Raw genomic sequence first — 72,089 nt, forward strand, 5'->3', positions numbered from 1 at the left:
CTGTATTACGTGAGATGGAAGCAACGGAAAAGGGAACTGCAGTGCCTGCATTTATATCTCCATCCATTATAAGCATCACAAAAGGTTTATAAGCTTAGTGAATTGGAAAAGACAATTCTTCTGCCAGTGTGTGTGTCCTGTTGCAGGCATCACACCCACTTTCAAGCACTTTCAACAGAAGCAGAGCACATACGTTACGCGACTGTTAGAACTGGTCATTATGGTCAAATGAGATGTCACAAGATAATACATGAGAACAGCTGATCATTCCATCACAGAGCTTGCGTTATCTATGGTCTCATCAGTATAACAGCCGTCACCCAAATGCGCACCTCAAGGTCAGTTCACCGTTCTATTTTATCGTGGAAAGATAAAATTATTCCACTGTAAAAATGTCGTGTAAGAGGCTTGAAACTGTTCCGCCTGTGTAACGAAAAAAGTCGTCGTTTATGAATCTGTGTTCTATTGACCCCTTCACAAACTTACAGCCACAAAGCTGTTAACAAACCCATGAAGTTATTTTTTGATAACATCTGAGGCATCATTACTGTATCGTGTCACGGAGGAACGCATTTTATATACGAGAGACTGCGTACGCGATAGCGTGGAAATATTTCTATGCCGCCGGCACGATTTTAGCTCCGACGGCTCACCATAATACGACCGAGAATATTCCCTGCCTCTCGAAAATTTTGTGTTAGCAGCTCTTACAACCCTTTTCCACTGCAGATCGTCGACATACGCTACACAAAAGTATCTGTAGGTAGTTTCAGGCGACTGTTTCCGTTGAAGTCGACCAAAATAAAAATTTTCCGTGTGATTTTGTAAAACCCAAGTTAATCGAAATATTGTTCTCAGCACGCAGGAAGTGCATTTTACCTGAAATTTCTTTCTGCTGATGCATTGTCTCTGCATTCCATTAAAAATTTTTATCCGTTCTTGTACTTTCTGAACCAAAAACCAAGCGAGCGGAGGGGACTGACAATGGAGGTCTTGCAGCCAGAAGATTTAATTTTTTCACGGAGATCGCTGCGTATTTTTCGGGACGTCGGATAACTGTCCTCTGTCTCAGTATTGAAGTAGAGTTCTATGCACTAACATTTTGTTAAAATCGTCAAATCCCCAAAATTTTGTTTTCATTTACGTCCCTTTCCAGGAAAAAATAAAACACGTGCTCACATCTAAAGCTTCTGCCAGTATTACTGCATTGTTAATACTGAATACAGTCGGTTCGGAAATACCGCAGGGTTGTTGTCATTTCAGAAACTCGCGCAAAGTTTTTATTGATTGTATTATTTAATTTATAAATTATTTATATTATTCCTGTTGACCAGATCAGTAAAAATTTTCAGTACTCTCCATACGGCAGTTTTAGATTGTTTTTGAATGTTTTTTTCGACCTTTACGCACGCTGATGGGTGTAATCCCTTGCTCCTGTATTTCACTCCCTATTAAACAGAAGTCGATGCACTTTTCCAAAAAAAGTGGAAACACACGTGAAGATATCGCGTGGAAATACACTAAGATTCAGTTGGCGCTGACCAATAGCACTGTCAAGAGTGTATATGCGGCAGCGAAGCTATAGGGCGGGCGAATCAAAGCGTTTTGCGAAGGCGGAATGCAGGTCGCAGGTCTGACCTTGAAGTGTCTAATTTCCTGACGGCCACTCAAGCATTTGGCGGAGTACTCCTGTAGAATACGAGTTGTCAGGTGTGTGTATTTCTTGTTGTTTCGAATATAGAAAGTGGGCATGTAATGCCATTCTTTATAAAGTAATGTTGTCTGAAGAATTTAAATAATCGTCATGGCATACTATCCACAAGTTCATCAAGGAACTGTTGATCCAGATTACCCCACTCCTCAACGACGATTCAGCGTAGATCCTTCAGAGTGGTTGGAGGGTCAGGTCGGCCATAAACAGACCTTTTCAATTTATCCCAGTCATGTTCGATAGGGTTTAGGTCTGGAGAAAATGCTGGCCACTCTAGTCGATGAATAGTTATCCTGAAGGGAGCCATTCACAAGATACACACAATGGGGGCGCGAATTGTCGTCCTTGAAGATGAGTGCCTCGCTAATATGATACCGATATGGTATGGTTGAACCATCGATCGGAGGATGGTATTCACGTATTGTACAGCCGTTACGGCGCCTTCCATGACCACCAGCGGCGTACTTCGGCCCCACGGAATGCCACTTCAAATCAGCAGGGAATCTCCACATTGCTGAACTCGCTGGGCAGTGTACGTAAGGCGTTCAGGTGACCGGTTGATGATGATAATGTTTCGGATTGTGGGGCGCTCAGCTGCGTGGTTATCAGCGCCCGTACAAATTCCTAACCTTTACTCGTCCAATCTTGCCACTTTCAGGAATGAAGATGAAATGATGAGTAAAACACAAACACCCAGTCAGCTCGAGGCAGGTGTAAATCCCTGACCCCTCCGGGATGCGAACCCGGGACCCCGAGCTCGGGAAGCGCAGCGTGTACGGGTTGCCTCCAAACACGTCTCCGAGGATTGTCAGGTTGAAGGTATATGCGAAACTCATCGGTGAAGAGAACGTGATACCAATCCTGAGCGTCCATTCGACATGTTGTTGGGCCCAACTGTACCGCGCTGCATGGTGCCGTGATTATGATGGCCCTCACCATGGACGTCAGGGGTGAAGTTCAACAAAGTGGCGTTGCTCTCAGGGATCCTCCGAGCCATAATCCGTAGATAGCGGTCATCCACTGTTTGGGCGGCCTGAACGAGACATGGTACCGACAGTTCCTGTCTCTCTGAATGTCCGAACAACATCGCTTTGGTCCACTCCGAAACGCCTGGACACTTCTCTTGTTGAGAGCTCTTCCTGGCACAAAATAACAATGAAGACGCGATTGAACCGCGGTATTGACCGCCAAGGCATGGCTGAATTACAGACAACACGAGCGTGTACCTCTTTCCTGGTGGAATGACTATAACTGATCGGCTGTCGGACCCCTTCGTCTAATAGGCGCTGCTCATGCATGGTTGTTTTTTACATCTTTGGGCGGGTTTAGTGACATCCCTCAACAGTCAAAGGGACTGTGCCTGTGAGGCAATGTCCACAGTCAACGTCTATCTTCATGAGTTCTGTGAACCGGTGTGATACAAACCTTTATTGATGTGTGCACTTTACCTAACCAGTAACAATTTGGAGTGATAAAATATCAGCGCCTGTTTCGTCTGAACGGGGGTAGAAAAACCTCTTACCGCAGAACGTAGACCACGAAGTTGTATGTAATGCGAGAGTTAATTTCGCACACGTATTACATCTTGGTTACCTCACTGCCTCTATCGAAAGTTATTGCGGCGCACGGTCCACCATATGAGTTAGTTCCATTGTAATTGATCAGCCACAGCTACACATGTATCCTCGAAGATTGATTCAGTTTGGTACTACGTGCAGTTAAGGAAATAATCCGCTTCGTTTCTACAGAAAAAAGATCAATAGTGGTCATACCGAATTGACTGTGTTTTCATTTTTGTTCCTTTTGGAAACCTGATTTATGCAACAACCACAGCACGGAAAAGCGTCGTCTATTTGTAGAGAGTGGACTGACGTAATTCATAAGAAATGTTCCTAAGTATAGCTCCAACCGCTGGTGTGAAATTTAGTAGTATTGTGCAAGAATTTTATCAAAAAATTTAAATTTTTTTAAAAATTGTTTTGTAGTGATCCTGACTGTGTAAGGTCGTAGTTTTCGAAGGTGCCTTCTATGGGTTGATACAATACATAAGAGAAGTTCCTAACTGTAGCAAATGAAACATCTATCAGGACATTATTATTATTACTCTTTAAACGAGCTTTAAAATACTTCAAAAATATCTTCACGTCTTTTCATTTGGTGATCACGTAGCCTGTAGCGCTCAACAGAGCTCTCTATGGACTCAGATGATTCATACATAAAAATGTTTTTAATTGTAACATATAAAATATCAGGGCTTTAATACCATTAAACTTTGTAAGAAACATACAAAATTCCAAATTTCTCCCCTCTTCCTCTTTCCTATGGTGTTCAGCCTGGGCCGGCCGGTGTGGCCGTGTGGTTCTAGGCACTTCAGTCTGGAACCGCGTGACCGCTAGTGTCGCAGGTTCGAATCCTGCCCCGGACATGGATGTGTGTGATGTCCTTAGGTTAGTTAGGTTTAAGTAGTTCTAAGTACTAGGGGACTGATGACCACAGATGTTAAATCCCATAGTGCTCAGAGCCATTTGAACAAGTTTTTTGTTCGGCCTGGCGTGTTCTGCTTGGCACATTAGTAACTCTGCACTTCGCACAGCATGTGGGCACAACGGAATAATCCACTGACGGTATGTGTCTCCTCATTATTTACCGGCTTCAGGGCTACCAGAAGACTAATCTACGCCGGCCAGAGTAGCCGAGCAGTTCTAGGCGCTTCAGTCTGGAACCACGCGAGCGCTGCGGTAACAGGTTCAAATCCTGCCTCGGGCATGGATGTGTGTGAAGTCCTTAGGTTGGTTAGGTTTCAGTAGTTCTAAGTTCTAGGGGACTGATGACCTCACCTGTTAAGTCCCATAGTGCTCAGAGCCATTTGAACCATTTGAACCAATGTATGCCCCCATTATTAATGACATCAATGCCGCTCTCGTACTGGTCTTCCGTCTAGACTTGGCCAAATTGTACAAATTTCTCTCAATTCTTTCTCTACTGCAACGTCTGAGAGCGCACGTCAGGAAGAATACGAGAGAAACCATTTAGATATCCAGCTCCGTAATGAGGTTTGCATATTGTGTCGTTTTAAGCAAACGAAACTCTAATCGTCGAAGCAAAGTTTCCAGTGACATTCACAGTTTTTCTAACAGTTAATATTAGATTTCTTCTACTACTGGTCTCATCTTTAAGATCAGATTTGATGCTATGGAATAAAACTGATTTAGATTTTGCTACATATTATAATTATACGTCAGTGATAAATTTTGTTGGTCTACAAAATTCGTTATCATATACCTTAAGCATAATAATATATTAGACGTAGATGGTTCAAATGGCTCTGAGCACTATGGGACTCAACTGCTGAGGTCATTAGTCCCCTAGAACTTAGAACTAGTTAAACCTAACTAACCTAAGGACACCACAAACATCCATGCCCGAGGCAGGATTCGAACCTGGGACCGTAGCGGTCTTGCGGTTCCAGACTGCAGCGCCTTTAACCGCACGGCCACTTCGGCCGGCTATTAGACGTAGAGAGAAATTTCGTAGAACCGCATAGTTTTTCACGTGAAAGATTTACGTTTACCTTGTAGCAATTGATAGAGATGGTGCTTCATTTTTATTCATGTGCGGCCTATAACCATTTGGATTTTATATCCCATTCTCTTTTGTTTAGTCTTACTATATTTACTGAAGCAGCAAAAGCAAAGAACTGTTACATGAACGCTACAATTTAAATTACCATGTAAAGGGTTGTCAGAAAAAGTCTGAGAAGCTTGTAAGAATGTTGTAGGGTAGGTCGTGCTGAGAAATAATTCTAAAGAAAAAAAGTTTGATGCATCTCACAGTTTCCGAGATTAGCACTGAAATTAGCCAATCGAGCCGTTACATGAGCGGAATTCAAGCGACCCACCAGATACAATTTGTGGCAGTTGTTGTCATAGCATAGATGACAGTGCAAAAGGCGGCTCAGCCTTTGGCCTGGGTTCGATGCTTACTACCTTTCTGTGCCCAAATTTATATCATTTGCCTGTTCGGTTTTAAGAAACCAAACGAAGATCCAGTTTGGTGACAATCTCTGGTAGCACGCTTGAATTTTCGCGCACAACGGCGTGACTGGCTAAATTCGGTGCGAAATTTAAACGGCACAACTATCTTTTCTTTTGCTTAACAGTTATTTCTCTGCACGTCATACCTTGCAACCCTCTTACACGCTTTTCAGACCGTTCCTGACCATCCTCGAAAGTTATCTCTATCGACTTGCTTCTGTAGGCAGCTCTTTGTCAACTGTTGGTAACAAAAATTCAACTGCGAGAGTGCAAAGATAAATCTAACTGCGAGAATCTCAAGAAAATCACGGCCTGTCTGAAACTAATTGTAATCCCAAAAATCTGAATTCGAACTTTGATAAAAGAAAACAGATTGCTTTGAATGTAAATTTGGTCCCTGTGAAATTTAACTAAACGAATAATATGTTCTCTAAGCAATTGGTCTTTCCTGGGTGCAGAGTCCTCTCGTGGCTACAACGTGTCACGATAATGGGGCTGCTAAGCCTAACTACGCAGAGGTGCAATGCGTAATCCAAAAACGTTGCTACCATTCTAGGTTCACAATTTTTTGATAATAGTTTTAATTAATTGATTGTTGTAATATGCACAATGATGCTGGTTTAAATAAACTTGATTCGAGTTCCATTTCCTTACACTTAATAATATTTAATGAAACTTCATAATTACCTATGCTTCCTCTGAAATCAAGTAAAAACAATCAAAGAGTTACAAAAATCGAACATAGGAAGATTGAAGTTCACATGTATAATCTCTCATGAAACAAAATTCAAAAATTTCTCTGTGATTGATAAATCCTAACAAAAGAATGAAAAGCAGAAAGATTCCTGATCTGGATGTCTGACGAACCAAGAATGTCGCATTATATAATCGCTACCACAAATTAATCAAACTTAATCATTATCTGTATTCCATTCTTCACAAATGTAATCTTACCAATTCAATTTTTTTTTCTCTGTGGTCCACAGATCACCTCTGACTCATCTCTGGGTGGCGTTGCATCTCTGTCAAACCTTCTGAGCGCAATTTCAGACATCCAAAACAAGAAAAATTCTTACAGAAAGTGCCCCCCCCCCCACACACACACACTCACACACTCTTCACCGTGTATAATTCTTTTTTTATATTAAATATAGCTGCATTTTCAACTTGCAGAAGCTGGGGAAGATAACGTCCCTGGACTGATCATGAACTATAGGCAGGCAGGCAGGTAGATTATCTGAAGAAACCTGTCACGGCTACAGCTATTAAAATATTTTGCTCTGGGTTCAGGAAGTAATTTTCTGTTTACATTATTTTGTGTTATTGTGTGTTCCAGTTTTTAGCGGCCCTGTCCTGTATTCTTACGGGATCGACACGTTAATCTGAAAATGGCAGGTTTAGTTGCACAGGGTAACTGAAGCCTTTCCTGACGCCATTCCTACTCTCAGGATCGAGTTCGTGCATCCCATCTGTCTTCGTCTAGTGTTGTCGCATGTCAAAGTGTGAGAACGTTTCCTACACGTTCACGAATCGTGTAACTAAGGCGGGATATGGATATCAGTCTGGTATTCACCTAGCTGAATGTGTGATATAGCGTAACAACCACATCCGTCAGGCCGGCACATCGCCCCTCGTCGTTAATACGCCTGGCTGATTTGATTCGGCACCGACGGGTCTTCTGGAATTCCGGAGGCGGCGAGGTAACGCATGGGGCTGTCCAAGGTTTGGTGTTACTGTTCGAAAGGAGAAAGCGTTTATTTCGACAGTGGGCGTCTATCGTGAATGTTTTATTACCCAGTGACTTTCACCAGGCTTCGTGTGTAGAGATGAGAGCACATTTATTGACTGTTGAAAAATGTTATGGAAGACGGGAAAGGCTAGTCAAGAGGCCCCCCGCATAGAGTAAAGTCCGGAAAATATAGTTACGTAATTTCTGAAACCGAATATACATGTTTGATGGATATAATTGAACTTGAAAATCCATTTCCTCATGAAAGTTTCACCAAAAGCTGAGAGTTTTGAGGTAGTTCTAGAATCGAAGCAACCGTTGTACTCCTTCCTTAGAAATGGTTGTACTGAGAGGTTAGTGACCGATGATGGAGATTCGTCTCTTCAGTGCGTGCAAAACATGCTCAATAAATTTAGCACAGCAGATCATCCATATACTGTTACCTGTCAAAATAGCTCGATGTGGAAATCCATTAACGAACATAATGAGCTATTACTAACCACCTACACTTTAGAATGGGCCCCACAGCAATACTTTATATTTGCGCAATTGCGCTTTAACAGCATTTCTCTGACGCTAGTCCCCGTACGCCAAGCCCTCACATACGACAAATGTGTCTCATTGCGCAATATTTGTATGAGATATCACAATTTAACCTGCTAAAAGTCCCAGCGCAAGTAGTGTTATCTGTGATCAGTGAAGACAACATTCGAAGTTGCTGAATGCACAATTATCTAGCCAGTTTTGCACTATCGACACGACACGAATATTAACCTACACCAACATTCCTCCAGCGTGTGATGGGCGAGTGCATATTACATTACTGCCAGCCATTGCCTTTCCACTCGCAAAATGATGAAGAGAAATTATTGCCTCTGTGTTTTTGTTTGAGTATTTATCTCCTTTATTTTGCCCTTAAGATCTTATCAATACCTTGAAAGTAGATGAATCAGTGTGCAGTCTATGGCAAATACGACTACTCTAAACTCCTACACCTATTTCTACATGACCTCAAAAGCGTTCTCCCAAAAAGTGGTGTTCTATTCTCCAAGAATTTGTACCCAATTTCACAGAAAATTTCCGTAACACTTTCGCACTGATGTAAACGACTGCCAACAAATTTAAGAACTCACTGCTCAATGGCTTGATGTCTTCCTTTAATCAGTACCACTCACACACATTTGTTCTATATGCCAGCTCCTTTATAGGTGCATTATGTTTACACAAAATTCGCCCAGTATACCATAGTCAGCCCTTTATCTTCCTGCACCCGACTGCGTAGTACTGTTCCATTTCGTTTTGCAGTGTTACGTCTACAGATATCGTAACAGGCATGTCTGATTCAAGGAGCATTTATTGATAATGTATCGACAGTTGCAGGATTTTTTCAACTTCAAGTTATCAGTCTTATATAGATTCGTTTGACAACTGCTATTAGTACAAATTTGCGACATAATTTCTACTGATTCAGTCACTTTTCACTAATATTTATTAGCACTACGAATTCCAACACCATGTTTCCATCATCAGGTGCATTATAGTTATATGTACATTACACTAATTTGAAACTGTTTCGTTATAACGTTCTTATTAATGTGTTCTGTGTGCCAGAGGAAAAATGGTTACCTATCGATAAGTAATCTCATTGGCTCACTGACCAAATTAACCTCGTCATTCATCAGATTAATGTAATATACGTGCAACTGTAGTGCTTCTAATGATGGCAGCATGCTGCTGAAACGCGTCGTGTTAATAAATATTAGTAAAATGTGATTGAACTTATATAAATTATTTTATAAAAGTATCTTTTCCTCACCCACCCACTGAGAGACAGCTACAATTGCTAACTGTGTGACGTATGGGTTGCTCTGAACAGTGGGCAACCATTTTATCCGTAAACGGCAAATTCTATTTTAGATGTACCATGCAGCACACCATTTATCGATCCTAATGAGTAGTTGTCACACCAGCCACTGCCGCAATGAGGGCAGCAAAACATATGCACAGTTTCAGATAGCGTGAAGATACTCGTACAAGTTCACAACGACACTACACCGCAGGCATCTCTGTTTCACGTCGTGTAGCAGTAAATTTCAATTCATGGTGGAAAAAAACGACCAGTAAAAGCGTTCGATATACTGCTGTTTGAATAACTGACTCATAGTCGTTTCCGCCGATTAAGCTGTGCGCGTACCCGAAAACCGACTCATGAAACCGCCCGTCGATTACGTAGCTGTCGTTCGCTGAAACGCACTATCCCGGATGAAAAACACGATACAACTGAATGCTAACAAGCTGCCATTAAACGTGTAAAGCGTAACCGCTAGCAAAGTTTATCCACGAAAAGAAAATGTAGCAACCACAACATCAGTAATATTAAAATAATAACTTTCGATTGCTTCAAGTGTAACGTAAACAAAAGATTCTGGTTATGTCAGTACTGACGAAACTTTCTTAATAGTATTGTTCCATTATGTGATTCTTCTTCGGTACGTTCCAAAACTGTGATCCTCATATATTTATAATGATAAATGAATCCTATTGAATTGAACGTGAAGTACTGTATCGCCACACAGTTCGTTTTGTCAAGGTAAATTTACATTTTTCCCATTATTAAATGGTGGTGAGTTTTATTTGCTATACCTAGGTGGGTCGAATGTCTAGGAGTTAAGTAGATAATATGCAGAAGAAAAGAAAAAAAACTAACGGTCTGTTAGACGGCGATTAGTTCGGCTTCAGGAAAGGTAAAGGCACCAGAGAGGCAGCTCTGACTTTGTGCTTGATAATGGAAGCAAGAAAGATGAAAAATCAAGACAAGATCATAGGATTTGTCGACCGCGGAAAAGTGCTTGACAGTGTAAGAGTGCGCAATATGTTTGAAATTCTTAAAAAAAAGTAGGGGTAAGCTATAGAGAAAGGCCCGTAATATACAGTATGTACAAGAACCAAGAGAGAGCAACGGGACTAAAATACCAAGAACGAAGTGCTCAGACTAAAAAGGTTGTAAGACAGGAAGTTAGTCTTCCGCTACTGTCCTGTACATCGAAGAAGCAAAGATGGGAATAGAAGATAGGTTCAGCAGTGGGATTAAAATTTATGGTGAAAAGATATCAGTGGTAAGATTCACTGATGACACTGATATCCTGATTGAAAGTGAAGAAGAATTACTTGATGTCTTGAATGGAGGGAACAGTCTAATGAGTACAGAATATGGATAGACAGAAAATCGAAGAAAGATGAAAGTGAAAAGAAGTAGCAGAAACTAGCATAGTTAGAAAACTAACATCAAAATTGGGGAGCAGGAAGTAGACGAAGTTAAGGACTTCTGCTACCTACGCTACAGAATAACCCGTGATGGACGGAGCAGTGAAGACACAAAAAGGTGCCTACCACCGGCAGAAATAACTTTCGTATACAGGAGAAGGCTACTAGTATCAAATATATGTCTTACTTTGAGGAAGAAATTTCTGAGAATGGACATATGGAGCACAGCATTGTACGGTACGTAGTAAAAGGTGAGGTGTGGGAAAACCTGAACAGAAGAGAATTGAACCATTTGAGATATGGTGCTAGAGAAGAATGTTGAAAATTACGTGGACTGATAAGGTGATGAAAGCAACGTGTGAAAAACACAGAACACAAAAGGACAGAATTATTAGATGTCTATTAAGACATCAGGGAATAGTTTCCATGACACGAGAGGGGACTGTAGACGATAAAATCTGTAGAGGAAGACAAAGATTGGGATACATCCAGCAAATAATTAAGGAAGTAGGTTGCAAGTGCTACTCTGAGATAAAAAGGATGGCATAGGAGAGGAATGCGTGACAGGCTACCTCAAACCAGTCAGAAGAATCGTGGCGTTAAAAAAAAAATGGTTCAAATGGCTCTGAGGCTGGTCCCGGCGGAGGTTCGAGTCTTCCTCGGCCATGGGGGTCAGTGTTTGTCTTTAGGATAATTTAGGTTAAGTAGTGTGGAAGCTTAGGGACTGATGACCTTAGCAGTTAAGTCCCATCAGATTTAACACACATTTGAACATTTTTGAAATGACTCTGAGTACTATGGGACTTAACATCTGAGGTCATCAGTCCCCTAGAACTTAGAACTACTTAAACCTAACTAACCTAAAGACATCACATACATCCATGCCCGAGGCAGGATTCTAACCTGCGACCGTAGAGGACGCGCTGTTCCAGACTGAAGCGCCTAGAACCGCTCGGCCACAACGGCTGGCCGTGGTGTAAAAGAAATGAAGTAGATGCTTACTTGTGAAATTTTGATAATTTAGGCCTAGTTACGATTCTAACGAATTTCTTGCTAATATAGTACAAAAGGACCAGTAACACGTACATTTAACTGTTTCTGTTGGCGTAACATATTTCTCAAGAAAATTGCTACAATAAGTTAAATCACACGCATACAAAATAACTTTTTCGCCTCTTTCAGTTATTTGCACTTTGCACTGATTTATTGTTCCTTTGGTTCTTAGCAGAATATATTATACACTATGAATTGAAACACACACAAAATGGTGTTCTTACTCAGTGCTAAAGACAGGAAACCGGCTTGGGAAAAGAGTGAGATATATAAAATTACTTTTAACTGAGCAAATTCTGCATAGTTCAGTTCGGGTTGAAGGAAAACCACAGAAATTGGAATCTTAGAAAAAAGGAGATCCTACTTTGCAGACCATCTAATTAAAGAAAGTCAAAGTTACAAGGTGAAACATGCAGTACTACATTGCACCCAGAAAGAAAGGGAGGTGAACTATCCTGAAAAAAAGGAAGTTAATAAACTATCAGATTCAGTTTCCTTACTCTCCATTTCCCAATGCAGATACAACTCAGTCTCATCCAGGCCATGTTGTACATTACCTCTCTCACTCAATCTCCCCATTTACTTTCATTTCAGTTACTGTAATTTCGGTTGTTATGTTTAAAATATTTTGCTTTGTATAACCACAGTTGCTTCACTAACCTGCTTAATCTCACTAGTATACCTGATCCGGTAGTAATTCAGCACCTAACCAGAGAAGCCACACCTTTGGAACATTTCATCAATGTTTATTGTTTAGTTGCTTTCTTACATGAACAACTGTTGTAATTTGCGTATAGTTCAAAAGTTAATGTTATCACATAATTTATCTTAGTTGGATAGCCTTACTTCGCATATACACTGAAGTAATACTTTTTCTTGTATTCCTAAATCTAGCGTTAACATATATCATCTCCGGAGATACAGATAGTCTGTAGGTGCACTAGTTTAAAATCTTTGATCGGACAAAATTTTACTGCATCACTTAGTTATCTTTGTAGATGATAGTGGAGAAACAGCATAAAACTGGTTCCTGAAATAACAATTAGTAAATATTGTACAATATTACACCAGTGTTGTATGTATTTTTATTCATAATATTTGTCCGCAGCTCGTGGTCGTGCGGTAGCGTTCTCGCTTCCCGCGCCCGGGTTCCCGGGTTAGATTCCCGGCGGGGTCAGGGATTTTCTCTGCCTCGTGATGACTGGGTGTTGTGTGATGTCCTTAGGTTAGTTAGGTTTAAGTAGTTCTAAGTTCTAGGGGACTGATGACCATAGATGTTAAGTCCCATAGTGCTCAGAGCCGTTTTTTTTTTCATAATATTTACGACTTATTCGATTACTAACTTCACGTTAACCTTGGAAAACGTCGGAATTTTTTTTTAATATTTAATATTTATGACTAATAAACTTGATACTTTTTAAGCTAACAACACAACATTTTGTTATTTCCTCACTAATGATATTTTCCCAACCACGACTCATTATATAATTATAAATTAAACTATTTTATTTCACAGATGATATCGTCTCGGTAGACTGGTTGTCGAAACCAAATAACACCGTGTGGCACTTCCTGCGCAGCCATCACAAGTGGTACGCTTCAGCTATTACGCTAGGTGTTGTCATGGGACAACCAATAATCTACATCGGTTTACTGATTTCTGAATGCTACCTGTCTGTATAAGAACTACACCAGTCTGATTAAAGGAATTCACACAGACAATTTCAAAGAATCGTTACTTGACTGGTCACCAATTTATTCAGTCTGCACGAGATTGTCACGAGAACAGACTGCAGTCTGCAGCACAGAAAAAGAAAGGGAATATATTTCGTGGTAGGGTATAGTTTCGTAAATTTGACAAAAAACGTTCCAGAACAAATGAGGAAAGGTGTGGCTTCATCCACTGTAAATTGCGCGTAATGTTAACTACTGGAAAACAGACAAATTAAACCATTTTGAACTGAAAAAACACTGTGGGTTGCAAAGTTATTAATTTTAGTAACAAGATTCGTCCTTTTGCAGCGTCATCAGGTTGTCTACAAAACAAGAATACAATCCATTGAGAACAAATAGAGAAACGGCATGGTTCTGTTTTGTGCGACTACGCGAATAAATAAACTAAAACGTATTTGAAAGCATACGCAAAAGTAAATGGATATGAAACCCACCCGTCGTAGAGTCAGAAAGAATGAGAGGTAGACATAATGAAAAGAGAGAAACTGCTACAATAAGCCACGTCGTATATGAAGTGACAGGAAAATTTCAAAAAGTTTTAAAAAAAAACCTTATGTTGCCTCAAGCACACGAGCAAGCACTGCCTTATCAGCATGGCATAGGCCCACACTTACAGAGGTATAAACACGGTAATAGCTGTACACTGCACAACAGGTCCGTTTAGAGCTGATACAAGCATGACTATGACAGACTCAAACGTCCATACGATGCTAGTGTGACGAAAGATAACCAGATGGTGTGCAAAACTAGCCATGAGGTACGTATACACAAACAGTTTAAAATGCGTATCTATGAAATATAAGAGGTCATACGAATTACGTAATACCAAACCTGTGCCTAGCAAGATACCCATTTGTATCCCAGATAGAACATATATGGTACCAGCTGGGACGTCAACTCCGTCCCAGTGCCATTATCCAGTTTATCAAGGAGAAGTCACAACATTTGTCTTTCCCTTACCGCAGGAGCACATAGCACGTCTTCGTGACACCCTCCCTCAGCGGAATCAGTGTTTACGTCAACGCCAGAGGCTGTACAACTTAATGGCAAAAAGTGGATTCATACTGGCAAGTTATTTGTATATTTGGCTTTATTTTATAGTCGGTGAAAGCATATCACATATCGTCAGTATCACATAACGTCTCAACTCGTGAAGTTTCATTTCATATCCTTCTCCCCCTCTGGGTGGTTCAAGTTTTTACGAGTAGTCCATTCTTCCGTTTATGACTCACCCCGTATAGCACAGAGAAGTGGTTTTTTATAAAACGGTGTTAGAGGTAACCGTGTCATAAGATGTACAAGTCACTTCTCAAGTTCACCTTTCACACAGAATTAAAAGAACGCAAAATCCACAATAGTTTCCACGACGAAGACATCAGGGAGAAATTCCAAAGACATTCCGGACTTACGTGGAGTACAGTTGCGGCAAGACATAGTCAATATCGCCATAGTGATGTTGTAGATGACGCGGGTCATTACAGGGGAGTTACTAAACACGGTTTTTCGAATTCCTTCAGCAAAGAAGAAGAAGTAAGTGTTCCAAAATTCGAATCAAAAACTGCGGTCATTATGAGGAAGTTAGAAGAAGATATCCTCGATGTAACGGAGCAACTTAAATGAATAAAGATAAGTACTCTCGTCAGATTGCGTAACTTTCCTTTCGTAGTTTCCTGATACAACAGGTCCATATTTAGCAATCATATTTAACCGCTCACTCGACGAATAGTCAGTACCAAAATACGGGAGAATAGTCAGTACCAAAAGACGGGAAAGATGCACATGTTACGTCAATATTGAAGAACGGAAGTAGGGACAAGGTGATGAATTACAAACCCGTATCACAGAAGTCGTCTTTCATTATGGGTTTTGAAATATACTGTGTTACGATATTATGAATTGCGTAGAGGAAAATGATCTGTTGGCACACAGTCATCACCGATTCATAAAAAGTCGTTCTTGTTAAAAACAAACCCGCGATCCTTGTTCTCACGAAGTAATGAGTGCTATCGACAGGAGACCTCAAGTTCATACCATAGGTCTAGATATTTAGAAGGCTCTTCGTATTGTTCCACAAAAGCAGCTTTTAAAAGAATTGCGTGCATTTGGAGTATCGTTGTGTGATAGGATTCGTTATTTCTTGTCAAAAAGATCGCTGGGAGTAAGTGGCGGACAGTCATCGAGTAAAACAGAAGTGATATCTTGCGTTCCTCAACAACGCGTTTGATGACTTCTACAGCTTCTAATCTACATTAACGATTTAAGGAACAATCTGAGCAACTCTCTTAAATTGTTTGCAGATGGGGATGTCATTTACCGTCTAGTAAGCAATCAGAACACCAAAACAAACCGTAAAATTATTTAGACAAGAGATAAGTATGCTGCGAAAAATTGTAGTTGCCCCTAAAAAATGAAAACTTAAGGAATCCATTAAATTTCGGTTACACTATAAATCGCACAAATTTATAGGCTGTCGGTTCAACTAAATACCTAGAAATTACGATTACGAACAACTTGAATTGAAACGATTATATAGGTAATGGTGTGAGAAAGGCAAACTAAAAACTGCATTTTATTGGTACGACACGTAGAAAATGCAACCGGTCTACTAAAGGCACTGCCTACACTACACTTGTCCGTCCTCTGAGCCACAACTACTGTGCAATATAGGATCTCCACTAGAAAGGACAGCCCGTTTTGTACTATCGCAAAATAGGGAAGGAAGAGCCACCACGAATTTGATACGCGCGTTGTGGTAGCTGTTATTAAGACAAAGGCATTCTTCGTCGCCCGATATCCCTCCACGGAGTTTTAATCGCCAGCTTTCTCCTTCAAATGCGAAATTATTTTGTTGACACAAACCTACAGAGGATAATAAAATGAGAGATATCAGAACTCACTAAGAAAGATTTAAGTATTCGCTCGCTGTTAGCGATTGGAATCGTGCTAATTGCAGAGTAGTCAAGTATGAGGACATGCTGAAATCTAACACCTTTTAAATAAAATATACGTAATTATCATCTTACATCTTTAATTTTGATGTCAAGATATTTATCTTTCAATATAGTCGCGCTGGCGACGAACACTGTGGAATGCTTTATTTTGTTGATGGATTCACATCCTCACCTCTACTTGCACCGCTTCATCGCCATTGAAGTCCTCGAAGGCTGTCTTTAAGTTTTGGCAACAGAAGGAAATCGGATGAGGAACAAGTCGGGACTGCATGGAAGATGATCGATGACCGTTAAGCAAGGTGTCGATTTGTTGCAGGTGTCACAGCGCTCGTGTGTGGTCTGCTGTTACCACGCCGAAGGAGTGGGCGCTCCTTGTGTTCGAATTCGAGACACGGTTACAGCACGTTGTTTCTCACTCACCAGCGTATTTGCATTACACACCGTCATGTTACACGCTAGAGACAGAGGGGTGAAAATACCAGTGGGCCTTAGTATCTGATGTAGCCTACTTCCGTTAAAAATTGGTATATGTAATGGGGGAGTGTTCCTAGCAAACAGCTGTTGCTGAGTTTCTCTTGGCGGAAAACAAGAGCGTCGCAGATATTCATAGGAGCTTACAGAATGTCTGCAGAGACGTGGCGGTGAACAAAATCACAGAATCACAGTGAGTCGTGCGGCGAGACGTTTGTCATCATCACAAGGTCGCGAAAACCTGTCCGGTCTTCCGTGCGCCGGCCGGTCGCACACAGTTGTGACTGCTGCACTATTGGAACGTGCGGAGACTCTCAATGTAGATGATCCACGGACTACAATGAAACACGTCACTGCTCAACCGGATATCCCTGTTGTTAGTTCTGATACACCAATTAAGGCAGAAAAAAGTGTGTTCTTCCTAATCCACTCTAGAGCCCGGATCTCGCATCTTTCGACTTCCATCTGTTTTGCCAAATGAAGGATGCACGTCGCGTGAATCAGTACGTGGACGATGGGGAGATTATAGATGCAGCAAGACGTTGGCTTCCACGTCGACCAGTAGAGTGGTTCCATGTGGACATATACGCCCTCGCAGGAAGGTGGCGTAAGGAAGTCACATTGAAAGTCTAACAACCCTACCACAACAAAGGCCAAAAATTAATTATGATTGTAGTGTTGCTCATGCTGCTAAATATTGCATTTTCGGGCAACAATAAGGTTATGTTATGTGGCAGGTGTCATTAGAGCACAGTTAATAAAGTCATTTCTTGAAATAATGGATAAACTAGGCACTCATCTTTTCGTTTTTCCCACGCTGGTCTCGTTGTGAACTCATGGCTCAATCGTCAAAAATCTAGATAGTCATGATTCCAAGCTCGGATGCAAAGAGGCCTAGGTGTTATTCTGCGATATTTGAAAGTTTTATAGATGTGTTTCATAAACCATTCTTGACGATTAATCTTTTGCAAGTTAGGACAATGATGATGTAAAAAAGTAATCAGCACTCCGAATTTAAGTTAAGCCTCTTTTATATTACTTTTGTTGCAATATCACGTAAATCGTTCCAAAACATCACTTAACAATATAAAACATACTTGAAAATATCTTCCTCACTGTTAATGTTCACATTTCATAAACTGAATACAGTTTGCGTCTTTTTAATATGACGACCAAAGCTTGACTCTCTAATAACCGCTTAGGCGCCCAAAAATCAGAGTTACTAGAACGTCAAAGATCATAGTAACAAAAGAAAGATAAATATCATTGCAATATATACATATCAATGTATCGAAGTACCTCTACATTAATGAAATCAAATCTGAATGTTGCACAGAAATATGTTAACTATTTTACAGAAACACAGTAGAATACTGCAGTTATCGAGAGGTTGAGGTGAGGTGCCGTAATGGTTATGTAATTCAAGTACCATTACAAAAGTATATTATGTTGAGAAATGGGGTTTTGTAGCCACAGTATGGGAAATGATATGCATTGGAACCCTGAATAAAACCAGCTTCCTATCAGAAAAAAAAAAAAAAAAATGTGTAGCGTCACTTATTGAACGCCCCTCCTATGGAGGTATGAAGAATAAAATGGTAGAATGTTAATCACGTTTGGTTTATTCGGAAAGTTTCACATAAAAATTTCGGGGGCATTACTTCTCCGCACGCCCTCGTAATGTATGTGTAGATGAACTCGGCGTTTTGTGGCGGGTACTGACACAGCGCCGGGGTTCGGCGTCAACAATGTAGCATAGCTTTCAGCAGTGAGAAAGAGACGGGAAAGAGGAGAGAGAGAGAGAGAGAGAGAGAGAGCGTCTCCTATTTGTGTGGCGACGCGGCCCGCGGCACAATAGGGGCGGCAGTGGCACGCCGTCGCGCCGGCCTGCCGCGTAGCTTGCCTGCTGTGGTCCCGGCGCGGCGCCGCGTTGGGTTCCGGCAGAGCCCGCTCGTTCGATCGCGACGCCGCGACGCTCGGCGCCGGCAAGCACACGGGCGACACGACGCCTCGTGCCCTACACTCCCACTACATCGCGACTGGTGCTCAGTGGCAGTTTGCCTAGTGTTGCTCTACCTCGAGCTGTGCTCACGATACGCTTTGCATACTACTGTCGGATTAGGAAGGATGTAGGACAGCGATGGAACCTCTTGCGCCTGCAGTTCTAGATCGACCTAGTCCAAGGTCCTTACGCGAAATGTACTTTGGCGGTAGAAGAATCGTAGTTGATAAGTCTTCCTGTTTGTATGCCCGAGGTTGAAGCAGCTTTTCGGTTCCTAACGATTCGTCCAAAGCTTCTCCAGAAATCTTAGGAAGTGCTCCTCGCGACGCTGAAACTTCCCAGCTGATAACTCTGACCTCGGAGAGCGACATAAATACTGAGTAATGTGGGCGTCGTCGATGGTATACGTTATCAACAGAGATAATTTTTTTCAGAGTTGAAACTTAACTATTGACTGTGACTGAGGAAGTCGGGATGAGGGGTACTCTTATCATGGAAGGTCAAGGTCCCTATAATGCCACTCTTTAAACACAACAACTATCAAATCAATAAATTAACAATTTATTGCCGGCCGGAGTGGCCGAGCGGTTCTAGGCGCTACAGTCTGGAACCGCGCAGCCGCTACGGTTGCACATTCGATTCCTGCCTCGGGCATGGATGTGTGTGATGTCCTTAGGTTAGTTAGGTTTAAGTAGTTCTAACTTCTAGGGAACTGATGACCTCAGAAGTTAAGTCCCATAGTGCTCACAGCCATTTGAACCATAACAATTCATTCAAGACAATATTCATAAAACAGCTAAGAGACAATCAACACGTGGCCATCTTTAAGACACTACCAAAATATCACAGATAGCTTGCTTCTTAAGCAAGGCAGCAAATTACCAGAACTGACTTAAAGAGATGGGCCACAAAGATTTCAATAGTTAAAGGAACAAGAGATTACAATCTGGAGGTGATTTAAAGATATGTGACACAGATAATTCTTTTTTTAAAGCGCAATAGTTTGCAATATGAAAGTGATTTATGAAACGCACACCAGTTCATTAAGAACCCAAATAACACAAGCAGCAGAACACGTTACCAATTAATACAATTCATTCCCAAGCACATACAAAAAAACTTTTTTATTATAAATGAAACACGTTAAATGTTTACCAGACGGGGATTGACACCAGGCTGCCTTGGGCAAATGGTGACTTAACTTAAAATGCTTGAAGCGGCAGACCAGCAGTCCGAAACAAGACCTAAACGCCGGGGTCCAACCGGGAGTCACAGCTTCTGGGCAACGAAGCGGAACATGCCGCCGCTCCCACACACCCGATCCCGCAGAAAACTGGAACACAGACAGACCGCAGAAGACACGGCGAACACCAACCAAACATCAATTAATGTAAGTTAAGAGATCAATAAATACCAATATAAATGAAGAAGCAATTGCTCTAATACTGAGTGAGTGCATTCAAATAAACTCACGTATATAAAGGAACTACGTATAAATCACTAGCTTTACAGTTCAAATGTGTGTGAGATCTTACGGGGCTTAACTGCTAAGGTCATCAGTCCCTAAGCTTATACACTACGTAACCTAAAGTATCCTAAGCACAAACACACACACCCAAGCCAGAGGGAGGACTCGAACCTCCGCCGGGACCAGCCGCACAGTCCCTGCCTGCAGCGCCTAAGACCGCTTGGCTAATCCCGTGCGGCTAGCTTTACAGAATACGAGTCTTTTCTACTAACTGAGTGAGTGCCTTCAACTAAATGCACGTATATAAGAGACCCAAATTACACAGCCATATACAAGGGACGTCGACTTGATGGCAGTCAAAATACACTGAAAATCTCATACAGACAATACATAAACTTCTGGATACCGTCCCAAAAGCCCAAATATAACACAGACACCTTGTTGCTAATCAGCTTCCTAATAGTAATCCAACGAGCGCATTTTTAAAAGGGAGTAGTAACTGCTGGTCTCTATGCGATCACACATTTTTCCGGCTGCTCTTACTTTAACAACGCGTACATTATTGTAACCAAGCAACGAGTACACTAACTGCAACGCAAATGGTTCAACGAAACGAAGGCATCAAAATCACTTCGGTGGAGAGCGTTGTTCGTGATGGTCTCCAAGTATGGGTCTCTCCGAGAAAACAGGCACCAAGGTAAAGCGACGAACAGCGCCCAGAGTTGACATCAGGCAAGTCCACAACAAACTCGCGACCGTCTTACGAGGTAGACCCGGCGTGCCGCTGCTGGCCGAACACGCGTGTTTTCCTCTTTCGTCCACTGAAGCACGGCCTGGCACTTCGTAGCGAGTCCAACACCAACCCGCGCGAGCGCGAAACACCCGTGAGATCACAACAGGGGCAAAGATCATAGTACAGTCGGGTAACAGATAGTGTCGTGCCACATTGCTGGTGTGCCAGAAAAGGCTCAATGACTGTGACCTGCATAAGACAAAACTTATCAATCGATTTTGTAGAACCATTGTCCGTGTATCACTGAATTTCATGGTCTGCTCTTTTATGTCAAAGTTATCAATATCCTTCGACATTTCATTGACTTCTCTAATAGTCGAGGGTAACAGTTTGTAATAGTGGTCTTCCTGGCTGAAGAGCATGCTGTGCTACACCTGATTTTTCTGTTTTCCATAGTCGGCAAAGACTTTTTGTTGTTTCAATCTTGTAATCGCGATTCTCAAGTACATGGTACCTTAGACACTCCACTTGCTGACAGTGGAGGAAGTTTGTCTCTTACAGGTAGGAACGCTGACAGAGGAGGACGTTTGTCTTTTGCAGTTAGGAACAGTCCCATGTGTAAAGGACGTCCGCCCTTGTAATACTGGCTTGCTGATCGAATATATCAGTAATGGATCTAGCAGCATGCCTCTGAATTCCTTCGAAGTATTCCTTCAATTCGTCCTGGCGGTGACCCCAGACACTAGAGCAGTACTCAAGAATGTGTCGCAGAAGTGCTGTATACGCGGTCTTCTTCACAGATGACGTACACTCTCTTAAAATTCTCCACATAAACTGAAATCGACTATTCGCCTTTCTTATGAACAACCTGACTGGCTCATTCCACTTTATGTCGCTTTGAAACGTCTTTCTTAATCTTCTTGTTCCTAAGCTAAAGCCTGTTTCTCTTAGTACCCCGTAGCCTAACTTGAGGTTGTCGCTCCATCTTTTTCTTGGACTTTTACGAGCTGGTGATTTATTCGTTATGATTTTCACAACTCTCTGTTCATCCATTTTGTCTCTATCGTCGTTCCATTCATGGCTTCTCTTATGTATCCACTCAGTAAGGGAGTTCACATTACATCATTTCCTACTGCTTTCACTTCTCTTCACTATAATCCTTCGCAGAGTTTTCATTTCCCTGGTTTCCAAAGACTTTTTGTTGTTTCAATCTTGTAATCGCGATTCTCAAGTACATGGTAACTTAGACACTCCACTTGCTGACAGTGGAGGAAGTTTGTCTCTTTGTGTTTGATATTTCTGGTCTTGCATCTGTTATGCATCTCACAACTTCATCTTTTCTTATTCATTTAAACATCCTACCGCTTTCCTTGCTTTTTCTACTTGTTCTCTAACTTCCTTTTCGACATTTCCACCGCTGAGCAGTCCAAAATAAAGATACTTAAATGCCATCACCTGTTGAATAGTTTTTTCATCCACTTCCAGTTCACAACTAACTGGTTCCACGGATGTGGTCAGACATTTGGTTTTTCTTAGTGTATATGCCCATAATTATGTTTGTGGCTGCCACGTTAAATATTTCTAATAGTTTCTGCATGTTATCTTCACTGTCTGCCAGCAGAACTCCGTCGTCAGCATAACGAACGATTTTTAATTCTTCGTCCCCCATTCTAAACCACCACCCGTCAATACCTTCTTTATTACCTAGTGCATGACTACATAAAAAAAATTGCGGGATCAAAGATTCATCTTGTCAAATACCACTAGTAACCGCTATGCAGCTTGTTAACCTGGAACCAATTCTCGCCTGGATGTTGTGGTAGGAAAAAATGTCTTCAGCCATTTTTAGTAACTTTGAAGCAATCATCCAACTGTAGTGAAGATTTAAAACATCGGCTAATAAAAACTTATCGAAAGCCTTTTCTAAATCAGTAAAATAAAGATAAACTGGTCTGTTGTATTCAATGGACTTCTCTTCAATCTGTCATAGAACGAATTCTGCATTTGTGCATGACCCAGCATATATAAAACCATAATGCTCCTCTGCAACGTTCGTAATGCTTTTCATTTCATTTCCTATCATTTTCGTTATGATTTAAGAACTGAACTCGGTGGATTTATCCCATTGTAATTCCATCGAACATGCCGGTAACCAATCTATCAGCAGGCCTCCATGTCTTCCTTTAATTCTTCCTCTTAGGGATCCCAGACACTTGAGCAGTAATCAAGAACATGTCGCACAGACGTTCTACACGCGGTCTCTTTTACAGATGACCTATACTTTCCTAAAATTTTCCCAGTAAACTGAAGTCGACCATTCGCCTTCCCTATTACCAGCCTAACCTGCTCATTCCACTTTTCGTAGCTTTGTCACGTATAGCATACATATGTAATAGATTGACTCTGTCAAGCAGCATACTACTAATGCTGCATTCAGACATTACGGAATTGTTGTTCCTACCAAAGTGCATTAACTTACATTTTTCTTCGTTTAGAGCAAGCTTCCACTCATCACTACAATTATAAATCTTGTCTCAGTCGTTTTATATCTTCCAGCAGTCATCGAAGGACGACAGCATGCCGTACATCAGAGCATCATTATCAAACGGCTCAACGTGTCCTTCAGATCATTTACGAATATACAGAATAAGAGTGGTTCTATTACATTTCCATGGAGCACTCATGACGATACTCGTATCCTTGAACACTGGCCGTTGAGGGCAACGTACTGGGTTCTATTACTTAAGAACTCTTCGAGACAGTCAAGTATCTGGGAACGTTTTCCGTATTCTCGCACTTACTACAAAGCAAATAATACATAAATAACTTCAGTAAAACACTTTAATCTCTAATGCTTAGATGCATTCCATATCCACTTGGATTGATAATATATGTAGGCTATAAATACCGTCGAATACAAGAATACTGTTTATAAATACTGTTTATATTTGATTACTCGAGTACAATCTCATATCACTGTAGATTTAACAAAGTTCTGTCTAATAATACTACAATGCAATATTCACTGCACTTTCACTGCATATTGTGCTTTTAAACTCCGTCATTTCTTTAAGTACATACATATTTGTTGTGGTGTTATCATACTTTTACACTTATAGTCAAGGCACCAAATGCCTATAATCCCGTACTTCATCTCATCATACTGTTGTCCTCTTACGCAGAATGTCACTTATGAGTGTAAATGTTGTATGAGTATGTAGTACGCTCAAAATCTGAACTGTACTTATTTCAGCTATGTCACCTTAGGCAGACGTGACTGCATAACCCACTTAGCCACTGATTGATGTACTATTTGGTATTAAGCAGAAGAATAGATTCAATCATTATTTATGAAAACCGTAGCACTTCTGTATGTTTTTGGTAATTACGTGATGCATATGTTAGTCCCAGATAATCATACCAAAACCAATGAGTGTATATACTGCTTATACCTCTTACCAAATAAACATAATTTAAGCTCTGTGCGACACGTCTCAATGTAAGTTATAGACCGAGGTCTAGGTCGGTGTTCTCCTTTAATACCCATAGTTAATGTATATATTTCTACGGTACCATATTCTTATATGCTATGTCACACTCCAGAGATGTTTTAAATGTTCACTCGTTAGGCTAAGCTACTATTGGTTTTGTGTGATCGTTGTTGCTTGGGAATTTAACTTTGTTCACTTCTGATTACTTTTATAGAAGTAGTTTCAGGTTACTGACAGAGGATGATGCGTATAAAACGGTTGTATTACTGAAACAAAAACATCAATGTAAAGTTTTATTAAACACGACCAGGGTCTCACTTCGCTATGTAGGGATGCTATTAACCAGAAAGGACATAGGAACTATTTTTTAATTATAACGTTTATTTCTTTTTTAATTACAGATTGTTTCTATATATTTTGATAATAAAGACTTGGTACTAGATGCCACCATGTTTAGTGTTGGGACACCGATACACATCGATGTATTTGGAGGCCATTTTTCTTGTTATCTAGAATTGCTGCCAACCTTTGGCCTGATAATAGGGTAGATGGTCTGCAGTGATAGCTAGCTGATACTTTTCTTTCAGTACACCATCTTTACTGCTAAACCGACAGTATATACCTTTTAATTACCTTCTATTCGTGACACCACCTATATGGAACGCTATGAACTAAGTTTTAAATATTTATATGCACTTCATCATGACATTTATTTATATATAACATATGATCGCGCCCTGTTTGATGTTACCGTCGGTTTGGTTTTTCTTTGTCCATCTTTCTGTAGCTGATTGTCTCTTCATGCAAAAACATATATATTTTTACATGACCTTGTGAGGTACATATATTTTTCGAAATTTACGTCTAGTTCTCATGTGATGATGCAATAAGTGAAACCGACTGAGAAACAAAGTTGCACATGTACAGCTGAAGGCCCAATATGCCTTACTTCTAATAATACAAACTCTGTCTGATCCGAGATATGTTGATGTTAATGTCTTCACTGACGATCACAGAGAAGGGCAGGCGCTGCTGCGGTCTCACGTAAATAGTCTTCCAGCAGTGGTGGAGTATGAAACTACTTGAGACCGTGTCTTCGCGTCACAAACGCTTACAACAGCCGAGCAAATCCGCTATTGCAGAACATTGCCTTGACACAGGTCGTCTTATGGAATACAACAACAAGGACATTCTGGCTTGCACGTCCAGCTATTGGGATAGTTTTATTAAGGAAGCTATTGAAATCAAAATATGAAGCAACCTTATAGACAGAGATGGTGGATTTTGTTTAAATACTGCTTGGAATCCGGCTCTGTCTCTCATCAAAAAACGGACAGCCTCACCTGTTGATCAATAGTCAGTATCGATATTTCTGATGTTGGTTATCTTCGTTTGTGTTGACTCTGCGGTTACTTGTTCTGTGTGTGTTATCTTCCTTGTTTCTCCTCTGTGAACCGAGGTATTAAATTCCCTTGCACACTGCTTCCTCCTTATAGTTGTGCCTTGAGAATGGCAGGGTGTGCTCCTGTCGAAATATCGGCGGTGGTCGATAAAGTCAGCCGGCAGCAAACCCGTAAGTTATTTGAACATTCAATTCGCCAGGAAAAGTTAAGGTCTCACAATATCTAGCACGTCTGATATTCTGAGCGTGCGTTTTGAGCTTTGACCAAAGAGATGGCACAACGCCAACTACGCCACACGTACGCCATCTCACTTCAGTACGGAGTTGTGAGGCGCCATATTGGCATTAATTTCAAGCCCAGTGTTGCCAACTTAGGGGTTTTCCCCCCAATTTAGGGGGAAAATAGATGGAAAGCTTTTTTTGTAGGGGCTTCATTTTTACATCTACATCTACATCTACATTTATGCTCCGGAAGCCACCCAACGGTGTGTGGCGCAGGGCACTTTATGTGCCACTGTCATTACCTCCCTTTTCTGTTCCAGTCGCGTATGGTTCGCGGGAAGATCGACTGTCTGAAAGCCTCCGTGCGCGCTCTAATCTCTCTAATTTTACATTCGTGATCTCCTCGGGAGGTATAAGTAGGGGGAAGCAATATATTCGATACCTCATCCAGAAACGCAACCTCTCGAAACCTGGCGAGCAAGCTACACCGCGATGCAGAGCGCCTCTCTTGCAGAGTCTGCCACTTGAGTTTATTAAACATCTCCGTAACGGTATCACGGTTACCAAATAACCCTGTGACGAAACGCACCGCTCTTCTTTGGATCTTCTCTATCTCCTCCGTCAACCCGATCTGGTACGGATCCCACACTGATGAGCAATACTCAAGTATAGGTCGAACGAGTGTTTTGTAAGCCACTTCCTTTGTTGATGGACTACATTTTCTAAGGACTCTCCCAATGAATCTCAACCTGGTACCCACTTTACCAACAATTAATTTTATATGATCGTTCCACTTCAAATCGTTCCGCACGCATACTCCCAGATATTTTACAGAAGTAACTGCTACCAGTGTTTGTTACGCTATCATATAATCATACAATAAAGGATCCTTCTTTCTATGTATTCACAGTATATTACATTTGTCTATGTTAAGGGTCAGTTGCCACTCCCTGCACCAAGTGCCTATCCGCTGCAGATGTTCCTGCATTTCGCTACAATTTTCTAATGCTGCAACTTCTCTGTATACTACAGCATCATCCGCGAAAAACCGCATGGGACATGCGACACTATCTACTAGGTCATTTATATATATTGTGAAAAACAATGGTCCCATAACACTCCCCTGAGGCACGCCAGAGGTTACTTTAACGTCTGTAGACGTCTCTCCATTGATAACAACATGCTGTGTTCTGTTTGCTAAAAACTCTTCAATCCAGCCACACAGCTGGTCTGATATTCCGTAGGCTCTTACTTTATTTATCAGGCGACAGTGCGGAACTGTATCGAACGCCTTCCGGAAGTCAAGAAAAATAGCATCTACCTGGGAGCCTGTATCTAATATTTTCTGGGTCTCATGAACAAATAAAGCGAGTTGGGTCTCACACGATCGCTGTTTCCGGAATCCATGTTGATTCCTACATAGTAGATTCTGGTTTTCCAAAAACGACATGATACTTGAGCAGAAAACATGTTCTAAAATTCTACAACAGATCGACGTCAGAGATATAGGTCTATAGTTTTGCGTATCTGCTCGACGACCCTTCTTGAAGACTGGGACTACCTGTGCTCTTTTCCAATCATTTGGAACCTTCCGTTCCTCTAGAGACTTGCGATACACGGCTGTTAGAAGGGGGACAAGTTATTTCGCGTTCTCTGTGTAGAATCGAATTGGTATCCCGTCAGGTCCAGTGGACTTTCCTCTGTTGAGTGATTCCAGTTGCTTTTCTATTCCGTGGACACTTATTTCGATGTCAGCAATTTTTTCGTTTGTGCGAGGATTTAGAGAAGGAACTGCAGTGCGGTCTTCCTCTGTGAAACAGCTTTGGAAAAAGGTGTTTAGTATTTCAGCTTTACGCGTGTCATCCTCTGTTTCAATGCCATCATCATCCCGTAGTGTCTGGATATGCTGTTTCGAGCCACTTACTGATTTAACGTAAGACCAGAACTTCCTAGGATTTTCTGTCAAGTCGGTACATAGAATTTTACTTTCGAATTCACTGAACGCTTCACGCATAGCCCTCCTTACGCTAACTTTGACATCGTTTAGCTTCTGTTTGTCTGATAGGTTTTGACTGCGTTTAAACTTAGAGTGAAGCTCTCTTTGCTTTCGCAGTAGTTTCCTAACTTTGTTGTTGTACCACGGTGGGTTTTTCCCGTCCCTCACAGATTTACTCGGCACGTACCTGTCTAAAACGCATTTTACGATTGCCTTGAACTTTTTCCATAAACACTCAACATTGTCAGTGTCGGAACAGAAATTTTCGTTTTGATCTGTTAGGTAGTCTGAAATCTGCCTTCTATTACTCTTGCTAAACAGATAAACCTTCCTCCCTTTTTTTATATTCCTACTTACTTCCATATTCAGGGATGCTGCAACGGCCTTATGCTCACTGATTCCCTGTTCTGTACATACAGAGTCGAAAAGTTCGGGTCTGTTTGTTATCAGTAGGTCCAAGATGTTATCTCCACGAGTCGGTTCTCTGTTTAATTGCTCGAGGTAATTTTCGGATAGTGCACTCAGTGTAATGTCATTTGATGCTCTGTCCCTACCACCCGTCCTAAACATCTGAGTGTCCCAGTCTATATCTGGTAAATTGAAATCTCCACCTAAGACTATAACATGCTGAGAAAATTTATGTGAAATGTATTCCAAATTTTCTCTCAGTTGTTCTGCCACTAATGCTGCTGAGTCGGGAGGTCGGTAAAAGGAGCCAATTATTAACCTAGCTCGGTTGTTGAGTGTAACCTCCACCAATAATAATTCACAGGAACTATCCACTTCTATTTCACTACAGGATAAACTACTACTAACAGCGACGAACACTCCACCACTGGTTGCATGCAATCTATCCTTTCTAAACACCGTCTGTACTTTTGTAAAAATTTCGGCAGAATTTATCTCTGGCTTCACCCAGCTTTCTGTACCTATAACTATTTCGGCTTCGGTACTTTCTATCAGCGCTTGAAGTTCCGGTACTTTACCAACGCAGCTTCGACAGTTTACAATTACAATACCGATTGCTGCTAGGTCCCCGCATGTCCTGACTTTGCCCTGCACCCGTTGAGGCTGTTGCCCTTTCTGTACTTGCCCAAGGCCATCTAACCTAAAAAACCGCACAGCCCACGCCACACAACCCCTGTTACCCGTGTAGCCGCTTGTTGCGTGTAGTGGTCTCCTGACCTATCCAGCGGAACCCGAAACCCCACCACCCTATGGCGCAAGTCGAGGAATCGCAGCCCACACGGTCGCAGAACCGTCTCAGCCTCTGATTCAGACCCTCCACTCGGCTCTGTACCAAAGGTCCGCAGTCAGTCCTGTCGACGATGCTGCAGATGGTGAGCTCTGCTTTCATCTCGCTAGCGAGACTGGCAGTCTTCACCAAATCAGATAGCCGCCGGAAGCCAGAGAGCATTTCCTCGGATCCATAGCGACACACATCATTGGTGCCGACATGAGCGACCACCTGCGGATGGGTGCACCCTGTACCCTTCATGGCATCCGGAATGACCCTTTCCACATCTGGAATGACTCCCCCCGGTATGCACGTGGAGTGCACGTTGGTTTTCTTCCCCTCTCTTGCTGCCATATCCCTAAGGGGCCCCATTACGCGCCTGACGTTGGAGCTCCCAACTACCAGTAAGCTCACCCTCTGCGACCGCCCGGATCTTGCAGACTGAGGGGCAACCTCTGGAACTGGACAAGCAGCCATGTCAGGCCGAAGATCAGTATCAGCCTGAGACAGAGCCTGAAACCGGTTCGTCATACAAACTGGAGAGGCCTTCCGTTCAGCCATCCGGAATGTCTTTCGCCCCCTGCCACACCTTGAGACGACCTCCCACTCTACCACAGGTGAGGGATCAGCCTCAATGCGGGCAGTATCCCGGGCAACCACAGTCGTAGTCCGATCGGGGGATACGTGGGACGAGCTGGCTGTCCCCGACAAACACCCATCCGGAACCCCACAGTGACGCCCATTGGCAACAGCCTCAAGCTGTGTGACCGAAGCCAACACTGCCTGAAGCTGGGAGCGAAGGGATGCCAACTCAGCCTGCATCCGAACACAGCAGTTGTAGTCCATATCCATGCTAAAAACTGTTGTGCAAAGAACATCTGAACTAATCTACAGAGAGCGCAAAGAAATCGATACAAAATTTAAACGGTTATTAAAATACAAGATTGCCTAGTAAATGCAGTAATGCTGCTACTTGCGCACTGCTGACACACTGCTCGGCGGCGGAAGGAGACTACGCGATTTTACACTATTCAGGTACTAAAACGCGATGCTACACTCTCAAATACTATAATACGCCCGAAATTTATGAATTAAACAATGCAAGTACCAAAAACACGCAAAGAAATTAAGAATTAAACTATGTAACAAATGAGTGAGCTAGGAGTATACGACTTGCTGCTGCAGCTACTTATCCAACGACGGCAGGGAGCACACTGACTGTGACCAACCGACACTGGCCGTTCAAAACAAAAACAGAAGACAAACGACTACGCGAATTTACACTATTCAGGTACTAAAACGCGATGCTACAACTCTCAAATACTATAATACGCCCGAAATTTATGAATTAAACAATGCAAGTACCAAAAACACGCAAAGAAATTAAGAATTAAACTATGTAACAAATGAGTGAGCTAGGAGTATATGACTTGCTGCTGCAGCTGCTTATCCAACGACGGCAGGACGACGGGGGACTGTTGGGGGGACTCTGAGAGAAAGAGAGAAAGCGCGCGCGAACGACAGCAGTTGAGATCATGGAGACTAGAGCTGTGTGCACAGCGTGCTTCAGCAGTGGACACGAAATCCGCACCTCCTGTGGTGGTGCTGCGGTTTCCAACACCTAAGACGTATATATATGTAGACGAGGCTATGATGGGAATGGCTTACTCTAGTCTCAAAGGCAATGGGAAAGAGCTTCGTACCGCGCAAGGGCTCAACAGTATTGTACTGCTATTGGTGGATGTTGCGCTTCTTCGCGCCGCAAGCGGTAGAACACAGAACTTCCGAAAGAACAGATTTTCAGTACGCTGATACTACGTATTCTCCTATCCTTTTCATACTCCTTCACTCTATTCACCATGGCTGAGATTCTAACGCGACCAGGTACCTCATGGACTGTGTAACAGCGTATTCTCCTCTTTAAAATTACGAAGTAAGCTATAATTGCCTTTCTACAGCACCACGAAATGAAGAAGAACATCAATGAAAATTGTCTATTCTTATATCAATTAACATCATCACAAAACTGAAGAATCAGTCGAAAAAATTCGCCAGTGTCTGTTTATCATAATAGGGTATTTAGATTATAAGTTTCATTGTATAAAATAAAACTATGTAACTAAAATCTACCGAACTATCAGTTTAATAAGTCACAGCTGCAAAATACTAACGCGAATTCTTTACAGACGAATGGAAAATCTGATAGAAGCCGACCTCGGGGAAGATCAGTTTGGATTCCGTAGAAATGTTGAACACGTGAGGCAATACTAACCCTACGACTCATCTTAGAAGAAAGATTAAGGAAAGGCAAACCTACTTTTCTAGCATTTGTAGACTTAGAGAAAGCTTTTGACAATGTTGATTGGGATACTCTCTTTTAAATTCTGAAGGTGGCAGGGGTAAAATACAGGGAGCGAATGGCTATATACAATTTGTACAGAAAGCAGATAGCAGTTATAAGAGTCGAGGGGTATGAAAGGGAAGCAGTGGTTAGAAAGGGAGTAAGACAGGGTTGTAGCCTATCCCCGATGTTATTCAATCTGTATATTGAGCAAGCAGTAAAAGAAACAAAAGAAAAATTCTGAGTAGGTATTAAAATCCATGGAGAAGAAATAAAAACTTTGAGGTTCGCCGATCACATTGTAGTTCTATCAGAGACAGCAAAGGACTTGGAAGAGCAGTTGAACGGAATGGACAGTGTCTTGAAAGGAGGATATAAGATGAACATCAACAAAAGCAAAACGAGGATAATGGAATGTAGTTGAATTAAGTCGGGTGACGCTGAGGGAATTATATTAAGAAATCAGACACTTAAAGTAGTAAAGGAGTTTTGCTATTTGGGGAGCAAAATAACTGATGATGGTCGAAGTAGAGAGGATATAAAATGTAGACTGGCAATGGCAAGGAAAGCCTTTCTGAAGAAGAAAAATTGTTAACATCGAGTATAAATTTAAATGTCAGAAAGTCGTTTCTCAAAGTATTTGTACGGAGTGTAGCCATGTATGGAAGTGAAACGTGGACGATAAATAGTTTAGACAAAAAGCGAATAGAAACTTTCGAAATGTGGTGCTACAGAAACATGCTGAAGATTAGATGGGTAGATCACATAACTAATGAGGAGGTATTGAATAGAATTGGGGAGAAGAGGAGCTTGTGGCACAACTTGTCTAGAAGAAGGGATCGGTTGGTAGGACATGTTCTGAGATTTCGAGGGATCACCAATTTAGTATTGGAGGGCAGCGTGGAGGGTAAAAATCGTAGAGGGAGACCAAGAGACGAATACACTAAGCAGATTCAGAAGGATGTAGGTTGCAGTTGGTACTGGAAGATGAAGAGGCTTGCACAGGATAGAGTAGCATGGAGAGCTGTATCAAACCAGTCTCAGGACTGAAAACTACAACAACAACAAATAAAATCATCATTTTTCATACCCGAATGTATTTTGTTAATAGTTCAATGTTTCTATCAAACACAGATACCTATACGGAATGTTAGGGGGTTCGAAGAACAATTTAGGGGTATTTAGAACTGATCCTAGGGGGAACGTTTTTTAGGAGTTGGTAACACTGTTAAAGCCTATACGTATATATGCCGTTTCTGAGCACCAGAAAACTGAGAATCATTCGAAAACACGTTGCTAACTGTGTGATTCGTTCCAATAAAATAATGAGAAACATCATATTCGTGGGAAAGGAATTATTGTAATTTGCGTATTATGAGAAGGCGACGACACACTGAGGATCCACCAAAAACGCATTGTTCTTGGTAAAACTTCTTATAATTAAATTTCAGTTAGTAACATGGCTACGACTAAAGCTTTTAGCAAGTGACAACTTTCTAAGATAGGGTCTGATGTATGTGTTTTCGGTTGAGCGTAGCGAAGAGTGATATGGTGATGGTTCGCGTCTCCTCCCGTCTAACATTTATCCTAGCAATCGCATTTTAATAGCTTCTAATGCTTTATTACTAGTTTAATATAAGTATATACTATAATATTTGCTGTTATGTAAATATAAGTTCACCTTTTTTTGAGGAGTGAGTTGGTTCGATTGGCTTAATCTACAGGACAGCTTGAGCTACTTGTATAAAGATATTTTGCTCCTTTTTCTTTTACGTTTCGTAATTCACATGTTGCAAAGATTCTGCTAGTAGGTAGGAACAGTGATCAAGTAAGAATGATGTTGGGGTTTTACTGTAATGTGGGAATGATGAAATAATGTTTATCTTATGTGGAGAACTACTATCGCACTATTTGTAATGGAACATTTATAGGGCTGTGTGCTTATTGATTGGACACGGTACTTTCCTTTTCGTCTTACAACATGTACATGGATATTGAAGTTTGTATTTGTTTATATTACATATAGAACAACGTGACTAGCATATCGACAATGAAGGAAATGTGCGTTTTACTTGAGCTAATGTGGGAATTTTACGCTTGCCCGTTTAGTAAACAGTGTGATTTACGAACTAGAAACATCTGGCAACTGTCGCTGGAGTGTGTTGTGATCACGTATACCATGTTGAAGCCCATGTACCGTATGCATTAGTCGCCTCGTTTCTGAGCGTTCACCAGCACGTTGAACTCGGAACGCTCAACGTTGACGTTCGACAGCACGGTCCGTGTGCAGACGGCTTAACGCTCTCAAGTTCCGATACTCTGACGGACATCCTGGGACTGTCGTGGTTAATCACTCTGGTTTTGGCCTCCGAATGTTGCGGATTTTAGAACTCCAGTTTTAAGTACCGTCGAACGTTGTGGTTGCCGCCTCTAAACCTTACGGCAGCGTCGTCAGTCAACGTTCGAAACGTCCGGCACATAAAAATACAACTACGGAAACACGTGCCTTCCTAGTTGCAGAGGTTGAAAATATCGCTTCAGTTGTAAATTACTTTATTTTCACACGACCGGTTTCGGACTGTTATAAGCCCATCCGCAGGTGTCGTAGCTGTGCTGTTGTCCCCGAGCCCCGCCTGTACCAGGCGCTCAAAGGCAACACACCGCGCCTGGTACACGCGGGGCTCGGGGACAACAGCACAGCTACGACACCTGAGGATGGGCTTATAACAGTCCGAAACCGGTCGTGTGAAAATAAAGTAATTTACAACTGAAGCGGTATTTTCAAACTCTGCTATAATGCTCAGTTGCGGAAGTTCAGCCAACAGGATTGGTTCCTAGTTGGTCGTCATGTACGATGGCCAGCCGCGCACCTGTTCAGGTTGTGGCCGGGAACGCCATATCCGTTCTGAATATCTCCGACATAGACTGGTTCAGACACCGGTAAAGACGTCGCTCTTCCTGCGTTACCCAGTGTGTTACCTCTATATTACGCGTCTGCGGCGATGCTGCCTGCTGCGCCCCCTCTGAATCAGTCGCTACTGGCATCGACTCCTCTCGACGACGCGATGAAGGTGACCGTCAGCAGGCACAATCCGTCCGTCCCGACCCCATGGTTGCTGATCATGGAGCTGTACTGACCTCCGCTTTTCTGCCATCTGGCCACATGTTGGACGATAGCAGCCCGCCATCTGACACGGAATAGAAGGTCAGGAAGCAACGGTCGCCGAGGAAACAGAAGAGACAACGTCGTGCTCCTTCTGATGGCTGCCTCCATTGGATGTGCACAAGATGTCGATCCTGCTACTGATGGTGCGCTGTCCTCTGGCGTCCTGACTCCTGAGGACGCGGCGTTTTGTTTTTTTTTTCCACCTCCATCTCCGGTTAGCGTATACCTCCAGACACCGACTGTCCCCTCCGTCTGCGTCTGATGCGATTGCATCCGTGTCTGACACTATCTGTAGGCGCACCTCTGATAGTGTTCCACTGAACTGGCCCGGTGAGACATCTGTTTCCTGGGCGGACGTCGTCGATGCTGATGATGGACATTCTGGAGGTGTACAGAGCGACGGATCCCCTTGGTGGGGTCGGCTCTCCACCATCACAGTGAGGAGCCCTTCCACGGAGGCCTTACAAGGAGATCCCCGTGTTTCCTCTGTGTTTAAATCACACGTACTCCTGGCGAATACGACTTTACAGGCTTATCATGTAGTCATGGTCAACGTCAATTATATGTCTCTCATGCTTCCCCTATTGATAACGGGGTGGCGATCCTTTTAGATGAAGGTGTCCTCGCCGAAGTAGTTCCTATCTCCCTGATGCCAGAGGTACGCCGCTCGCGTTTAGTGGCATCAGGATCGTTAATGGCCATGTGCTATCTGGTTCGGGTCTCTGCCGTGAACGTTCCACCCGCATCTGAGAGACAGCCACGCAACTTTTCCTGGGTCGGCAAGATGCATTGATTGGCGATCGGTATGCTCTCCTTATCTCGACACTGACGTCCTCACCTGTGATATTTTGGACACAGACGAGCACAGCCTGGTGTGCAGATCGGCAAGAGGTGTCTAGTTATTGGCGAGACAGAGGTTGTCCCTAATTACCCGTACGACGCCTTATCAGATAGATACTCAACTGCTCCTCTTTCCGGGCGCGGGATACTTCCCGCAAGCGAAGACGAACACTGTCTAGTGTATTTGTGGACACGCAGCTCACTACTTGTTTGCTGATGCCGAGAGAAATATCCTCGATTTTTGGCAGTTCCTTAATGAACGCCATTGTGCAGTTGTTCGCAATCGAAACTGCAGACAATTTTTCTCCAATTTCCTTTGCAGTGTCTTTCTTAACTCACCCCAGAGCTAGGATGTTCCTGTCATGGCGGGATGATCTCCACCTCTTCCACACTTAGAACCGATATATTCTCTGATCATTGTACCTCTCCTCCACGTTCCCTAAGCTTTCCTTGGTTCCTAGAGGGAAGGTGGCCAGACCTCGGATGCACCCCTGCTCACTTTGTCCCCACCCCTCCCTTTGAGCGCCATAAAGATTCCCCCTACCCCCCCCCCCCCCCAAAAGTAGGTAAACGATACCCCTGGGACCCAATGGCCTTCGGATCGAATCCCGATCGAACCTTGGCAGTTTCCAGTCTGCCTTTAACCTTCACCTGTCACCAGTTGGATAACTGCTGTCAGTCAGGGACACGCAAGTTGCTGAAGTGGCCCGCAATCGAAAGGCTGCCACTCAGCGATTGTGCCATGCGCAATTATTATTATTATTATTATTATTATTATTATTATCAGTACATTTCTGCCGTTCTCTTGCGTCCCTACACTGACCCACCTTAATGCACTGTTTCCGTACGACCGACTTGAAACTTAGTGAAGGATGGCCTCATGACTGTCTAATACTCTTTTTTATAAGCCCGGCGAGCTTATAAGCACAACGGCCTTCACAGAGAGGAGGAAACAACGGAAATTAACGATATATGGATTCCACCAGTCGTGAAAATAGCGGCGACTAATATTAATGCGTGGCCATAACAGTCAGAACCGAAGCAAATTGATTGAACAGGGTGAAAGCCTGCCAGTCTTTGAATGTAAAACAGTTCAACATTTAGTGTCGCAAAAATGCAAACATAAAAGGAGGCGTATACAACAATGCTTTTCAGTACAAGGTAAACATTCCGATAGACATGGGCACTGGCGAAACATCGGAAAGAGGAAATACTAGCGGGTGATGGTCAATATGTGTGAGGATCAACCTCTAGCTGAATTCCGCAGCCTAGGAATGTGAAAACATGAATAATTTTAGCAATAAACAAGTGATTAGAGCCTCAGACGAGCACATGATCATTGAGAATTGAGCATAAGGCTACCACGTGCGTGGAACGAATTGGACCCTGGGTTTTTTTCGCAGGCATTCCACTACACACTTTTGTACACAAAGATGCAAATTGTCAAAATCGTTATTGGAAGATTACGATAGCAAATTGCTTATAAACGATAAGTGAGACGTCAGACTGTAATGCGTAACCGTGAAGTCATGGTGTCGCTTGGTCTTCGAAACAGGCTTGCACATTTCTAAGCACACGTACACAGACAATTTCTTATCGAGTTCGGCACGTTCAGTCTGAAACATCTTGATGTAAATGTATAGATGAATTCAGCAGTGTAATTCTTTATGACAGTAGCAATTTTCAGAATGTCAGTGGATGTTTCATACAATCAGATTGGTGTAAGGGAATCATTCCGTGTTCCAGATGCAATGGAAGGTCACCTGTAGTTATAGCCCCAACTCAGATAATATTCAGTTAAGGTTTCTGCACTTTTTATAGAAGACCATCAAATAATTACACAGCTGTAAAAAGTTTCATTGATGAAATTACAGTGAATGCGTGGTGTAATTCTTTACTAACTTCTTGCAACACTTTGACTGACGTCAGATGCTGTAGACTGACACTGTTGTTCAACAAATGTGCTAGGTCGTCACAGATGACACGGGAGTCGCTTATTCCGACAATACCTTTGCTTGCCATGCGAGACTTCGTGAATCACCAAGTGTTTTGCTGCCAAATAATGCATCCACTTGAAAGTGTTATTATTCTAGGACGAGTAATTTATCTTTGAAAGAGACTGTTAGTATTTGAGCAGTTCAAATATTCATTTATTTTCCAAGTGTTTAGTAATTAATATCATGGATTCAAAATATTCATTTCTTTAGGATCCGAGAAGTTTATCTTGTTACGTTACATGGTGCGAACTGGACATGCATAATTGTGCTAATCAGTGGAGTTGATCAAATGATTTACATTAATCTTTAGATGTCATTAGTCTTCGCGAGAAAAAAAAAGGTATCACTTCCAGACATACATACTAAGACATTAATCCTCTGAAACAAGGTAATTAAAGATTATCTAAAATCGTAGTTTCAGAAAAAATAATAAAACAGAATATCTAATTTGAAACGAGATTCTCGATATGGCACAGTCTATTAGTACTCTGCGGGCAGCCTAAATTGGCAGGAACGAAAATTCCGAGGGAAATGAGCGACAGGGTGCTTTGAGATGCGGATCGACGACCAAGATGAACATCTTATTTACTATTTATAATTCGACTTACAGTTATGAAACGTTAAATATGAAAGTAATAATATCGCTTATACTACATCAGAATATAATAAACTTTGGAATCCTTGTGATGACAGAAACTGACAACAGAAAGTTAATGAAGAGCGAATGAAACTTTATTACTCTACTACCCCCCCCCTCCCCCCCCCCCCCCCCCGGAGAAATGTATTCTGACAGGAGTTTGTATTTACAAAAGAGAAATGTTGGTAATCACAAACGACAATAATAAATCTATATATTGTGTAAGGGGAACTTTGCTCTAAAACTTTAACTAACCGAATACAAATAAAAAACGAGCCCCTGTATTCTTAAAATGTTATGTCATTACAGTTTACCCAATAAATGATGTTCTAGCATTTCGAAAAAGTTTGTATTACATCACATTTTTTTTCAATTATGAAGTTAGGTATACTACACAACTAAACTGGGAAGATATGAAGTGTATGGTTTACAAATCATGTAGTGATTTACTTGTAGTGTCCAAGACTGAACAGAACTTATTTCCCATTTATCGCTGTTGGAATGGATTAGTGACAGTACTGAACTCTATGTAACGTATCTCGAAATAATTTAGTAAAAGTCCACTTCCCGCAAGTAAGCTTTTGATACTCTGACTGAAAGAAATCGCAAAACCCGAAAATAATTAATGCATAGTAATGAAATGTCAGGAATAAATTTGTCTAGGTGACAAGTGTAAGTGATTACCTTTGCGAGATCACAGGTTAATGAAAGCGCGAGATAACCATTGCAAATGCGAAATGATGGAACATTAATAACCTGTGTAACCGCCAGAATGATGAATGTATTGTGTTGTACAGGTGCTGGATGTCAGTTTATGGGATGGAGTTCCATGCCTGTTACACTTTGTCGGGCAGTACAGGGACGTTTAATAATGTTTGTGAATGACGCTGGAATTGTTGATCAAGATGTCCCATATGTGCTGCATTGGAGGCGGATCTTGTGAACGAGCAAGTGCAATACAAAATGTTGACACCCCATAGAGCATGTTGGGTTATAATAACGGCACATGGGCCTGCGTTGTTCTGTTGGAAAACATTGGTGGCAGCACAACAGGTCGAATCATCTAATGGACGTACAGTTTCATAGTCAGGGCGCGTGGGACAGCTACGAGAGTGCTCCTGCTATCATATGATATCGCACCCCAGACCATAGCTCCAGGTGTAGGTCCAGTGTGTCTAGCACGCAGACAGGTTGGTTGCAGGCCCTCAAATAGCATCTTCCTGACCAACACACGGCCATTAATGGCTCCAAGGAAGAACCAGATTTCATTAGAAAGCACAGCAGACCCCCCCCCCCCCCCCCCTGCCCACAATGAGCTCTCGCGTGACACCTCTCAAGTCGTATATGGCGATAATCTGGGCTGAGTGAAATGCACGTCACAGGCCGTCTGGCTCGTAATGTCCTTGAAGTAACCGATCGGTAAATGTTCGTTGTGTCACTGTGGTGCCAAACTGCTGCTGCCGGTGCAGTACGATGCGCCGGAGCCACACACCAAACGCGGTGGTCTTCCCTCTTCGTAGTTCCCTATGGCCGTCCGGAGCCCGGTCTTCTTCAACTGTACGTTCTAGCGAACAATGCTAGCAGCAATTATGTTCAGAGGCTACGTTCCTGCCAAGTCCTTCAGCAGTATCGGAAGAAACATTCATCTACTCGTACCCCTATCACGCGACCTCATTCAAACACAGCAAGGTGTTGATAATGGCGTCTTTGTCGACTTAAAGACGTTCTTGATCACCATCAATCCCCCAAGTCCCATCTCAAAGGTCACTAAGACTCAAGACCGTTACAGCAAGTGTGTAATGCAAATCTGATCTGCATGCTCATGATGCCGCTACTAGCACCACTCTTTGGTGACTGGAGCGAAATTTGAACAGACGTCATCTTTCAGATATAGAAACCTCCCATATCCTTATTGGTGTTGCGATTCTTTTGTCGAATCATACTACTTTCATTCCTATTGCACATTCTGACAATACTAGGACAGCGCATTATGAGGTATTATTAACCAGAAAGGGTTCGTCTTTGTAAACGGTGATATTTTCTTTAAAAATTAATTAGTATTATTGATAAGTTTCTATTTATTGATTGCTTTGCCTGGATTGTCTGAAAAGTTGTTTGGGAAGGTGAGTCTATTGCAAACAATGAATCGAAACAGAAGTTATCTGACTGCGTGATTTCCAAGGAAGTGTACCGAGTCACCTAATAAAGAAAACCGAATCCTACAAAAGTTACGCTCAAAAATAGTAACACCCTGTTTCTTTCTTCTTAACTGCTCTGTCACGAATTTTGACAAAACCTTAAACGATTTCTGATCGAAGGAAGGGAAATCCCTTGAAATTTGAGATTTATCTTTTTTTTTCCTCTTTTTGGCTTACCTGCGGCAATGAATAAAGATCGGGCAACTGCTTTCCGGAAATTGCTGCTGCTGTTGACAGCTATTGAAAACGCGTGTTTCACTTACTGGTCGGCAATCTATTTACGGGTGAAGTCCTCGTTCAATTAGTCCGCGTAATTTGTCTGCTTTTTAAATTGCAATTGTGAAATTCTTTCTATGAATGACAAAGATTGGGTAATGGATGATGATGTCGTAAATTGGGTTAATGCTGATCGCTTTAAAAGAAGTGTTTGCAATTTCAGAACAATCACTTTATGAAACTTTGTTGATTATAATCAAGAATTGAAAAGGAGCGATATTATGAAATATATACGTTCATTTTAGATTACAAACGGTTGCACTAACTAAGTTAATCTTTTCTGAATTGTCACTAATGTTACCGAAGTAAGAAGTGGAGAAAATTATGTGTTGGTACAAGATTGTTATAATCGTGTCCAGGCAGAAACGCGAGCGCAGCTGGAGCAAGGAAAATTAATTAATACCTTATTACGAAGTCTTCACCATATCAATAGAAAAAAACTTTCTCTCCCGCAATGAGGATATAAAAAATCATGTTATATTATTAATTTTCTCAATAATAAACGAAGATGATAGAGAACTATTTACAACACTTTCCGCTACAGGCACAGTTCACGTATTCACAAAGCTGGAGGTATGTGCAGTGCACCATATCTCACAGTGCTTGACTGCAATGACTATGTTACTCATCTAAATATTTTGGCGTTTGCCTCTTGCATTAGTGAGATAGAATTTGGTTGAAACGTTAACTGCACAACCGTAAAGTGTTTCCCTTAATTCCGTTTCTCCAAAAAGCTACTGATACACACTCGAGCTAGGACTGACATATGCCAGCCCCCTCTAGATACTCTCAACTTTAGACGGCAGTACAGGAAACCTCTCTGCGCAACCAAGGCCAAATGGCAATTTACTTCGAAAGCGAGATGTCCTGCGACGTAAGTATAAAAATTCATGCGAGTACGATAATACCTTTTCTTCCACATGCACTGAACTTCCAGTGTTAGTGTTACAGAGCTGGTGACGTTCTGCCGCCGCAGTTGTTGTAACAAAACGGCGTAGGCCACGGCAAGTGCACTGAGCGTCACTTTTTTTGACATTATCGTAAGCGTTGTTCGGTCCACAGGAAACTGATAAGATGAAAATTCTTTGGCTGTGAAAAATTTCTCAGTTTTCTGTTCATTCTCCATTTTCAGCACGACTAGGCCCCAACCTCAACCGACCATTCAGAAGTTTAATAATTCATGCTGACTTATTTAAATTTATCCGAAACCCACACCAACAGTATGATTTTTAACTCTAGTAACTCTCTTACAATTTTGGGTGTACATTTTGATTATAAATCGACTTGTTTCCCATGTTTTAAGCAACTAAAATACCAGATGTCTGGAAGCCCTTAATATCTTGTAGTGCGTAGTAAATGAGATCTGTGAGCTCACTGCTCTTGGGTCTTCCGGTTTCCCCTAGACATCCAGACACAGTTGAGTAACATGAGGCAGCTGTAAGACAGCATACTCGCATTCAGAAGGATAGTGGTTGAAATCCATGTGTCGTCAGCTACATTTTGAGTCCCAGTGATTTCCTTAAATCACTGAAGGCAGTTGCTGGAATTTAACTTTAGAAGGGCGAGGCGGAATTTTTTCCTCATCCTTTCCCAACTAGTCTTCGTCTCTAATGACCTTATCACTTAGACACTAATTTTTCTTCAGTTACACTGGGACATGAGTATGAGTGCAAAAGACCTACTAGATCTACCCACAAGAAATATTTTGAGATCCTGGAAGTTTTTTATTACATGACAATTAGGCTGGTGACCCATCTCTATAGAAACCAGTGCATGCAGAGTAGCACGCATGATGCATGATGATCTCATCACCCCAATCCCTGATGTATAACACAGTAGTCGATCCACCCCGTGTTTGACTGATTGTCAACAGGCAACTCGCGACACAACTGTGTGATATTCGAACATGAGACTGCCATTTCGAACTGGGTGTGGCTAACGAATAGGTCATAATTAATTTCAGAAATAATAAAACACATAAGCCCATATACTCGTAATAGCAACTTCAACAATGTTTCAACTACAGTTTGAATCAAGAACATAGCTTTTTCTTTTATACACTGGTTGGTCCATGTACATACATACACTCGGATACTCCATACATTTTTTCACACCACTTTCGTGTTCGAATTTCCTTGCGTGTATACCGGATATGACGTATTTACGTCACCCGTAAGAAACATGGATGGAAGAGCAATCACTGTGGTCAGTCATTCCTCATGTGCTACGATCTCTTCAGGCGCTCAAGTCACGAGACAGAATAACACAGAACATCCACTACACTTCTCGGAGAGGAAATTAATTATCGTCCTATGGGGTGCTGAGGCATGTGGAGATTAGGGGCAATAATACTGCGGACAGAGCAGTAACAGCCAAAGAAGCCTCTGTGGATACAGCAGGACGATCCAATCGTCCTGTATGCTGTCATATCGTTAACAGGGACGCAAACCGAAAGTAAGTGTGAAGAAGAATGTTTGGAATTGGTTTTTTTCCTAGTCATCCGTCTTATGACTGGTTTGATGCAGGCCGCCATGTGTTCCTCTGCTGTGCCAGCTTCTTAATCTCAAAGCAGCACTTGCCACATACTCCCTCAATTAGTTGCCGGATGTATTACAGTTTATGTCTTCCTCTACAGTTTTGCCCTCTAAAGCTCCGTCTAGCACCATGGAAGTCATTCCCTGATGTCTTAACCTATCTCCTATCATCCAGTCCTTTCCCCTCGTCTGTGTTTTCCACATTGTCCTTTCCTCCCCGATTTTGTGCAGAACCTCCTCATTCCTTACCTTATGAGTCCACCTAATTTTAAATATTCGTCTACAGAATCACATCGCAGGTGCTTCGATTCTCTTCTGTTCCGGTTTTTCCACTGTCCACGTTTCACTACCATACAATTCTATGCTCCAAACGTGAATTCTCAGAAATGTCTTCCTCATGATGCTAGTACACTTATCTTGGCCAGGATGTAACAAACAGCCAAGCGAGGTTATTGAAGTCCTCTCTTGGCTAATAGGGTACATCGTTCCAAAGCCAAGATGGAAGGAAGCGGTTGTTACTAGGCTGAGGCTACTTCATTGCCTTTTTGCTCACACTTGTCTTCTTAATCAAAATGATCTTACAATATCTATTGCTTACAAGGAACTCTGTACATTATATCCTAAAACAAATGTGTGTGAATTCCTAAGAGACCAAACTGCCGAGGTCATCGGTCCCTAGCCTTGAACACTACTGAAACTACCTTAAACTAACCTATGCTAAGAACAACACACACACCCATGCCCGAGGGAGGACTCGAACCTCTGGCGGGAGGGGCCGCGCATTCATTGATACGGCGCCTCCAACCTCGCGGCCACTCTGCGCGACCGTTATATCTTAATGGGTTGTACAAGGGCAACATTAAAAGTAATGCCTCCGAATTTTTTGTGTGAAAACTCAAAAGCATCTGAAATAAAACAACGGTATTAACAGTCTACATCGTTATTCGTCACGTCTACATTTTAGCAGCCCTCTGCCGCTTGAGGGCTCCGAATTGTAGCGTGTAACATGGCGGTGTGTAACGTAACTATGTCGATGTTTGAGTAACAGCTAGCTGTAATCGAGTTTAGATTTCGAAGAGTTCGTCCACTCAGTCAGGACCCTCTCCTTCAGCATTTTAGCATGACAATGCTAGACGACACACGAACGCTGTAACATCTGTGACAATCAGGCGCCTTGGGTCCACGGTGGTCGACCATTCTCCGTACAGTCCTGATTTTGCATCCGACTTTCATGTTACCAAAACACAAAGAACACTTTAAAGAGCACTTTGATAGTGATCGATCTGTGCGCACAGAGGTGAAGTGCCTCCGTTAACAAAATCAAACAGTGTACAGAGACACTATCAAGAAAATAGACTCTCGTTAGGAGAGGCGTGCTCGTCACGGTGATTATGTTGAGAAATAAATATTTATATATGAATACTGAAGATGAAATATGTTAATAAAGTTTGTTTTATTTTTTTTAAAAAATAACGTTTTCACATACAAAAGTCAGAGGCATTACCTTCTAGCACCCCTCGTGTTTTTATCACCGAACTTCAGTGGATCTGCCATCAGTTCCCTTGGACATAACGTAAGAGACAATATTTCAAAATTTTGTGTTTGGTGTGGTATTGGCCCTGAGTGACTACGGAGGAGCAACCGGAAGCATTAATCCTTTATCCTTCCTTTCTTTTTTTTTTTTTTTTTTTGCTGCACATTTAATTTTCTCGCGAATTTTCACTACACAAACACATGGCTTTTACATAAATATGTTTAAAAATAATAATCATTCAAACAATTAATCATTTTGTGAAATGCGATTTACAGCAAATTTACACCGCAAAATCATTTATAAAATACTACTGTGATGGATGCTGAAGACCCTTGCCGTCATAAAATCAGGCTGTGGTAATATGTTTATGTCTGGATATGTTTCTGTAAAGCTACATTTCATTTCAGAAAAACAGAAGCCCCGCAACGGTGTTCATGTTGTGCGACATCTCAGACAATTTTATTCTACGAGGGAAGATCGGAAAGTAACCAAAATCTAATAAGTAACAAAACAGAATATCACAAATGAATTTACACCTTTTACCTACTTTTATACATAGTCACCAATGTTCTCAACACATTTGTCCTATCGTGGCACCAATTCCAATATGCCCTATTCGGAGAAGTCAGTTTGGTTGGAGTACAGTCATCTGCGAACTGTTGGTTACACTTCCGCATCTGTCGCAAAGCTCCCGCTGACCGGAATTTCTTCAGAGGACCGAACTGATGAGTCGGACGGTGCAAGATCCGGGCTGTGTGGTGGATGGCGGCAAACCTCTCACCAAAATGTGGCGATTTTCTCACGAACAGGAGCAGCAGTATGGGTGCGAGCACTGTCATGAAGAAATTTGACACAGACAGCATTAAAGTTGTGGCGTCTGTCACGATGCAACTTGAAGTTTTAATGTAGGCTGCAGCATTCACAATCGTCCCATGTTCAGCAAAGTCCACCAGTAACACGTCGTGCATATCCCTGTACGCTGTGACAACCACCTCCCTAGCAGACTGATTCATTCTGAAATTTTTTCCTGCTGGGGAACCAGCACGTCTTCACTCCATAGAGCTCTGCTTGGTTTCAGGTGTGTAGTGCTATGGCGCTGGAAATTGCTGCCTCAATGGCTGTGACATTCTGCGTCGTTGCAGCTGTTTTACGGGCGCCCGGAGCGTGGCGAGTCACTAAGGTTCAGGCAGCCATCTTGGAGGAATACATACAACCTGGAGAGTTTGTTACGGTGCATACAGTCGTCCACATACCCTCCACGCGTGCGCATGTGTATTTCACTCGGTTTATGCCCTTTGGCGCACAAATTTCAAACTACACTTCGCTGTTCTTCTCAAGCTGCCGACAGTAATATGCGCGCCATGTGCAGTTCAGGCTCCTCTCGCTAGAGCTCCACATGAAAACAACATACCCTCTTTAGTGCAAACCTGGAAATATATCGTCGTGAAACTTCAGCATTCTGTCTGCAGCACCAGAGGACAAAAACGTTATTGTGCGTTACTTGGCGATCCTGTCTCGTGTATTTTCCTAAGTTGTTGACGTAGTTGTTAAGGTGCTGGACTATTGCTGGAAAGAGGTAGGATCCAAATGCGTTCTAGCGCATTTATATTGTCACTTGGGAGCCACAATGAAGTCGAAATCCGAAGGCAGGATCGTCAAGGAAGTATAACACTTAGAACTGGACGCACATTTGTTACTGACACCAACATACAGCCAGGACAGACCTGTGCTCCTGGACGGGGAGTGCAGCTATTTATAGCAACATCGAATATTCCAAAATGGTAACATTTGTACAAATTTCGAATATTCCAGATTATACAAAAATTACAAACGTACAAGGGGCAGTCATATTGAACATTTTAAAAGCTTTTGCATGTTAATTGGAAACTCAGTGCATAACAAAACTTCAAGCTACCGATCCCAAAACGCATGACATAAATTCTGATTACATACTACGATCTACACTCCTGGAAATTGAAATACGAACACCGTGAATTCATTGTCCCAGGAAGGGGAAACTTTATTGACACATTCCTGGGGTCAGATACATCACATGATCACACTGACAGAACCACAGGCACATAGACACAGGCAACAGAGCATGCACAATGTCGGCACTAGTACAGTGTATATCCACCTTTCGCAGCAATGCAGGCTGCTGTTCTCCCATGGAGACGATCGTAGAGATGCTGTATGTAGTCCTGTGGAACGGCTTGCCATGCCATTTCCACCTGGCGCCTCAGTTGGACCAGCGTTCGTGCTGGACGTGCAGACCGCGTGAGACGACGCTTCATCCAGTCCCAAACATGCTCAATGGGGGACAGATCCGGAGATCTTGCTGGCCAGGGTAGTTGACATACACCTTCTAGAGCACGTTGGGTGGCACGGGATACATGCGGACGTGCATTGTCCTGTTGGAACAGCAAGTTCCCTTGCCAGTTTAGGAATGGTAGAACGATGGATTCGATGACGGTTTGGATGTACCGTGCACTATTCAGTGTCCCCTCGACGATCACCAGTGGTGTACGGCCAGTGTAGGAGATCGCTCCCCACACCATGATGCCGGGTGTTGGCCCTGTGTGCCTCGGTCGTATGCAGTCCTGATTGTGGCGCTCACCTGCACGGCGCCAAACACGCATACGACCATCATTGGCACCAAGGCAGAAGCGACTCTCATCGCTGAAGACGACACGTCTCCATTCGTCCCTCCATTCACGCCTGTCGCGACACCACTGGAGGCGGGCCGCACGATGTTGGGGCGTGAGCGCAAGACGGCCTAACGGTGTGCGGGACCGTAGCCCAGCTTCATGGAGACGGTTGCGAATGGTCCTCGCCGATACCCCAGGAGCAACAGTGTCCCTAATTTGCTGGGAAGTGGCGGTGCGGTCCCCTACGGCACTGCGTAGGATCCTACGGTCTTGGCGTGCATCCGTGCGTCGCTGCGGTCCGGTCCCAGGTCGACGGGCACGTGCACCTTCCGCCGACCACTGGCGACAACATCGATGTACTGTGGAGACATCACGCCCCACGTGTTGAGCAATTCGGCGGTACGTCCACCCGGCCTCCCGCATGCCCACTATACGCCCTCGCTCAAAGTCCGTCAACTGCACATACGGTTCACGTCCACGCTGTCGCGGCATGCTACCAGTGTTAAAGACTGCGATGGAGCTCCGTATGCCACGGCAAACTGGCTGACACTGACGGCGGCGGTGCACAAATGCTGCGCAGCTAGCGCCATTCGACGGCCAACACCGCGGTTCCTGGTGTGCCCGCTGTGCCGTGCGTGTGATCATTGCTTGTACAGCCCTCTCGCAGTGTCCGGAGCATGTATGGTTGGTCTGACACACCGGTGTCAATGTGTTCTTTTTTCCATTTCCAGGAGTGTAGAATCGTGTTTGTTACCTCACTTGTGAACACGGAACATTAACTATTAAATTAATGTGTTTGCTGCTCATTATTCTAAGCCGAATCTATCTGTAAATGAAACTGAATAGAGGAAATGATTGTCTGTAATACGAAGTATGGCTTCCTCGTCAAACAGTCACTGCACAATTTCTAACTCTTGCGTATCGAAAATATGCCCGTTAGAAAAACGTATCTACTCAATGTACATGAAACTTGGCAGATCAATCTGCAGTGTCCCCAGTTCCAAATCAGAAAGCAACGGATAGTTCTGGTTTCCTCTGCCCACATACTGCAGGAATATGAAGTGGCGAACTGCATGCACCTGAGATAAATAACTGCAAGGCAGACTCCCTGATCTCACTTTATTTTGGACTCATTTGGCAAACAACTTCTTTTATGTTTCTAAAATTCAGCTGAGTTCCCATGCAATAATGCAAGGCGTGACAGTGCAAATTTAGCCAGATTTTCTCGTCATTTAATAGTGAGGATTAGCTTCAGTGAAACATTTGTTAATGAATAAAGGGGTATTTTAAAAATAGATTAAAGTCCTTGCAATAACACAGATGTTGTTCGTACTAACATGAACAATAATTTTCCTCAATGCTGTCATACACCAAAATAATCACTTTTAAACACAATATTAGAATGATCTAAACTTCAGTCTTTGCTCTGCTAATGAAATACTTTTAACTAACATTGGTGGGAGAAAGGTTATTAGATGACTGAACACGTGACTATAATTCATCCTGGATACCAACACGTAGATGTTGTTAAACAAATGAAATCTCTACACTACAACAATTCTTCGTGCGGCACGTTTGTGATCCAAGCCCATCACAACGACGACTCAACCCCGTCTCTCTCTCTAACGTTTTAAGCATGCAAAGACGCTTATATTGGCGAACATACCAAACAAACTGATATTTCTCATGGTATGTGCGCCTTTCAGAACCATTCTGCATAACATACACACCTTTCAAAATAGAAACGAGACAGATGGGAAAAAGGACGAAAACATTATTATTTCAAAAGTAATCTCCATAACTATTAATACATTTATCCCACAGTAAAACGAGACGATGAATGACTTCACGAAAAAATATATGTGTCTTGCTAAGCGTCAGAAGGAAATCGTCCGAAGAAAACCTACGGCCACGATTGTCTTCAGGGCTCGAAAAGTATAGAAATCGCATGGTGAAAGATGGGGACTGTATGGAGGTTGTGTAAGGGCTTCCCATAAAATCTGCTGCAGCGAACTCGAAACATGTGGGCCCATATGTTGCCAAGGTTGCTTCGACTACATTGCAGTTGTTTCGCTGCGGAGACCTTCATAAACACTGATGAAAGACATTCGTGAGCCTGTTTGTCTGCTTCGGACGTAGAGGTGCACTCCTGGGTGCAATCTGTGTTCCGTAGGCAACGGCAAACATTTTGCCATGAAAGCACTGCCCGTCTAGTCTCAGTGGTATAAATGCATTAACGGTTACGGCGATTACTTTTGAAAAAATTTACAGTTTACGTACTTTTTTCCAAATGTCTTGTTTTCATTTGACTGCCCCTTAGATATTTCATGAAGATTGAACAAACTGTAAATACTAAATAACAAATAACTACCGGTGGTCGGATTGGAATTGGCGACTCGCAGCACGCCAATCAGTGATACCTAACCATCAACCCATGTCCACTCAAAATAAATGAAGGAACGTTTCTTTCAAATCACTACCGTCGATTATTGCCCCAGTTATTGCCCTATTCTAACTTGTGTCCAGTCTACAATGGTCTATGATACGGTTGTAAACCGCAGTCTTCCGTTTTTCCATTGTTCGAATAAGCATGGGATTACAGATTTTCTAGACCATCTAGCTGATAAGTTCATGTTTACATGTCCGCTTCAACCTTGAATAATATACACCTTTTTAAATCCCGCTACTGTCAATTTATGGGAGACGCCGGTCACTGGTGTCTCCATGAGTCGTTATAGTTGCTAATAGTACACTCAGTAAGCGAATAGATTGCCTGAAAGTTATGAAACGGCAGTAAGGGGAAACAAACGTGGCCTGTGAAGAATGGCCAAACGTTCTGAACACCCTCCAAAGAACGTTGACTCATCAAACAGACGTCTCTTACATCTTGCTGTCGCTAAGAATCGCAGAGACCGACTGCGCTAGTGTCGTTTCAGGGGCTAAGAAGATAAACTGACTCTCACTAGGCAGATAATCCTATGTAGAAACAACGTCTTACGCGGGAGCGCTAAACACATACGTCCTTCAACTAACGTAGCGAATCACTGGAGTATAAGCAGCGAACAGATTGCATGTCATAGCCCTTTTGACTTGTCTCCTGATACTTTGATATGAGACTTTTTATGACTTACAGCCTCTTGTGAATTAGATTTCATTTGCCACTTAGAACTGGTCAGTACTTTGACATTTACGTCATTACTTTGATATACTTGTTAAAATCCCACAGCGATTTTAGATGTGGAAGTGGAAACATGCTGCAGGTGATGTAAACTGGTCATTCGTTAAATATGTTTGTTGATAAATGGTAATAAATGCGAGACCGTCTTCAGTTTCGATATTTAACAACAAGAATGCACGTAAAAAATTAACTTTAGATTATGCTCGAAAAGTAATAAACAGTGTTATTTAATTGAAAATCAGTGTATTGGACTACGAAAAATATGATTTCAGTTAACATTGACAGTTACCATTGACAGTTCCATGTGTCAGAAAGTCACACCAGGGGTAATTGGAAACAGTTACAGCGTATAACTCTTACGTGATGGTGGAGTGCGACCAGTCTTTTACTGCGTAACCTGTGGTAGGAAAGCAACTGTGATAAAACTCACTGAAGAATACTGCACTCGAACCGGTTTCAAACATTGAGAAATAAGCCTCAAAAATTGTTTGCATCTCGCTGTTTATTTTACTTCAACTCTTTCTACATATTTTACAGGGGACGACCGATATAGGAATTCGTTAAATGGTTCAAATGGCTTTGAGCACTATGGGACTCAACTGCTGTGGTCATAAGTCCTGTTGAACTTAGAACTACTTAAACCTAACTAACCTAAAGACATCACACACATCCATGCCCGAGGCAGGATTCGAACCTGCGGCCGTAGCGGTCGCGCGGTTCCAGACTGTAGCGCCCAGAATCGCTCGACCACTCCGGCCGGCGGGAATTCGTTATTTTATTTTTTAGCGAAGTATTTGTTCCCCTTTTATTCTTCTGTGTTTACCTATTTTGGAGTAATTAGCCCATCATCGGATCCAAACGTAAAATACAGGGGAACGTTTACTATCGCCGTGTCATTATAAATCAAGTATTTGATATTTATTGTACTTGTGTACCAAAGACATCTGTGCTTCAGTGTTTTAAAATTTCACCCATTATAAGTTGTTCTATCACTGCTTTAACAATGGTTCACCAATTTTTCTGCTTATTCTTTTCTCATCAAAGAAAACTTTTATCCACGGTTTTAAGAGAGACTAAATTGATTATCACATAGTTAAAACGCCACCAATGGATCCAGGCATGTATTCCCTAGTGTACGTATAACGGGCTTTGCATTAAACTGAGATCCTCTTTCACTCAGCGAAATGCAGTGCTCTTTGAAGCTCAAGAGACAGCAGTTAATTGTTTGCTACCGTGTGATCTTGTTCCACGCCGCTGCGTTAATACCCGCTGCCCATGGAAACTCGTTAACTATCAGCGATGTGCTTACAGGCAATCGTGATAATTACCGCTGGACGCCATAACGGTCCGGTACAACTTGTGCCGGTGGGCACCTAGCGATACGCCGAGTTTGAACATATCGAAAACGAGAACGTTATGCATCTGTTTGTTGAGCGGAACGTTGTTTTCGAGTGCGCTTTAAACAATAATATGGGGCATAAATTACAGCATTAACGCAGATTTCATGCAGAAACTACGAGAGATCCGAAACATCGGTGTATTTATGTACGGAAATGCATTTTTCTGAAACGTAAAGCCTGGAATGAATTGAGAAGTACGTACCTGGACACGTAATTCTAGGCATGGAGGTGAAATATTAATGTACCGGACTTAACTGAAGTCATGCAGCTGTGATGAAGTGCAGATGAGGTAAATCGATGAAAAGAAATTGTACATCTACATCTTCTTCATTACTGTGCGGTTAACAGTTAAGTGCCTGGCAGAAGGTTCATCGAACACGATACGGTTATGTACATCGTTAAGCAGCTGTATTATAGATAGACGCCATGGAGACACAGCATTCTGTCATCTCCTCCTCCATGGGCGTACGTACTCCGTAAGCCATTATAAAATGGATAGCGAAGGATAATTTCTACCGTTTGGACTTGTCTTCCTTTGCTATAACTCTGTAAATAATTTGCAAGATATTTTTTGGAACATTTACACATTATTTAATAATGAAAAACCGTTATATTCACTACTGCGTATCTATGTATTTTTATTAACGTCTTACAATGTATCTGCAACAATAACTTTTTTGTTCTATATGCCATCATTTGTAGAAAGGACAGTTTGTTCACGAGAACAAACACTAAGGCTATGAAATACTCTCGAGTTTCCATTCGTGTGGCAGTGTTGAATTCTACAGATTTTTTAGGTTGTAAATATTTCGTTGTTTCCAAAAGCCAGTACGTATGCTCCCAGCTAATACCGATAGAGTCTCATTCAGAAGAAAAAATAAAATGAGAATGATATGCTGCACTTGAAGTAACGTCGCCAAAGTGGACACTGGTGACAGCATACCAGCTGCAATTCGACATGGAAGGGGAAAGAAAACCAGCCATACAATTTTCTAAGCAAATATTCTAGAGTACATCTCTTACAATACGTTTGTGTTGAGAAGCGACGGAAAAACATATTATTCAGCGCTTCATCAAGAGTAGGTGAAGAGAGGACATTTGCCGTGAGAAGTACAACGAGAACAAAAGGAATGATTTGAAACTGTAGGCTACTAGAATGTAGTTTGTGTCTTTTGGTAACAATATTTCGAAAAGCTGAAAGCTATAGTAAGTGAGGCAGTCGATCCCAAATGTCTTGGCATGGCTACTTCTCACCTAAATTTTAACGAGAAAACGATTTACTAAACTTCTACCTTGCTTCTTTCCTCCATATAATTATTCTAAAACCTAAGTATTCGATGATAGCCATACGATAGTTTGCGTGGAGCGGGGAGGGGGGGGGGCTAAACCTGAAGGTTTGGGGTGTTTTTAATATTTTGGTAGAAGAATGGCAGTTTGTAAGTAGCCATAAAAACTTTCCTGTTCAGACCCTGTTAAAAACCTGCGTAATCCGATTTTTAAATCATTTTCTTGAAAGAAACCCCCCGACTACATTATATTTTCTCCTTTACCTGAGAGCTAATGGCGTGTACCTGCACCTCCTTGCCCACTGGTAACGCCTGTAATTGCTAAGAAAACGTTCACTCTATTGACATTTTGTCTGTTCAGGATTATTGGGTCAATCAAAGATTCTGGCAGAATGCAGACATATGAACATGTGTACAGGAAAAATAAACATTCTACTGGCTTTATTTAAGGCCCAGAAAGAAGCAAAAAGACTAGTTTCGTAATTTTAGACACCAACTGGTGGAAGTACCACAAAAGAACCAGAATAAGAGTCAGTTAAAGAGTGGAGACGACAGGGAATTCTTCGTCGCCTTAGAAAGCAGATGTTAATCCAGCTGAGTGAAATTCTCGGAACTGATTCTATTTAGATAGCAGTAACACAATTTTTTCATTACGTGAATTTAAGTGAAAGCACCCAAAACGGCAATGAGCCGACAAAGTGAGTAGCGACGGAAGAACAAGGAAACGCGAGATTTGGTGTAAAACGTATATGAGACAATTTTATCACATATCAATAAAAGATAAGAATACATTGAAGGAGTTATTCCAAACTTGGCTTGTGAGCCTGTGGTAAACACAAAGGAGAAACCAATATCATTTTCAAGGAGTAATGATTCATATCTGTTTAATCGGGTATCTTTGTCTGTGGCATCAAGTGCAAAACCTTCACAATGAATTGAAAGCAGTACATTTGGAGGAAAGTCACTTGGGTATGACGAGAGGAAATTGAAGGTGTAGGTACCACTTAGTTATTGCTGCAGCAACGACTTCATTCTCATTATCTTCTGCCTCGTATACAGGTTGTTTCTTGAAGTACGGGAAATATTTTGGAGGTGGTATTTCGAATAAAAGATTCCACATAATATGTGATGTAGCTGTTAGAGTGTTTGATTTTCTTCATTTTGAGAAGACAGGAGGAGCGATCTGTTTTACTCGCTAAAAGGATTCGATAGCCAAGATCGCTTTAATCTGTATCGTAAGGCTTTGCAGTCATCTTCTGGTCATTAAAACAAGCGGGGCACTGTGGCCGAGCGGCTCTAGACGCTTCAGTCTGGAACCGCGCGACCGCTACGGTCACAAGTTCGAATATTGCCGGGGGCATGGATGTGTGTGATGTCCTTAGGTTAGTTAGGTTTAAGTATTTCTAAGCTCTAGGGGATTGATAACCTCAGATGTTCAGTTCCACAGCGCTCAGAGCCATTTGAACCATCTGACTTTGAGAAGAATACCATGCAAAGTAAAGATCGAGGGCACTTTATCAAAGGCATTTGAAAATGGTTCAAATGGCTCTGAGCACTATGGGACTTAACGTCTGAGGTCATCAGTCCCCTAGAACTTAGAATTACTTAAACCTAACTAACCTAAGGACAGCACACATATCCATGCCAGAGGCAGGACTCGAACCTGCGACCGTAGTCGTTTTCAGACTGCAGCGCCTGGAACCGCTCGGCCACCCTGGTCGGGAAAGGCATTTGAAGTTATCCAAGGACTGCGGTAGGGTGATGTGCTCTCCACTATTCTGTTTAATGTTTCCTTGGAGAGTGTAATCCAAAAGACACAAAGGAACAACCCAGGGGGAACACTCTTTGATAGAGTGACTCAGGAGCTGTCATATGCGGATGATATTGTTTCGCTATCCAGGAGGTAACACGACCTGAAAAAAGTAGAAAGATGCGGTGCGGAGATGGGGCTGACCATTAATCAATCAAAGACCAAGTATATGTTAACATCTATGAAAATATTCAGTGAAGAAGAAAGAGGCATGACTTTGAATGAAAAAGAATATGAACGCTGTGAGAGCTTTAAATATCTTCGGTCACTGGTAACTGAGAACAATGATATGAGAGAAGAAATACGTGCCAGGATCGCAGGTGGTAACAGGAGCTGCTTTGCACAGGGTAAAGTGTTTAAAGCAAAGAGCCTTAGTAGGAATCTGAAGCTGACGGTGTATCGTACGGCAGTTAGACCTGTGCTGATGTATGGTTCGGAGACCTGGACTATGACACAAAACGATGAGGGTATCTTGCTGAGATGGGAAAGGAAGATGCCAAGGAAAATTTAAAGGCCAGTGAATGCTAGGAATTTTTGGGGAATCAGAAACAATAAGGGGATCAGAGAGTTGTACAACGAACCAGATATCGTGACTGAAATAAAGAGTATTAGACTACGGTGGTTGGGACATATATAAAGACTGGTGCAGAACAGCACAGTCAAGAATGTTTTCAAAGAAAAACCTGGGGGACGCCGTATAAGGGGCACACGAGGGACCAGATGACTAAACAATGTGGAAGAGGACTTTAGAAGAATGGGAGTGAGAAGATGGAGAGCCAAGGCAGCCAGCAGAGAAGAGTGGGCGGAGGTAGTCCGGGAGGTCAAGGCCTTACAAGTGCTGTAGCGCCAAGGAGGAGTAGTAGTAATAGTAGTAGTAGTAGTACTGACCTACAAATCCTTGAACACAGCAAACTCGCCGCTCAAACGTAATTGTGAATACAGTATTGCTTCCATATGGGAGTTGGTTATGGATGCATTCACCCATGAACTTTATTTGTATTGATGACAATGCGCAACAGCATCGAAATGCGCAGACTGAGGAGCTCGTGGAACGAGAGAATATTCGGCGATGAACTGGCCTCACCGTCCCTTGGGTATGACGAGAGGAAATTTTAGGTGTCAGTAACACTTAGTTATTGCTGCAGCAACGACTTCATTCTCATTATCTTCTGCCTCGTATACAGGTTGTTTCTTGACGCACAGTAAATATTTTGGGGGTGGTATTTCGAATAAAAGATTCCACATAGTATTTGATGTAGCTGTTAGAGTGTTTGATTTTTTTCATTTTGAGAAGACCGAAGGAGCGATCTGCTTTACTTGCTAAAAGGATCGCTATAATATTTATTTCTTTTAAAACAATTTGTTTCGTCAGGCTTTGCTGTCATCTTCAGGTCTTTAAAACAAGCGGGCCACTGTGGCCGAGCGGTTCTAGACGCTTCAGTCTGGAACCGCGTGACAGCTACGGGTCGCAGGTTCGAGTCCTGCCTCGGGCATGGATGTGTGTGATCTCCTTAGGCTAGTTAGGTTTAAGTAGTTCTAAATTCTAGTGGACTGATGACCTCAGATGTTAAGTCCCATAGTGCTCAGAGCCATTTGAACCATTTTTTAAAACAATTTTTGTTATGAAAGCTGTTCATTTTGCGTTGTACCTCACGCCATCCTTTATCCACATGACAGCTTGGCGTGAGGCCCAACGTAAAACGAACAGTTTTAATAACAAAATGATTTTTTAAGACCTGAAAATGACAGAAAAGTCTGTCGAAACCGGTTGTTTAAGATAAGTATTTATGCGATTTTGGTTGTTTAATGTTTTTAGCTGTTATAATGTAACCCAAACAAATATTCACATAATATGTTAATCAAACCACTTATACTATTCGCTGTTCCAAGATGGACAGTTATTATCTAACCTACCAAAAATTGTTACAAATATTGTCTTTGAAATGACGGGAAATGAAATTATTTCTAGGAAATGTTCCGCAAATAAATATATCTTCTTCCTGAATTGCAAAAAAAAAAAAAAGTTATTCGTAATTATTCGTAATTATTTCAAAACAGTAATGAAGAAAAATTGTGCTATGACACGCAGGTATAATTTCTAAGTCTGTGATTAATGGTCTTTGCCAGCATGACAAGTTATCAGTATCTGGAGAACCTCGATCATAGCTCTCGGTGATACGTAAGTTCTCGTAGGTACTGAAGGCTTCGCAAAAAGACCTGGTATTCTTCGCGCTAAACACCGCTTAAACCCGTTGCAGCGCTATGACGGTTAGTGTAAAGCCAAGTGGAAGTAGAGTTCATAAAATACCTTTACCAACTACGAAGAAAACAACAAACGTGGTTATTGGGTTGGTGCATAAGTTCCTAGCATTTTCCATAAGGTTAGTAAATACAACAGATACACGTAACAGAGACTTCAGTAATTAATAATATGTACTCTTTCACTTATTATAACAGTCCGCCAACGCCGTAGTAACATTTCCATTTGGCGACTGTAGAAATCACGTCGTTTTGAGGCGAAGAACTTGTAGAGCGCATTTTCATTCCAAAAGGAAGATTCTTGAAGATTGTTCGATAGAGAGCGGAAAGGTGAAAATCTTAGGGCGCAAGATCAGGTGAGTATCTTCCCAATGACATCCCAAGGTAACTCCCTTATAGTGTTTTTATAAGAATACAGGCGGGTGTTTTCGCGGAGTAGTATCGCGTCATGCAGTCCACCTGCTCGTCGCTCTTGGATTTCGTCCCCAGTGCGTCTCCGCTGTTGACAACAACAGTAATGGTTGCACAAAGGGTGGGGGGGGGGGGGGGGGTGAGGGATTCGGTGCACACCAAACCATGACAGTGCCTCCAGAGGCATAGCATTATGTTTTGTGGATGAGCGCAGTTCTTTGAAGAGGGAGTTGCTGCTTTGTTTAGGGACCGATGACCTCAGCAGTTTCGTCCCATAGAACCTTACCACAAATTTTCAAGAATTTCTGCTTTGTGTGGGCTCAATCACCCTTTTCCCTACGTTGGCATAAAGCCACTATTTATCGTCGCCAGCAACGATACACGGTAGGAATGGTCGGCGTCGTTCATGAGCCAATTCATGACGAGCAAGCAGAGAAACGCATATGGCCGTCTCCTGCTTTTTTTTATTCTGGCTTAGAGGATGCGGTAACCACACACTAGTGATGGGACAATTTTTTTAACAGTCGATTGGTCAGTCCATTGTGTTTTTCGTGCAGTCTGTCTTTTTTTTTTTTCATTCTTATGCAACAACCGAATGAAGCTACTCTCAGCGGAATGTGTCCACTCACCGTGTTTGAGTGATTTCACTTAGTTTGACACAAACGACTGAAACAAAACTCCGTCGGTTGCGGCCATTATATGAATGTTTTCATTCATTCACCGGGTTTGAACAAATTAGTTTACATACTTTTTCAGTCTTTTCGGTTATACATGAAACAGGACTAGGTTTGACAACATTTTTAAAGGCAAATAAAGTGCATTAATTCAAGGATGAGGATAACAACTATATTTCTAAAAATAAAGTACATTCAGAGTGTTTGTAGTTACTTACTGAAATACGAATTTTCGTACTTGCGGCATTAAATATCAATTTTTGGTTGCTGAAGTGTAACTTTGTGCGTATATAAATGAAGAATCACCTTTTAACACGATTTTATTAGGTCCGTTTATTGTCGGTTTTTTTTTCGGTACAAATTTTGCAACTGATTTTAAACTAGTTTCCTTGAAACCTTAAAAATAGCCCGGAACTGAATGACACTGTAGTATTAAGTCGCTTTCGAGTCTCGTGGGGGACGGAGGGTTCTTTGTTTTTCAGTCTGCCTGTCTGTTCGGTACAAATTTTGGAATTGGTTTTAAACTAACTTTCCGATAAGCTAAAGACCTGACACTTTCAACTTTACTCAGAACTGGATGCCAATCCAATATTGAGTCGTTTTCTTTTCTGGTGTGAGCCGGCCGGTGTAGCCGAGCGGTTCTAGGCACTACAGTCTGGAACCGCGTGACCGCTACGGTCGCAGGTTCTAATCCTGCCTCGGGCATGGGTGTGTGTGATGTCCTTTGGTTAGTTAGGTTTAAGTAGTTCTAAGTTGTAGGGGACTGATGACCTCAGAAGTTAAGTCCCATAGTGTTCAGAGCCATTTGAACCATTTTTCTGGTGTGTGACGGAGAGTCGGACTTAGTGTAACACTGCTATTTCTCTGTTTTCTGATTCCGATCGCGAATGTTTCGCGCTTTAGAACGATTTCAGCCAAACATTCCAGTCAGCTCAGTTCTCTCTAGTATTTAAAATAGCGGTCTTATCGCGAGGTATGCCTATGGGGAAGGGATATATTGGTTGACTCATTCCAAGACAAACTGAAATAAACCAGAAGGTTTGCCAATGTCCTGCTGTAACCTCACCAAAATGTTTGGATTCAACTGAAAAACTTCACACATACAAGACTAAAAGGCAGAAAATAACTATTTAAATAGAAAAACTTTTTAATGTAGCACGGTTTTAAAACGCACTAATAAACATTAAATAATCTCTCCTAGCCCCATACACGCTATACATATATTCCTGGAAATTTGTGCTCGCGAATTTTTTATAGCTATGACATTATCTGTAACACTTAAACCTTTGGGCGTACTGATGTAGCTGGTGACGTAGTTTTCTGTGCAAAATATTTATCTCCACAGGAATAAATGCCTGAATATTCAAACGCTTTTGCATTTGTTAACATCATCACACATTGCATATAAAACGGAATGCAAACTATTGCTAACACGAGGTAAGGTTCCTGCATTCTTCATATATTCTTAAGGGAACTAGTGCGTTCACCTTTGCACCCCCAACCAGTGCTGCAATACGTCCTCATTTTCCCGGATTGGTCCTAGTTTTTAAGGGAGAACAGAGACGTGCTGGAGGGATTTTTATACAACTGTCCGGGGGAATCCTGGAACATTTTTCGTGTCTGCAGTAATTCGATTGACTGGAAATAGATTATAATAACTCTTTGTTAAAATTCATTGAATGAGGACCTAACTGTAGATAGTTTATTCGTTTTAGTCCGTTAAAAACTCAGCAGCAAGAAAGGCTTATCGGCTCTTCTACGCGCAGACAGTATGTTCCAAAACTGTCTTTACATTTTTATCACGTATGTTTTTGAAATGGGAATATGTAGAAAGTTCAAATTTGAAGCGTAATGTTCACAACCACCTAAAGCTGTTTTTTTTTCTTATTTTTCCCATGTTAGTTATTAATGACCACCTCCAGCAGTTGGCAAAATGTGTGGAGCGGTTTATACAACCCAGATCTGGCACCCAAGTCATACGGAACTCCATTACAGTTTTTTTCTTCGGGGGGACTTGCGCGAACTGTGAGCTCGCATCAGTGCAGCAACAGCACACTTCAGTGAGGATGACCTAGGGCGGACACGGAACTGGTAAATCGTTTGGGTGGCCTGTGCGCTACAGACGGCGCAAGCATTTAAAGTGCCCGACCATCCCTCTGCCCCTTTTTTAGTGACACTCACGATTTTTCTAGCTCTTTCCCGAATTTTTCAAAAGTAATTCGGTATACCTAGTTGTCCCGTATTTAACAACTATGAAACGATTTATCCCGAATTGTATGTTCGGTTCACCTTTATCAGTATGATGTTACAGTACTGAAAGAGTGTTTCCCAAATGAGTAGTGTATGGAGCAGTGACAAAAGACAATTTTTTGTAGAAACTACGAAAGCAATGTTGGTGACTAAATTAAATTACTATGAAAATTGAGTTTAATGTCTTCGTAAGGCAGTTGAAGAATCCAGACAGTCTGAAGAAAAATTTACAGCACTGATAAATACCGTATGCCTGATTGCTACCCATCTTAGAAGATATTAGTAAAATATAAGTTAATGTACTTTTTGTAACAAATTGAAGTGATGCTTTGCATTTATTACGTTCAGTTCAGACTTTTTGTAATATCAAAACTTTTTAATGAGTGCTGAACTTGGCTCTAGAAAATATAGTCACCTTAACACACTGAAGCGGGTACTAGAACCTTAGACGTATAGGAACATTGTTCCGCAAGGCACACGTTTCTGTATATTCCCATTTCTGAAATACAGGTATTCTATGTAATCAAAAGTATCCGGACACCCCGAAAAATATACGTTTTTCATATTAGGTGCATTGTGCTGCCACCTACTGCCAGGTATTCCATATAAGCGACCTCAGTATTCACTAGACATCGTGAGAAAGGAGAATTGGGCACTCTGCGCAGCCCACGGACTTCGAACGTGGTCAGGTGATTGGGTGTCACTTGTGTCATACGTCTGTACATGAGATTTCCACACTCCTCAACATCCACAGATCCACTGTTTCCCATGTCATAATGAAGTGCAAACGTGAAGGAACACGTACAGCACAAAAGCGTACAGGCCGACTTCGTCTGTTGACTGACAGAGACCGCTGACAGTTGAAGAGGGTCGTAATATGTAATAGTCTGACAGCTATCCAGACCATCACACAGGAATTCCAAACTGCATCAGGATCCACTTCAAGTACTATGACAGTTATGGGGGAGGTGAGAAAACTTGGATTTCATGGTTGGGCGGCTGCTCAGAAGCGACACATGCCGGTAAATGCCAAACGACGCCTCGCTTGGTGTAAGGACCGTAAACATTGGACGATTGAACAGTGTAAAAATGTTGTATGGAGCAATGAATGACGGTACACAATGTGGCCATCCGGTGTCGGGGTGTGTGTATGGCGAACGCCCGGTGAATGTCATCTAAATGGTTCAGATAGCTTTGAGCACTATGGGACTTAACAGCTGAGGTCATCAGTCCCCTAGACGTAGAACTACTTAAACTTAACTAACGTAAGGACATTACACACATCCATGCCCGAGGCAGGATTTGAACTTGCAACCGTAGCGGTCACGCGGTTCCAGACTGAAGCGCCTAGATTCGCTCGGCCACAGCTGCCGGCGAACGTCATCTGGCAGCGTGTGTAGTGCCAACAGTAAAATTCGGTGGTGCTGGTTTTTTGGTGTGGTCGTGTTTTTCATGGAGAGGGATGGTACCCACTCTCGTTTTGCGTGGCACTATCACAGCACTGCCCTACATTGATGTTTTAATCAACTTCTTGCTTCCCACTGTTGAAGAGCAATTCGGGGATGGCGATTGCATCTTTCAACACGAACGAGCACCTGTTCATAATGCAAGGCCTGTGGAGGAGTGGTTGCACGACAATAACATCCCTGTAATGGACTGTCTTGCACAGAGTCGTGACCTGAATCCTATAGAACACCTATGGATTTTTTGGAACACCGACTTCGTGCCAGGCCTCACCGACCGACATCGATACCTCTCCACATGGCAGCACTCCTTGAAGAACGGGCTGCCATTGCCCGAGAAACCTTCCAGCACCTCACTGAACGTATGCCTGCGAGAGTGGAAGCTGTCATCAGGGCTAAGGGTGGGTCAACACCAACTGAATTCCAGCATTACCGACGGAGGGCGCCACGAACTTGTAAGTTATTTTCAGCCAGGTGTCCGGATACTTTCTATCACATAGTGTATATGTGATCAAAGTTGTAAAGACAATTTGGAACACCCCGTATTTTCCGCACTTCTTTCCAGAGGCAACGAGAAGCCGCCGACACTGGGCCATCGCATACACCACGACGTCGCACCACCCGCAACACAACTGAATGTCTTAAATGTCATCTGCCTTTTACTCACTAAGCTGTATAAAACTGATTTCGTTAACGTTAATTTTCCTTACTTCAAATAAGTACTGCGTCTGAATATGAACGTCCCTATAATCCGCTTTCACAAATCCTTTCTACTTTCATGTGTAATATATATCTACTGATCGACGGGAGCCGCGCACCTGCTGACATTGTTAGCAATCAGAAGCAAGCGAGGAAACATTCCTCTCTCCCTCACCCCCCACCCCCCACCCACCCTCTCATGTCCTCACTCTCCGGGAACATCGTGGCCATCGGTCAGCTTATCGTCTACAGACGTTTTGCGTCCTGGAAATAATTCGATCTGACCCACATGTTCAGGGTCTTCGAAGCTTTCCTGGGGACGGTAATTTAAGTGATGGCAGTCCTACCACAGTGATACGTCAACTTATTTAGTTACGCGTTAATGGCACCTGGAACAGTTTAATTCACAGTAGTATATGAATCACTTTTAAATGATGAAAAGAAAAATTACTCCATTCAGTTCATAATTAACTGAACACGCCTACTTTTTGCGTTAACTTTCACATACTCCTAAGATACGTCTTCACTTAGGACCACCCTCTGTCAGTATAATGTGACGTTGTTTTAATTCAGCTAATTAAATTATTTCAGACTTGTTTCACTCAGGAGAATGAATGGATAGCTCGGTCAGCTAAAACACTAAATAGCGGTTTGAGTTAAAGGAATGAGTACGTGATTCAACCGACAGAGAAACTACTGACTTCACTTGAAAAGAAAGAAAGAGTAATCCAGTCAACATACAAAGCTACAACGGTTTTGTATCTTTTCATTCGATTGCTCCCTCTGACTGCTTTAACTAGAAAAAATAACAGAATAATATTCCAACCGACAGGTAAAACAACAACCGACTCATATAATTCTTTTCTTTCAGTTGCTCCCACTTACTAGTTTCATTCAAAAGAATTAGTGTTTTCATTCAGTTGCTCCCACAGACTGGTTTCACTCTAAACAATGTATGAGTAATGCGATATTTGTGAATAAGCATACGGAGGCTTCTGCATCAGGGTATTTATTTTCTGTAGCGGCCCCAAGGCCCAGCGTGACTTGTTTCCCGCGACCCGTGGAGTCGCAGGGGTCGAGAGTGGTGTCATTTGCCACAAAAATAAATTTGTTGGCACTATCCGGGTCTACATGTATATCGCTGGAGTGGCGGGTTATGAGAGCCGCTTTCCGTCTCTCTGCTATATTTGCCCCCCTGTTTCGTACACAGTCTCATCAAATGATCCTTCTCGGTCCAAAATGTTTGCTACGAACTCCGCTCCGAAGGATGGCAAGAGCCTTTCAACTGGATTGTTCTGCAGAGATTCTTTGTCTGCTCTACATCATACTATAACAGGCAAATTGGAGACATTGCTCGTTCCCTAAACAGAAATGAATGTGTCAGACACCAAATTTGAAATAGTTGTAAAACGGAAACCTAACATTTCATGACAGAAATTCATCTTCAAACTGTTGCGCACTCCGTCAAAATTTCAAGAAGTTTGGAGGTCGAATTATTGAACACCGCGAACCAATAGGCATTATGAACCTATGTAATTCCTTACCCGTATAAGTTTTAACTATGCCTGTATTATCAGCAAAAGGAAAACCTGCGGAATTATCTGCTGTAATTGTAGGAAAATCCTAAAATGAATCAGGAAACGTATGAGCCTTGAAATACTTCACATTCCAATTATCCAATGGTTTCGTATAAGAGAGCATACAGAAAAACTTTGCTTTTTGCTGCTCAAAATAAGCAATCCGAAGCCTACTGATTTTCTTGTCCATACCTCCACTATGTCCTAACTTACTGTGTAACCGGCTTTCTCGTGTCTCCCCGAGTAAGAATGTAAAGCCCCAGCTTAAGGGCCATCCCCAAAAATGCGTCGCGAAAGTACCAATAATGGATAGCATACAAAGAATATTTTGAACAAAATACCACTGATTACACAAGTTTTCCTCTCTAATGTATCAATGAAGCTTTCTTTCTGTTCGTGCTCTGCATTGCGTTGTTCTATGAGGAACTGGAAGCGCCTGTATTCAGAATTTCCTGTGCCGCAGTTCAGAGCACCTGATGACATGTATCTCTCAGCCACATTCTCAGCGCTGCAGTTCGTTGCTGGAGGAGCGATCTATTAATCGCGGTGCCATTGTAGCAGATGAGTCATCCAGCCGTTCCGCTGTAAGCAACACTCGGAAGACGAGTGAGTGCGGAGCGGTCGGTTAGGCAGCCCGCCCATCACATTTAACGCTAAACGACAGCTCTTCCCATTAGCGTCGAACGCTGGCACTGCTAACAGCAAATATTACACGGGAGCCAGTTCTATAATTTTACCTGTGCGGTCCACAGTGTGGTTATTTTTATAAGAACCAATTCTGATCCAATATTTTACAAGAGCATTCGTCCTGGAGAGCAAATGTAAACTGGATACCATTGTGCAGATCCTATCACCGATGTTATGGATGAGATGTGTAGTGAAAAATTGGTTCCTCTCGTAGCAGACAATGCTGGAAATATGGTAGATACGTTTAACACCAACAATATCCACATATTGTCAGAGAAGCTGCGCGGCACGTAGCATCAACCTACTGACAATATACGTTAGAATTGTGCATGTAGTTGGAGATCTTTGAAGCAAAGTCATTTTCCCAAGACAGTATTTCGGGCTAAAAGAAAAGCTGGTACAACATTTGTCACACTCAAGCTTCCACCTCGAACGCCATGTGCTGCTGTAACAAAAAGGGTTTGACACCTAATTAAAGAACAAGGATGCTATACTAGAAACAATTTTTTGTCCCAACGTGCAGCTCGACAAGACCTTGAAGACCACCGCGTTAGAGGACGAGATAAGACAAAGAGTGAAAGAGGCTTTTCGGTTAATGCAACCTGTGCCGTAACTCGAGCAAAAGCAGAAAGTACCATTTCGTCCGAAGTACATAGGTTTAGACTGTGATTTCAGCTAACATATAAGCAGCACTGCAAATGAATAAAATAGTAGACAAACCAGTTATACGGGGTGCCTCTTTTAAGAGTCGTTAGACCTCATTTCTGTGGTTTTCAATAGGTATTTGCTGTTTCATTTTCGGATTGTGTAATAACTGTAATGAAAATGATGCACTTGGTTGTTGAACTTAGATAACATTTTACCTTAATGACAACACAGACACCATGCATACAACACGTAGAAGTAAGAAGGTCAAAGATGCAAAAATAATGCATTGATCATGCCCTGTGTAAAGCATGTATGACCTGTGACAAATTTAAGACTGGAGTAATACAAGTATATGTCTGTACAACATAAATTTATTAAATGAATACGCTACTTCAAATGTGACAGGCTATGATTTGCCGAGCAGTCACACTAACTAGGTGATGGGACCTCTAACACGAATGTATGTATTTTCTTATTATCTTTTGTCTCTCCTTCCCAAATGCTAAAATATTGTTATTTTAGGAAAACTTTCCGAATTTATAAAATGCCAAAAGTGATAATATATCATAGTTTTTTCCTGTCTTCCAAAATTCCTATCTTCTATTAGGAAATCGTTAACTTTAAGATTTTCCTTTCTTAATTATTTTGAAGTCTACAAATTGACGAAAATCCATTCGGGAGCAGGTATAAAACATAACCCGAAATTGTACTAAACGCTTTCTCTCAAAACTGTTCCGAGCAGTTAGCTCATGGTCTCACTCGAATAGTAAACGATTGTGAAAACAAAACTGACCTCCTAGGAACTAGGAATCCTGAGCTAATAAAGAGCATCAAAACGGATACTGGGATTAGTGAATAAAGTGTTGTTGCAGCGAAACTGAATGCTATAACAGCAAAATCCTCAAAAAGTAAACGAAAAACACACCCATTCAAAAAAAGCAGATAAACATTGCCTTGACGCCCTCCTGAGAGACAATCTCCACGTATTCCAAACAAAGATTAGAAGTGTAGACCACACGTGTTTTCATTTCAAGAAATGGTACTGACAGTAGTTGGGATTTATATCAAATAAATTACCAAACGACCAAGCTGATTCTCCTCGGTACACTAGCACACTAAACCGGTCAGATAACTTTTGTAGAAACAACGAGAAAAGTATGTCAAATTTAAACGAATGCTAAATTCCCCAGATTGATGATCGATTACAGAAGGTTGAAATTTAGCGTGGACTTCAATGCGAGATCCTTATAATAGTTTCCACAACGAAACTGAACCTAAACATGACAGAAAATCCAAAGAGATCCTGGTCGTATGTAAACAATGCTAGCGGCAAGACACAATCTACGTAATAGCAATCGAAATATTGACGATGAGAGTGGTGCTAGAGCAGAGTTACTAGAAATAGTCTTCCGAAGTCAGTTTTCCAGAATTCTAAACAAGAACATCAGCTTCCAACATCAACAACTTAGAATCTCTGTATGTCCCTCTTTTCAGAGATGGTAAAGGAACTTGGACGTTGGCTAGAGGATGTCAAATCAAACACGTTTGAACCGCCTAATTTCCAAACGATTACTTTGTTTGGCTGCCAGAGTCGGCGATTTACTACGCCACCTTCAGGTTCCTGACCGACGTGTCGGAGGATTCGAACCTCGGTTCCGGTCAAAATAGGAGCCAACTCATATCTGTACATTTCTGTCTTACACAGTGATCACTTTATCAAGCAGAAATCTACCGATACCAGTATCTGAGTGCTGGTCCCTATTTTGACAGGAACCGACGTTGTAATCCTCCTACATGTTGGTCAGGGGCCTGAAGATGCCGTAGTAGATCGCCGAAACTGGTAGCCAAATAAAACAACGGTTTGGAAATTAGGCAGCTGAAAGCTGTTTGATTTGATATTCTGAGTAACATAGAGATGAATAACCACGGAGTATTGAAGCAACTTAAATCACTTAATATAAGCAGCTCTCCAGGTCCAGAATGTATACCCCACGCTTATCATATACAACCGCTCGCTCGACGAAAGATCCGTACCCAAGGACTGGAAAGTTCCACAGGTCACACCAATATTCAAGAAACGCAACAAGATTAATCCATTAACTTGCAGGTCCATGTCATTAACGTCGATATGAAACAGGGTTTTCGAACATATATTGTGTTCCAACATTACGAATTACCTCGAACAGAACGATCTATTGACACACAGTCAACACGGATTTAGAAAACACTGTTTTTGTGAAACACAACTACCTCTTTATTCACACGAAGTGATGAATGCTAATGACAGGGATTTCGAACTGATTCCCTGCTTCTAGATTACCAGAAGGCTATTGGCACTGTACCTCACAAGCGGCTTATAATCAGATCGCGTGCGTATAGAATGTCGTGCCAGTTATGAGACTGGATTCGTGACTTCCGGACAGAGGCGTCACGGTTCGTAGTAATTAAAAGAAAGTCACCGAGAAGAAACAAAACTGATTTCTTGCGTTCCCTAAGGTATTGTTATAGGTCCTTTGCTGTTCTTTATCTATATAATGATACAGGATACAATCTGAGCAGCCGTCTTAGGCTCTTTGTAGATGATGGGTCGTTTTGCCGTCTAGTAAAGTCATCAGAAGATCAAATCTAATAGCAAAAAGATGTAGAAAAGATGTCTGCATGCATCAAAAATTGCCAATTGACCCTAAATAGTGAGAAAAGGTCGCCCAACTAAGTGCTAAAAGCGTTCCGTTAAGCTTCGGTTATATGATAAATCAAATCTTAAGGCCATAAATTCAAATAAATACCTAGTAATTGCAACCACCAATACTAAACCTGGAAAGAAAACATAGAAAGTGTTGTGGGAAAGGCGAACCAAAGACTGCAATTTATTGGTAGGACACTTAGAAGATGCAACTGATCTTCCAAAGAGACTGAATACAGTATGCCAGTATGCTTGTCCATCCTCTTTTGGAGTACGGCTGCGAGATTGGGATCCTTACCATACAGGATTGACGAGTACACAGAGAAAGTTCAAAGAAGGGGAGCACTTTTTTATTATTGAGAAACAGAGGAGAGAGTATCACGGACATGGTACAGGATTTGGTGTGGACATCGTTAAAACAAAGGCGTTCCTCGTTGCGGTGGGATCTTCTCACAAAATTTCAATCACCGACTTTCTCCTTCGAAAGTGAAAATTTTTGTTGATGCCGACCTACATTGGGAGAAACGATCACAAAAAAATAGAGAAATCAAAGATCGTACGAAAAGATATACACTCCTGGAAATTGAAATAAGAACACCGTGAATTCATTGTCCCAGGAAGGGGAAACTTTATTGACACATTCCTGGGGTCAGATACATCACATGATCACACTGACAGAACCACAGGCACATAGACACAGGCAACAGAGCATGCACAATGTCGGCACTAGTACAGTGTATATCCACCTTTCGCAGCAATGCAGGCTGCTATTCTCCCATGGAGACGATCGTAGAGATGCTGGATGTAGTCCTGCGGAACGGCTTGCCATGCCATTTCCACCTGGCGCCTCTGTTGGACCAGCGTTCGTGCTGGACGTGCAGACCGCGTGAGACGACGCTTCATCCAGTCCCAAACATGCTCAATGGGGGACAGATCCGGAGATCTTGCTGGCCAGGGTAGTTGACTTACACCTTCTAGAGCACGTTGGGTGGCACGGGATACATGCGGACGTGCATTGTCCTGTTGGAACAGCAAGTTCCCTTGCCGGTCTAGGAATGGTTGAACGATGGGTTCGATGACGGTTTGGATGTACCGTGCACTATTCAGTCCCCTCGACGATTACCAGTGGTGTACGGCCAGTGTAGGAGATCGCTCCCCACACCATGATGCCGGGTGTTGGCCCTGTGTGACTCGGTCGTATGCAGTCCTGATTGTGGCGCTCACCTGCACGGCGCCAAACACGCATACGACCATCATTGGCACCAAGGCAGAAGTGACTCTCATCGCTGAAGACGGCACGTCTCCATTCGTCCCTCCATTCACGCCTGTCGCGACACCACTGGAGGCGGGCTGCACGATGTTGGGGCGTGAGCGGAAGACGGCCTAACGGTGTGCGGGACCGTAGCCCAGCTTCATGGAGACGGTTGCGAATGGTCCTCGCCGATACCCCAGGAGCAACAGTGTCCCTAATTTGCTGGGAAGTGGCGGTGCGGTCCCCTACGGCACTGCGTGGGATCCTACGGTCTTGGCGTGCATCCGTGCGTCGCTGCGGTCCGGTCCCAGGTCGACGGGCACGTGCACCTTCCGCCGACCACTGGCGACAACATCGATGTACTGTGGAGACCTCACGCCCCACGTGTTGAGTAATTCGGCGGTACGTCCACCCGGCCTCCCGCATGCCCACTATACGCCCTCGCTCAAAGTCCGTCAACTGCACATACGGTTCACGTCCACGCTGTCGCGGCATGCTACCAGTGTTAAAGACTGCGATGGAGCTCCGTATGCCACGGCAAACTGGCTGACACTGACGGCGACGGTGCACAAATGCTGCGCAGCTAGCGCCATTCGACGGCCAACACCGCGGTTCCTGGTGTGTCCGCTGTGCCGTGCGTGTGATCATTGCTTGTACAGCCCTCTCACAGTGTCCGGAGCAAGTATGGTGGGTCTGACACACCGGTGTCAATGTGTTCTTTTTTCCATTTCCAGGAGTGTAGGTGTTCGTTTCTTAAGCGCGCTCTTCAGGAGTGAAGTAATAGAGAATTATTGTGAATGTGGTTCCATGAACCCTCTGTCAGGTACTTAAGTGTGATTTGCAGTGTATCTATAGAAAGGTAGATGTAGATATTTAAAGCTGCAATATTATTAATCCATAGTACAAGTAAGAATTATCAAAAAAGTTCCATAATCTGTACATGTAAAATTTCATGTTGTGAAAATAATACCTATCTTAGTAACTAGGTGGCAGGTCCTTTGCGTATGGGAGCAAATGAAATGAACAGAAACTCAATGTGTAGCTGGAGCCATTCGAAACACTTACTGCTCGTTACGTCTTTCATCAGACGCCCAATGACAACACAAACCGTCGGTTAGTTTCCCATTACAAACAACTTATTTGTAAATCGAAATTTTACCTGTCCGTTCGACAGAGTGCTCCCAAATCAGTCAGTTCGATATTCGTTTTACTTATATGTAATAACAGGCCACTAAAACACGGTCCGCAGCTCGTGTTCGAGGGGTAGCGTTCTCGCTTCCCGCGCCCCGGTTGCCGGGTTCGATTCCCGGCGGGGTCAGGGATTTTCTCTGCCTCGTGATGACTGGGTGTTGTGTGTTGGCCGGCCGGAGTGGCCGTGCGGTTCTAGGCGCTACAGTCTGGAACCGAGCGACCCCTACTGTCGCAGGTTCGAATCCTGCCTCGGGCATGGATGTGTGTGATGTCCTTAGGTTAGTTAGGTTTAATTAGTTCTAAGTTCTAGGCGACGGATGACCTCAGAAGTTAAGTCGCATAGTGCTCAGAGCCATTTGAACCATTTTATGTTGTGTGTTGTCCTTAGGTTAGTTAGGTTTAAGTAGTTCGAAGTTCTAGGGGACTGATGACCATAGATGTTAAGTCCCATAGTGCTCAGAGCCATTTGAACTAAAACACGAAAAATAAACCGCAATCCAGCGGCGACTCAGAATCGCTGCATGCTTGGTGGTTGCGGTCAGCGTGGGCCAGGGCTGATGAAGCACTGTTGAACTCTGTACAAGCTGCCATGAAGCGACGGAAGAATTGACGTGCAAAACTACCCTTTCAGTAGCGAACTTCCAGAACCCACGACCTAAGGGATGGTCTATTAAGGCAAATAAGGGAAGTCAAACAACGGACTCTGTAATAATACTTATAAAATTGTTTAATCTTGGTTCCGGATGTGATGCGGCCAAGTTAGAGGAATGTGTAGCTGTTGCTATTTTCTCTTCGAAATTACTATCTGGTAATCACTTGTCTGTGATGGTGAGGGCTGTGCCCCAAGAAGTTTGGTACACTGGATTTTGAATGTAGCACTTTCAGCTGCACAGAATGCAATTGGTACGTTCATGGTAGTATTCTTATGAAAGCCGGAAACAGGTTGCTTCCA

The sequence above is a fragment of the Schistocerca serialis genome, chromosome 4, assembly GCF_023864345.2.
Source record: "Schistocerca serialis cubense isolate TAMUIC-IGC-003099 chromosome 4, iqSchSeri2.2, whole genome shotgun sequence".
NCBI lineage: Eukaryota > Metazoa > Arthropoda > Insecta > Orthoptera > Acrididae > Schistocerca > Schistocerca serialis.